The 72,089-nt window shown below is 34.7% G+C and overlaps 1 protein-coding gene and 1 long non-coding RNA gene across 3 annotated transcripts; one reads left to right on the forward strand and one right to left on the reverse strand.

The window, feature by feature from the left end:
• Positions 1–7,208: 7,208 nt before the first annotated feature.
• Positions 7,209–13,713, reverse strand: LOC147846030 (uncharacterized). Its single transcript, XR_015481250.1, has 3 exons — positions 10,307–13,713; positions 9,571–9,900; positions 7,209–8,349 (listed from the first exon to the last, which is right to left on the reverse strand). It is a non-coding gene; the product is annotated as an uncharacterized LOC147846030 (long non-coding RNA).
• Positions 13,714–15,166: 1,453 nt separating this feature from the next.
• Positions 15,167–41,803, forward strand: hs3st3b1a (heparan sulfate (glucosamine) 3-O-sulfotransferase 3B1a). Of its 2 annotated transcripts, none has more exon segments than NM_001080569.3 (2): positions 15,167–15,885; positions 40,946–41,803. In NM_001080569.3, coding segments are annotated over 2 exon segments (1,101 nt in total). In that variant the 5' UTR covers positions 15,167–15,403; the 3' UTR covers positions 41,565–41,803.
• The last annotated feature ends 30,286 nt before the right edge of the window (positions 41,804–72,089 follow it).

Genomic DNA, 72,089 nt, shown 5'->3' on the forward strand with positions numbered 1-72,089 from the left:
TATATCTCTGGCTTTGGATGGCCACAGTCCTCCACTGTACCTTGGTCCCACATTCATTTCAAAGGAGCGCTACCCTGTAGCAAGATGGCGACGCTATGGACGCATTCCGTCCAATAGACAACAATAGGCCAGGCGACATCTAATGTATATATCTATGCTGGAGATCTACCTTCCTGCAGATTTCAGTTGCTACCCATATCAAACACACCTGCCTATAATTATGAAGTGGTGTTCAGGTCCTCATTAATTGGTTCAGGTGTGTTTGATATGGGTAGCAACTGAAATCTGCAGGAAGGTAGATCTCCAGGAACAGGATTGAGCACCCCTGGTTTAGACACTAGTATCATTAAAAAAAAAAAAAAAAAAAAAAAAAGCAATACAAGAAAAATAAAGATTACTTTCTTTTTGTAGTCATAATGTGCAAATACCCAAGTATATCAGAGAGTTTTGAACGTATGTTTTACAAGATTGACAGGGGAATTGATGAGCTTTTATGAAAATCTGTATTGAAGAGAAGTGATTTTTTATGCTATGATATCTAAAATGCTTCTATGCATAAGCTGTTTTTGTAATACTCAAAAGCCAAAGTGATTTCTGAGTGAGTGAGTCATTTAATTTGCTCATGAATCATTCCCAAAGCTTCATTCTCCCCGCTCAACTGGGGAAAAAAGCAACCCGAGTTACAGAAAACTAAAGAAAAGTATCTAAAGTAAAAACTATATTTCACTTTCTTTCTGACTTTGCTTTCAAAACTTATAACCCTTCATTAAATATGTACAAACCACCAAATGTTTGCTTTGTTCTTTTTTAAAAAAAAAAATCCCATTGTATAAATGATGACAATATAAGAATGAGGTAAATTAGCAAATCACATTTTCAGAAAAAAAAAAAAACTTTGACAACAAAAAACAAATGATTGGAGAGACAATGTAAAAGTCATGGAAACCGTTAATCCCCTTAATTTACATTATTTTAATGTACATTATAATAAAATATACTAATATACTACATAATGGCTTTTATTGAGGTTTGCTGTAGTGCCAAAGCTTTAGAAGTGGCTTTTTAACCATTTCCATTACAGATGTGGCCACTGAGACTGTGGTCAGCGTGAATGAATAAACGTGACCAAACATAATGCTTCAGTGCTGCATGGTACAGCACAAAATGGTTTACACAATCACGATAACCAGCAGGGGGTATGTAATATACTGCAGTGTTTCTCAACTGGTGGGCTGCGACCCAGAAGTGGTAAATAGTGGACCACGACCAAAAGTGACCCAAAAGTGGAGTGTGACAACAAAAGTAAATTTTTTTACTTGTTTTGCTTATATCGGACTTTTATTTTGATATGCGCACGCGACAACCGTACCGTTTGACATGTGAAATTTCATTTAAATATGGCAACAAATATGTCGAAGTGCAAGTACGACCCCAAATATGTAAAGCCTTGAAACCTCAGTCATATGTGGTGAAGTGCTCTCACAAGAGAGCATGAAACCTTCCAAATTAAAATGATATTTAGAAAGCAAACATCCCAGTTGCAAGGACAAACCTGTGGACTATTTTTAAAGATGACCACAAGAGCTGAGGGCTTCACAAAAGTGCCTATCTTCATGTTCAAAACAAGTACAGGCACTCTGCGCATCTTACTGTGCTCACAGTGTAGCAAAGGCCAAGAAAGCCCACACAATAGCAGAAGAGCAACTAACTGGTGATTATCATACAAAAGCGTTATGATTATTGCTGGTTTGTTCTGTTCAACACGATCAGAGTTAATGTTTTATTGACAGTTCAGCTCATGTAACTGAATTTCTCTTCCTTTAACCACTGTTTACAGTATTTTATGTTTTTCCTCTGTAATATTGCTATAATTTGATACGTTTTGTGAAATGACAGAGATAAAGTATTGTTTATTTGTAAGTCTTGGTGATTTTCTTATGATTTATCTGTCACTACTTGTGTATGTTAACAAATAAATACAAATTAATTATAATTCTAAAAATTATATTATATTTCCTAAAAATTTGGGCTTGATGACCATGTAAAAATGTGGGTCTCATGGCAAAACCAGTTGAGAACCACTGATATAGTGAGCATACTGAACTGATATACTGTAGCAGCACACACAAGGAGAAGCGAAGGAAATTAAGCAAGGAAATTATTTAGCCTAATCATAAATGTCTTCTCAATAGTATCATGTTTTTTTTATGATGTTTTTTTTTTTTTTTTTTTTTTTGCTAAAAACTACATTTTCAGAATGTTGTAGATCAACTGCTAGGGGGTTGAATGTTATTTCATTGGTACCATGAAATAAATACCTCATTAAAAATGTAAAGAATTTCACCGCGAGTAAATGAACCCCTGCAACTTTATTTTTCTTAATTTTGTTTCAGTTCAGTTTTTGCTTTTTCAAAACGTCAGTGTTCTCCTTCAAATTACTGTTGTTTTTTTAAAAAACTGTTTCTTAATCTTAATGAACTTTAAAAGTCTTAATAATTTTCATTTTCATTTGTTTTTTAAAATTTCTTTTGATCTCAGAATTATGTATCACTTTTGAGGATCATTTGGTCTACAATTGGGCTACAGCCCCCCTAAAATAGGCCTAGCTACGCTCATGGCCTACACACAGTTCTGTCTTGCATCTTCTCCACTGGGGGCGAGGCAGTGGAGGCAGTAGGTAGTGCTGTCGCCTCACAGCAAGAAGGTCGCTGGTTTGAACCTCGGCTCAGTTGGCGTTTCTGTGTGGAGTCTGCATGTTCTCCCTGTCTTCGCTTGGGTTTCCCCCACAGCCCAAAGACATGCTTTATAGCTGAATTGGGTAGGCTAAATTGTCCGTAGTGTATGAGTGTGTGTGTGAATGTGTGTGTGGATGTTTCCCAGAGATGGGTTGCGGCTGGAAGGGCATCAGCTGCGTAAAAAAACTTGCTGGATAAGTTGGCGGTTCATTCCGCTGTGGTGACCCCGGATTAATAAAGGGACTAAGCCGACATGAAAATGAATAAATGAATGATCTTCTCCACTGTGTAAAGGGTAGGGTTAATTGTAGGGCCATAAAAACACAGTTTAAAACCATTACGTCCAAGGAGGGTCCCTACAATTCACAAAAACACACCTGATTGAGTGTGTATCTATGCATCATGAAGCATAACGGACTCAAATGGTCTGCCCATATGGCCTTCCGGATACTGAAGCAGTCTAAGGTCTCCAGGCCCTCAGGTGTCTTTTGTTCCCATCACAGTGGCCCTCCCTTCAAGTCACTGAGGACCTTTGAAGTGCCAATCAAACCAAAAGGAAGTGCTCACATAGAACTAACCGCATTACCCGACACAGTGTGTGCTACATTTTTCTCTTTTGTCTATCTCTTTCTCTGTGTCTTTTTCACACTTTGTCAAACTCTTTATGTGTTCATTAGCACACTGACAACTAAAAATGATGATGTGACACCACTATCATTGTAATGAGACATGGAAACAATGGTAAATGTGAAATAAAAATGAGATGTAATTGTGTAGCTTGGATACATGCAAGTTCAAATAACAGAGATGCCAACATAAATAGACTGTCTGACATTCCATCAAAAGTCAAATAACTTTAGAAATTCATTTGCAAAAATGATTAGCATGGTTATTTATTTTTCATTTCTTTATTAATGTGCTTTTAATAAAGTAACTTAGAGCATAATACAAATGCATCACGTTTAGAAAAGAAAATCCTTATTGGAAATACTCCTTCCTTATTGGCATTTGCTTTTTAATGAAGAACATCTATGGGATGTTTTTATTACTCTAAATCATAGTATTGAACTATTTTAAGTACTGTACCACTTTTTAGGGGGTGCTAAATGATTCTGCTTTGGTTGAGTTTAGGGGTGGGGTTTGGCCATGAAAAAGAATAGTTTAAAAAGTGTATGCAATGTGCTCTCTAACATAGGAAAACATTTTCTTTTAGGTTTTAGAATGAGGACCCATGCAGTTAGAATAATGTGTGGACATTTTGGCTGGTTCTCACTGTCTGATAATTCTTTACAGGGTTATTTGAAGTATACAATTTAGTTTTAAGGTCAATGTGACAATTGGGTTAAGGTTAGGTTTATGTAAGGAACTAGATAATGCATTGGGTCACTGAACATCCTCTCAACGGGAGATGCATTCTCAGTTATATTGGTTTAGACATTAAAATTAATCATACTTTTTTTCATTGTTCACTTAAATGGCTCCCATTTTTTTCCTTTTTTCTTCTATGTTTTTACAAGATTACAAATAAGTCTTTAAAAATATGTCTTTGTTATCTCCGGAATGTGTCTAAAAAGTTTCAGCTCAAAATACCAATCAGAGCATTTACAGTACCTTGTTAAAAATGTAAATTTTTCAACGAAGGCTCATCCTGAAAGCATAGTTCTATATACATTTCTGGAAAGAGCCAAGTATGTCCCAGGAGGTATTTTTTGTAGGTTTGTTTGTTTGTTGTGAATCTACTAAAGGCCACTGTGTACACATTTTGGGATCTAAAATTTCTCTCACAAGTGCCATTCGACCCTGCTCTTCTTGTGTAAATCCACCAGAGGCCGCTGTTGACTAACTGACAGACTGATCTACTGACCCACCCTCCTCCTTCCAGAAACCCAACCTATAGTGTTTTCAAAGCACCGTTTGACCAGTGCTCAACCACTTCCCTAAACCCAACCGACAGTGTTTTCAAAAACAATCCAGAAAAAGAAAAAAGCTTGCGTTTTCAGATTTTGCCACATTCTCACCTTGTTATATACTTGTTTTATTTATTTTTACTTTTTTTTAGTCTGATCTTCTTTTTGGAACAGTTCTTCACTGAACTCAAACCTCATCATCATGGTCAACTCCACTACACGTCAAAAATCTGCCAACTTACGAGGTGAGCCACTGGACAAACGTAACAGCGAAAAAGTTGCATCATATCAACTCCAAATGCAGCCATATGTACTTTTGGCTGTATAGTTCGCAATCTCCATAAATGTATATAGGGCTACGTTTTCAGAATGAGCCTATGTTGCAATTTTTGGGTCAGTGGTAATTTTAGTTGTTTTAGACCCGTGCCTTTAAAATACAAATGAGCTGGCTCTCCCCACCCAGTTAAAGTAGATTTTTTTATGTTAATGTACAAAATAAACATGATTTAACATCCACAAACTGGGACTCCTGTTGTGTGACTGAAGCATCCTCATCCATCACATGTTTCCAGCCATAACCCATCACTTGGAAATGTGGTCATGATAATTCTCTTTAATATTGACACATGAATGATTTATGATTTAACTTCAGACAATTAAATAAAAGGACTATATTTACATGCCTGTTGGGATGCAACGATTAAGTGATTTCACTATTAACCTGCTCTAATTTGCCAAGTCATAAAGGCTTCTTAACCGACGTTTCTGCATGGAACAAAACTGCTGCCACTAAAAATCATACCAAATGTGCACTAGCTTAAAGTTTCGAGCTTGTACACTGAGGTTAATATCCATGCACACAGAATTATCTATGGCTGGGGCCATTAACTAAGGGCTATTCACATATCGCATATCTTTTGTGCATTTGCTATTTTTAATGGAGGCACAAAAATGGCACTTTGCAGGTGCACCTAGTTAAAAAAGACAACTTTTCAAAATGTCGGGAGTGCACCCCGGGACAAAAACACAGGACAAGAACTGACTGATCAGCTTCATTTTTTTGTATGGAATATACACATTTCTACTAAAATAAATAAATAAATAAAATGCTAAATGAGCAAAAGTTCGTAATAAAATTCTATTCAGTTCAGTTCAGTGTGCTTTCATTTTCAAAGTTTAAACACTGAAGAGCAACTCTATCGATGCACAGTCAGTCAAAACAGTGAAGCCAGTGGCGACAGTAGCGAGGAAAATAACTGACTTCACCAACTCACCAAGTTATTCAAAAGTGTCTTTCTGATAGAGGTTCAGCAGCCTTTGACTACATTTGTTCTATTTTAAAGGGAAATATTAAGCTAATATGTAATTTAGATTTACATTAGACAAATACAACTTTTTATATATTTATTCATTCACTGTTTTATCATTCATTTTCAGTGTAAAATTATTACTTATGTTCAAATGTAAAAAAAAAAAAAAAAATTAACTTATTTTTAAGTTCAAAGAGAAATGGCCTATTGCAGTGGTTCTCGAACTGTGGTACGTGTACCACTGGTATGCGGGCTTCCTTCTAGTGGTATGTGGATGAATCAAATATGTCATATGTACATGCTACATATATTTCAAAATTTATCAAAAATGATTTGTATATGAATATGATGACATATAGCGTATATTTGTGAGGTCGAGGCAACATTTCCAGGTGTTGATGAATAAGCTACTATATGTTAATAATTGATATTTAAGCACAGCAGTTTTCTTTTAACTTTTGTAAGAACAGTAACCTACTATTTTTAACTTTTAAAAGCACATTTTAATTTAAATGTTGACATTTTTAGATTTTTTGATGGTTTGGTTTTTTATATATACATGTAAGCAGAGTACAGTCTTAACACTCAGACTATTTGTAATGTTTAAAGTGGCTGACAATGATAAATATTTCTTAAAATAGTTATTAATCTGCCACGTTTTTGAACTGTGCAGAGCTGTAATTGTTTAATTTGGTCTAACTACGCTACTATATTTCAATACTGCTCAGTGGTACATGGAGAGAAATTTTTTTCAGAGTTGGTACTGGAAAAAGGTTTGAGAACCACTGGCCTATTGTTTGTTTTTAATCATTATTTTGTGCTGCATTTTTTGGTGACTGAGCAGCAAAAAATAATACTGTAAAACATAAGGAGTTTTATGTGATTTTCTAAACTAGTTGTGTTTTAAAATGAAAGCATGCAAAATAACTGTTTCTGGGGATGTCCCAGGAGCTACGTTTTTTTGGCAGGTTTTGTTTCTGCGATTCCACTAGAGGTCACTGTGTCCGCTTTTAGAGATCTCAAATTTCCATCATGACTGCCATTAGCACCTGCTGTTCTCACATAAATCCACCAGAGGTCGCTGTCGACTGACTTTTTGACTGACTGATCGACTGAGCCACCATTATCTTTCCCCAAACCAAACCAATAGTATTTTCAAAAGCACCGATTGACCTGCCCACCTGATTTCCTAAACCCAACTAACAGTTATAAGAAGCAATTCAGTAAAAGACAAGCCCTAGCCTAATTTTTTTTTTACCAGTTTTCAGATTTTACCACATTCTGACCCTGTTATTTATTTGTTTATTTTGTTTTTTGGATTCTGTTTTTGTCTTACCCGCTTTCTGGACCCATTCTAAACCAGACTCGAACCCCCTTTGTTGTGGTCAACTCCTCTCTGTTCCTAAAGTCCGCCAACGTACAAGGCAAGCTAACTGGACAAATTGTAAAAGGTTGAAGAAACCCTTTTCTTGAGATTTTAACAGATGTGTGTGTGTGTGGGTTGAGCATCAGTTAAGACAATGTTAGCACCTGTCAGCTTTAATTGTAGGAAAACTGGATAATTTAGAGCTTTTGTCAGCTATCTTCATCTTCCCGGTATAAAACAATTTTTGGGGCGGGATCAAAATCGGTGATGTAGCACAAAACAGCAAGTGCAAAAATGACGCGCCAGTTTCTCATTATAATTCATAGCTGAGTTTTCTTATCCTATGAGAAGAGCCGGCTTATTAATTATTCATGACTGCGCGTGCTTTCCGAAGGCAAGACAGACCTGCCAGTGCCAAGCTGTGAGACCCAATGTTGATGACTGGGTGAGAATTGGAGAATGGCGGTCTTTGTCCTTTATCAGTGGAGTTCGTTCACATTTAGACACATCGCTATGCTGCTGTGTTCACCTAAATCCTTCAGATTACCAGCAGGGCTAATGGTTAAAATAGACAGGGCAAGAGACCTGCTGCACTGAGTCTGCATTCAGACCCGGGGATTGAGGGAGAAGTCCTCATTTATAGTGTCTATATGAACACAATTATCTTTATAATTATATAAATTGTGCTTGTGTATATGAAATTACGAATGACAAATGTAGCAGGGCTTAAATTACTGTTTATTTTTTTGCATTTTAACTTTGTAAACTTTAAAATCATGTGTCTCCTTACGGTTTGTGTCTTATTTTGTGAGCGACTGACAACAGTTGTTCACTCCCCCTCTTCTCCCCTCCTCTGCTGGCCATGCCCACTCCTGCCTCTGATCGCGGAGCTCAATGCCCATTATGATGCACTTTTGGAAAAAATTCAGAGGTAGACTTGAACCGAAAGTGGGGGGTGTCATGGCCCTTTAACAGCTGTCCACACAGAGGTAAGTGGTCAGTTGGTAACCATGAAAAGGAATGGCGTCAAACTGCCCTGTAGCATTCATTTTAAAAGCTAAATGCAGCCATACATACTTCTGGCTATATAATCCGCAATCTCCAGAAACGTACATAGGGCTACGTTTTCAGAATGAGCCTATGTTTTCAAAACTGTGATTATTTCTATGATTATAAATGAACAACAAAAAATCTATAATCGTTGCATCCCTACATGGCTGTATTTACCTATTCTTACACACATTTCTGTCCAAATAGCTTTCATAATAGATTTTGCATGATAAGAGTCTTCAACATGTACTATTGTACCTTTCTATTATATATTTTAGGTGTCAAAATCACAGTTTTTGCCCTGTTGCACACCCACGGTTTTAAACTTCAATAATGAAAATAACATTTTCAAATATTCTTTATCTGACATCTATTAATGTATCTTAATTAAGCACAAGTAAAATAATTTTATTATTTTGTAGTTATTAATTTGAGACTATTATAAATATTATTTTTTATACAAAGTATGGCTGTCGCACAGTATCAGTGTAATTTCCACCACAACACTGTAATGTCGCTTTAAAAAGTTTGTGTGAAAGATTATTTAGATGTTTTTTTATGAAAATGAGTAGTGCCATCTGAGAACATCTTCAAGAAGATTTACATTTTTATTAACCACACTTGAAGAAAAATCAAGGTAAATACTGCTTGATACGGAAATACATTTATTATGCGTCATTTCCAAACATGTTGCACCTTCAAAAATGTTTTTAAAAACAAACAAAATGAAGGTAAATAAGAGTGTTTTGTATACATGAATGGCTAGTATCAATTCAAAGCTAATTGATGAAGCTATATTTCATTTTAAACAACAATAAACAGTTGAAATGTCATTTCCACCAGTCATTTCCATCACTACGCACATTTAAAAAAAAACATATTTATGAAGTTTTCATCACACATTAAAAGTGTATTCACAATGTATAAGCTCATGCTCTATTTAATATACATATTCAGTTCATTTATTTTCCAATAAGCTCTTAACCAAATTAATATTACATTTTAGAGTGTGACAGGTGTACAATTCCGCATATAACTAATTTATTTCATTGACAAATGTATAATTATTACATATATTGTGAAACGATTGGTTAAACTAGATACAAAAAGGATCTTAAACAATGTCTGACTGCCATAATTGATTCAATTTTGAAATAAGCTGTATCCTTAGATGTGGTGGAAATGACATTTGTTCAGTTCACAGTGGAAACAATGTTTCTCTTCTTATCTGAGTTGGTCCTCTTACAGATCTTAAAACTAATGTTTAAACTTATGAGGCTATGTTACTCTAACTTTGAACAAGTTTTTTTTTACTCAACTTCACAAAGCTAAAAGTGCCCATAGTTAAAGAACGGCCCACATACACAAATATAAATCACAAAAACAGCCGGGTCAGTTGTTTGTAATTGTGGTATCAGATGCTTAATCTAAAAGCTAAATAAATAAGCTTTCTTTTCATTTATACAACTATTTGAATCTTTTTGAGAACAAATTTTTGATGGCTGAATTGAACTGCAATGGTCAACATTGTGCTGAGAATAACTCATTCATTCATTCATTCATTCATTTTCTTGTCGGCTTAGTCTCTTTATTAATCCGGGGGCGACACATATGTCGCCACAATGAACCGCCAACTTATCCAGCAAGTTTTTATGCAGCGGATGCCCTTCCAGCCGCAACCCATCTCTGGGAAACATCACACACACATTAACACACACACTCATACACTCATACACTATGGGCAATTTAGCCAACCCAATTCACCTGTCCCGCATGTCTTTGGACTGTGGGGGAAACCGGAGTACCCGGTGGAAACCCACGCAAAGGCAGGGAAAACATGCAAACTCCACACAGAAACGTCAACTGTGCCGAGGATCGAACCAGCGACCTTCCTGCTGTGAGGCGAACATGCTACCCACTGCGCCACTGCCTCGCCACTGAAAATAACTATAAACAGATATTCTGTCCTTTTTAGGGTTCCATCTTTTGAAATCGTGTCTTGTTTTGGGTTACTTTAGATATCCATGGTTCATGTTGTATTCATGATTCAGTTGAACAAAACCAAATTAAAAAGAGAGTCACCATTTCAGCCGTTTCTGTTTTGTGTACATAGGGTTCTGTTGACAGTGTCCACACTTTTTCAACAAAGCTGCACTAACATAGCAATCCCAATAGAGTTAATATAATCAAACCAGACCTGCCAAGTGTGGTCACCCTTTTAAACACTAAATCCACACGTCCATTCCCACTTTATGTAAGAGAATACCAAACAATCCAGCTTTTAAACTACAATCTCGGATGAAAGTGTTTGTCTCGTCACTTTATTTTTGAGGAGAGACTGAACTGACAGGAAGCGAATGTGTTTCAGACTCCAGTGAATCCAGGAAGTGTAGATACAGTCATCATCTCACACACACACACGCACACTCCCGGTGTGGCAGATGAGATAAGGGGATTAGTGGGCAGCAGTTATGCTTCTGCTCATTCTCTGATTGACAAGGCGGCTCTGGTGTAATCCTGATAATCCCATAGAAGCTACAGGTGCTGGAGGTCCAGAGACCCTGACCTGAAGCCAAACACACACACATGCACACAAGTTCAGATGCATGTCTTTTCAACAGTTCCTTAACCCACTTTAGAGTAACAGCATCTATAGCCTGAGTCTCTTTTGACGCTATGAGACATGTTTATAGCCGAGAGCTAGAGACGAGCAACGGGAGATGCGCAAACATCTGCTGGAATCCTGCCTAAACAATTCTGCACCCCCAGAATCCTGTCATTTCTCTCGCACAACGCTTAAACAAGCAAACAGGGCTGTTGTTCATTTTTTTTTGCACAACTCATTGCTTGAAGGATCGCTTTATGTTCTTTTGGAGTCATTCATCAAGAAGAGACTTGACTTTTTTAGAGCCACGTTTGCCAGTGTGATTGTCAAAGCAATTATTATAAAACTTGCACTGCAAAGCGTTCAAATCCTTGTAACATTTTGCTAAGGACAAAAAAACAGCTGTTTTGGATCATATTTGTTTTATTGTTGAGTTTTAAGTTCTTAAAACTTTGATTTGGTTTAGTTTTGCACATTTTTTTTTTGTCATACTTTATTCTAACTTTTTGACTTAGTCCCTTATTTATCAGGGGTCGCAAGTGAAGTTTATTCATAAACTAATTTCGAGAGGATCACGTGCTTATGATTTATCACGGCCGGTCTCGCATTTGCTAATCACTATCTTCCAATCATATGAGCCCTAAGCTACTATAAAGAGCCACAGTTTTCAGTTCACTTTATCTTCGCTTGGAAGAAACCCCCCTCCTCCCCTATTCTCCTCCTTTTCCTCTGATTGGGCGGCACGGCGGCCCAGTGGTTAGCACTGTGAGCCCCACAGCAAGAACACTGCCAGCCCTGGTTCCACAGGACCGGTGGGTGTTTCTGTGAGGAGTTTGTATGTTCTCCCCGTGTCCGCGTGGGTTTTCCCCGAGTTCTCCGGTTTCCTCCCACCATCCAAAGACATTCAACATACATAACAATCAAGCTTTGTCTAATCCCTTGTGTTCCCTTAGCTACCGCAGCAGGGGAGTTCTGAGATCCACCGAGCTCAGGCTCCCCTCTTGCTCTGCCAACGGGAGGAAGCCCCGGGCTCGAGGAGCCCTTGAGCTTGGGGCTCTCTCCCGGGACAGCATGCCAAACAAGCTTTTATATATCATCAGCAAAGTGTGAACTCTTGAATTATAGTTTAATAGCAGATGTTCTTCCAGCTGCAACCAGAACTAGGAAACACCCATACACTCTCATAATCACACACACACACACACACACACACACACACACATACACGGCTAATTTAGTTTTCTTAATTCACTAATAGTGCATATCTTTGGACTATGGGGGAAACCAGAGTACACAGAGGCAGAGAGGGGGGACTCACAAGTCTTGACTTGTCAGACTTAAGTCACAAAATTTAGAACTGGAGACTTGCTTGACAAATATCCAAAAAAGACTCGACTTAACTTGGACTTGACTGTCATGATTTGAGACTTGACTTGGACTTGAGTTAGATGACTCGAAATAACTTGTTTTTGTTAAAACATAACTTTTTGTTATATATTATGCATTACATACAAAACCAAAACTTATTTATGTAAATATAAATTGCAAAAGAAATTGCAAAAGTAAAAACAATCAACAAACATTTGATTCACTTGAAAATGACTTGCTAGAACAAGCTACGATTTGACAACTTGAGATAAGCAGTGACTTGACTTGAGTCTGACAAAAATTGACTTGACTTGCTTGAGACTTGTTTGTGACTTGCACATGTGTGACTTACTCCCACCTCTGTCCAAAGGAACCCAACAAACTCCACACAGACATGCCAACTGGCCCAGCTCTGACTCGAACCAGAGACCTCCTGGTAACCAAACTGTGTCCTTTTTAGTGTTCAATCTTTTGAAATAGTGGCTTGTTTTGGGTTACATTAGATATCCGTGTTTCATGGTGTATTCATGATTCAGCTGAATAAAACCAAATTAAAAAGAGAGCCAGCGTTTTTTTAGCCATTCTGTACATAGGGTCTGTTGACAGTGTCCAGACTTTTTTTATCTGTGCTGCACTAAAATAGCAATCCCAATAGAGTTAATCAGACCAAACCTGCCAAGTGTGGTCACCCTTTCAAACACTAAATCCACACGTACATTCTCACTTAAAGGTGCAGTAGGTGACTGTCTTCAGAAGCATTTTTTGTTGTGCTGGTTGAAAGTCTCTTCACAGTCCAATAGTAATGATTGAAGTAATTTATCTTAATGTATTTATATATTTTTTATATTGTGGGTAAGGCATAAAACTAAAAAATTTTCATCCAATTAAATAGAGTCAAACCGACATCTTTCATAATTCCGATAAGTAGCCCAGCCTGTCTGTCAGCAAATGCAGATTTGAACGTTCACAAGAGAGAGCGCACGCATGATCGGTAAAAGCATGCTGAATCAAAACTTTTTAAAAAACTGAATCAATATTGGAGTTACCTTTGCACGCTGGAGAACGGATGACACAATGTCTGAAGGATTTCTCTTAGACAGGTAATGTTGTGTTTTAAAACTGCTTTAGCTTCATGCAAAGCTGTAATGTTAGAAGTTGTTGTTACAAACGGGTTATATCTTCACATAAGTGTTGTTCAGCCACTAAAATCTTCAGATGAAAGATTGATAAGACTATTTTCAGTTTCATAAGGGACCTTTTACAGCACCGATAATGTAGATTTTAATTAGTTTAACAACAAAACACAAGTAAATACCGCTAGCGTCTCCCTATATTGTTTACCATGCAACTCTAATATTCACTCTGAAATAGCATGTCAGTTTGGCTTGCACACTGCCGGACAAGCACTAGTCACTTTTAACACATGAGAGAGGGTTCTTTTGCTGTGCTCGTGTTTAAAGAGGCATGGCTCTAGACGGCATGGGAGGGACTGTTATTCAGAGATTTATGCTAAGCTTTTAGCATTGAGGAAAATCACCTTCTGCACCTTGAATTTAAGAGAATACCTAACAATCCAGCTTTAAAATGCCAACTGGCACAGCTCGGACTTGAACCAGAAATCTCATGGTAACCACTGAGCTACCGTGCCACCTATATTAAATTTATTTATATATTATAAATATTAACCAACAAATTGAACTATTGGAAACATCCCAGTGTGCAACAATTCCAAATATTTTACTACTGGGAAATTTTTTGCATGTTATTGAGATTTTAACTGTTTTTAGTTGTAAAATATGATCTTATTTGATGTCCCTAATCCTAACCAGAACCTGTAAACAACAAGTACTTTTCGAACTATTAATAAGCAGCTATTTGGTAGTTTATTGACCAAATAGTCATAGTTTATAGTTTGTTATTAATGTGAATTCTAGCATAAAATAAATAAATAAATTGTCACCCACAACTTTACAGTGCAGTGTTTCCACCTGATCTGACTCTAAAAACATATACTTATTAATTTTGTCAGATATAGTAAATAATATTACAACTTGCATAAGCGAAATAAGTTTAATACTTATGTTTTAGCTTTAGCTGGCAACTTGATTATGTATGCACATTTCTGTGCATTGTGTGTTTTAGTGTTAAAATAAAATTGTTTAGATGTACTGTACATGTATTTGCATACCTCAGTCGATAGAAGGTTAGTTGCACAGTGTCTTGTTTTACGTTGGTTTTATGTTTCATCTTTGTTTTTTAGAAAATAAAAAATTCATCAATGATATATTAAATTGACCAGAAAAAACAAACAAACAAACAGCTACAATTGTTTTCTATTCTGTAAATTTATTCATTCTCATGTGTTGAGTAAATCAACACATGAGAATGATTTCTGAAGAAAAATTGATGACTGAAGATGAAATTTATTTTTGTATGCAGGATTAAATTTAAATATAAAATATATTCAGATATTAAAATCAAAGTACTATTTTAAATTGTTGATATTTTTACCAATTATGTTTTTTTTTACGAATTAAATGTAGCCATCTGGTCATCAAATAAATAAAAACAACAACAACAATAAAAAAATTATGCATGCAATTTCTTTCATTTTTAAAACTAAATCCATTTTTGAGAGTTTTGATAAAAATAATTAAATCATAAGTAAATAATGCATATAATAATAATAATATTATTAATAATAATAATAACAAAGAATAACTAAATAGTGCTTCAGAACTTGACTCTGTGCTCTCATTGGTCAACCCCGCTGCTAATCACACGCCCCTTTCCTTTAAATACCGCTCATGGCCCGTCGTTCACTCAGATGTCTAGAGAGCCAGAGAGAGAGACGATGGAGTGATGCGCAAAAAAGACGCGCTCGTGACTTCCTACGTCTCCGGCACTGTCCAAACGCCAAAATGAAATGAATACATTTCCCGGGGACCCATGCCCTCATCTTCCCCGTCCCGCGGAGATGCCTTCACGTTGCAGGGACTTCTGCGGAGGAACTCATAACTTTGGCAATATGTTTCATTGGACACTGCGCACAGGAGAGCCCTATGGAATATAGCGCGCACTTTCACTCTGCTCAGCCGGTGAAAAACAAACTTTTCGTCTTCTGCATCATGCTCTCGCTGTGGGTGTACATGCTGTACTGCTGCGTGGGCTACTGCTCCACCACGCCGACGTTTATGATGGACGAGAGGAGCAATAGGAGAGCGCTCCAAAGACAAGACCCGGAGATGCTCCTTAAAAGCCAGTCCAGGGACCTGCTAAACAACGATAGCGATGCCGACAGCAGAGGAGATGGCTGGGAGGAAAACAAGGGCGATGCCGCTTATGACGAGGATGACTCGGGGATAGCAGGTGCCGTGAACGGGTCCGAGAGCAAAAAGTTGCCCCAAGCGATAATAATCGGGGTGAAGAAGGGAGGGACGCGCGCGCTGCTCGAGTTTCTGCGCCTGCATCCTGATATCCGCGCTGTGGGAGCGGAGCCGCACTTTTTTGACCGCAACTACGAGAAGGGACTCGAGTGGTACAGGTACGTTTTTTTATCCACACAACACGCTGTTATTCACACGTGCTTTTGTATATGTCGTTGATGGATAAACGAGGATTATGGATTATGCTGCTCATAATCGTCGCGCTAGTGAAACATAAACATGTCAGTGTTGTTGTTTGTGTAAAAAAAGGCTTTCAGGGACTTAACTGATTAAGGCTATCGAGAAACACAAACATAAACTTTGGAAATGCCTAATAAATGTAGCTTTATTTATTTAAGGTTAAACTATAGAAATACAGAACTTTGGTGGTAACGTACGTTTTTAAAAGCTTTACTTTATTCTAAATGTCATTTAGTCGTCCTCCACCTGTTTTAAATCATTTTGAGTTTCTTTCTTATTTTGGACACAAATGAAGATATGTTGAAGAATAAAAAACAAAAAATCAAACAAAAGTGTTCCGGGGTAGCTTAAACAATGTGTCCATTTGGGGCAAGGGATTCATCAGAATAAACAAAAATCCGTCCAAGGCAAACAAAAAGTGGGAAAACATATTTAAAAGCCTTAAATTATTAATATAGGCTTTTTTTAATATATTTTTTCACACTTTTTCAAGTGCATTGGAATTATTTTTGCTGTATATTGAATAATGTTTTTTTTTTTTTTTCAAAAGGTACAAATTTGTACCTTCCACATTAAAACCGCAAGGGTACACATTGGTACCTAAAAAGTACAAAAGGGTTCCTCTTAAAATTTTTAGATACCAAATACTTCTGAGGTACCAATATGGACCCTTCAAGTACAAATGTATACCTTTTGAAAAGGTGACCTCAATGACCCCCGTGATAGCTCTACCTTTATTTCTGAGAGTGTACTATAGATGTCAAATATCTCCCACCCAAACGTTCTTCAGAACATAGTGTTTTGCGTTCAACATAAGAAAGACATCAATACATGTAAATCCACTGTGAGTAAATTGTGAGAACTGTCCCTTTAAAGGTTTATATTAGTACAGAAAATGTACTTATCATTGTGTAGGGGGATGATGCACATTATTATTTGAAAACATTGATGCATCTTCAATGACATGTTTTGTAGTCTATGTCCTATACTTAATTTATAATCACTATTATTATCTGGGAGTGTAAAAAAATCACAGAGATGTAACATTTTCTTTTAAGTAAAGCACTTTAAGGAAATTGAGAAAGCTCTCAATCTGAAATAAAATATTTTGCCACGATTGTATCCCTCCTAGATACTTACATGGGTAAAAAAAATAATACATTCCTATTGATTTACATTTTTGGCACACCAAAGTTGAACATGAAACTCACTTTTTTTAATTCAAAATGTATAAATATGTGTTAAAAATGGCCACATTGCCTAAACTATTAATCACAATTAAAGAAACAAATGGATATATGGATTAATAAATAAATTAATGTATTAATAAAAAAGTAGCAAATAGTATTACACAACATTTGAAGATCAAAACCCTTCCCATTTGTCCTAAAGTTATTAAAACAACAATCATTCTTGTCTTTCTGAATCATTTTAAAAGCTGACTACTATACAAACTTGAAAGCAAAAAAAATCATGCTTCAAAAACACAATATTAAAGTCATTGTCCAAAATATATGAAAAAGTAAGGAAACATTAAAAAAGACACCTTATGATCAAGATATTTCAACTCGTTGAACTTTCAACAAAAGCCATTTTAAACCAGTTAACATTTTAATTCAAGAATTTGAAGGTATTTTAATAGTTTTGTTTGGTTTATTTGTCCTGGTCCACCAGGCCTGAATAACAATTTTATCTTCAATAACTTTGTTTCTTTAAAAACATTCTTTCAACAGTTTGCAAAGCCAGAACTACATTGTTAATTTATTTATATAAAATATTTGCATATGTACCATTAGTTATTAAATGATTTAAGCAGAACTAACACTTACAGAACATGTATAGTCTATATCGCAACTTCAGGCAACTTGCTTAGTGTGGACATGTGGATTTAGTCACCCACGCTGTTGTGTTGAACTTGTGGGAATAAATCCTTTCCAGCACGATGTGGTTTGGTAATGGTGAACTAGACCTAGATAAAACATTGGAATGACTAAAGGCAAACATAGACTGAATAAACATCTAAGAGACTTGTGTAACCACACTCATAGGCAGGTGCACTTGCACAACAGCGTCAGTTCACTGAGGAAACTCTCACCCTTAATTTCTGGCATGTTTTATTCTTACCAGACAGCTGTATCATTTAAATGAAATGAACACTTTGATTTGTTGACTCAAATATATGCTATACACATGGCAAGTGAAATTGCTGAGTCAAATCAACTTAATTTTGCAAATATCCATGGTTAAACCTTTTTGAATTTGAAGTTTATTACTGATAATCATGAAAATCACATTTTTAAATAACATGGATGTGTATTTACCAAGTAATTTGTAAGTTTTTGTTTTGAAGTGGAAGGTCAAATGACTAATTCAACCTGAGAATTAAGCAAAGTTAGGCAGAGATTGGTCAAATATGTTGACTTTAGCTATTTTTGTGGCTGTTTGCCAATAGTGACTGTAATAATGTGACTTAAATTATCATGATTATCATGGTTTTGTTCAAGTGTGTTATATATTTTTTAATGTTTTCTTATACGAACCCTTGGCGAACACTTAATGACTTTTTTTAGGCTTATCTGCAGTGGTGGAAAGAGTACTGAAAAATCATACTCAAGTAAAAGTACCATTAATTACCTAAAAATGTAGTGCAATAGAGTAAATGCATCTGTTGTAAATATTACTCAAAGTATGAGTAAAAAGTAGCCCTTTCAAAAGTACTTGGGAGTAGTGAGTAATACACTATAAAAAGCTGACACATTTACATGTAATTTGTGGATGTGTGTGTAAACGTAACATTCTGTAGTGCATATAGTCATTACTCAGCAGGCACACAATGTCATAAGACGTTGATATTAGGTTAGATTTAGGTTGTGATATCAGGTGACTAAAATTCAACGTCTAGCCAATGTCTAAGGACAATGTTATTTCGACGTCCAACAATGACATCAAATGACATAGATATTTAGTTGATATTAGGTTTAAGAAAGTGACCAAATTCCAACATCATATTGACGTCAAATACTGACATTTATTCATCAAGTATGGCAACTAAAATCCAATGTCTGATAGACATCATGGTGGTAAAGTCCACACAACGTCAAACAGTAACAATTATTAGACGTTGATATTTTATTGGTTTTAGGTAGGACATTGGACATTGACGTTGGCCTGACATTGAGTCCTGACGTCAACCCAATTTTCACTTCCAAAAAAAATTCAAAGTCTATGATTTTAGGGTACAAAGTCAATCTGACGACATGTAGACGTCTTGTGCCTGCTGGACCATTTTGGTCATCATACAGTAAAAATCTGTCATCTTCTCATCTGTGACCTGCATCTAAACAGTCTTCAGGTTAATGTGTGCAAAGATTTTGGCCATCTTCTTTAATGCTTCCAAATTGTTTGCTGCAATTTGAAATCGCCCATGTCGTGAGGTAGTTGATTATGATGTGATTTATCTTCTATGTGTAATTTAATTGGACAGGAATCACAGGACTGCTTTTTCTAATTCCCATAAACAGGAAAAAATAAAGTAGTGACTGCAGGTTGAAGGAAAGTAGTGGAGTAAAAGTACTGATGCAGCACTAAAAATCCACTCAAGGGAAAGTAAAAATACACATTTTTTTAAACTACTTAGTAAATTACAGTTTCTGATAAAAACTACGCACAGTAATTTGAGCATTTATAAATTGTTACTTTACTGCTTATCTGATACTGACACCATTTACTTTTAGCTTATTACCTGACTATTTTTAAGATATTAACTGTATATTAGCACTCTTTAAGTATGATCTTATTTTAGCAAATAAAAGTTATGATCTCTAATCCTACCCAACTACTACCATACTGTTATTATGCAGCTAATGAGTAGTTTATTGAGCTAAAAGTTTTAGTTAATCATTTGATAATATCGTTATACCATTTGAAAGTTTATAAAATCTTTTGATAACTAACATAAACATGGACCACTGAGAATGACCAATACCTTAAATCAGAAAATCAAATCTGTCTGCAGTCTTAAATTCTGGTTCTAGTGTCAATGTATGAAAGTGCTGCCAATTTAAAAATGATTCATTTTATTGAAGTTATATCAGCATGAATAAGCTCTAAATGACCATCTTTGATTAAGTTTACTTGATACAAACCAAACTATAACCACAACTTAGATTTAGTTCTTTCATTAGCCGGAAGAATCTCCCAAGTGTTGCCTTGTTCAGCTATGTCTCTTTCCTCATTTAGACAATGTTGCATTTGCAATAAATGCTTTTCCATGGGGACTGAGAAAGCTCAAATGTGCTGCAAGTAAAAAAAAAAACCTCCATCAATTTAACAACACACATACACACAAATTCTCACAATAAATGCAAATAGAGAAATATGCTGCAAATACTGCAAAGACTGCAATGGAAATGTATTGGGGACCCCGAAACGTAACGCACACTTCTTATTGTTTGGAATCTGGAGTGCTCACTGACATATGAGAGATGGGTTTTGTTGTTGTTGTTTATTTTAGCATCCTGATTTAACTATTCCTTGTCGTTTTTATATTTTCAGTCTTGAGAGTAAGGGGCCGTTCACAAATCACGTCTTATTCCAAAGGCAAGGTCATTATTTTCAATGGAGGTGTGTGTGCGCAAATGGAGACATAGCATGCTCGTGTTTTTAATGTACACTTAGTTGAAAACATCTCTACTATTCAGAATGTGAGCACACCTCTGATCATGTGACTAGAACTAATCAATCATCTACATACTTTTTATGTATATACTGTATATATAACAAAATTGAGTACCGATTCCATGTAAATGGTGATCGGCTGATACTGAGTACCGATTCTAATGCTTTTAGCTTTATAATGCATTAAGCACATTTACCCCCTAAATATGAACCTTAAGAGTAGATCTTGCCTTACCTAAGAGAATAAATCAAGGACGCTACTTATTATTCTTTAAACACATCTCTTATAACCGTTTAGGTGTAAATGTGTCACGGCCAGAAGCAGCTTGGAAACATCGCAAATGATGAAGCAAGAGTTTAACATGTGTCAATCAAGAACAAGTTTGGAGCATATGTTTGATGCTTAAGAATTAAAATGCACACCTATAAATCTATTACTTCTTTACTAAAAGGATACAGGCCTATACACTGTTTATTGCAATAAGTATATTACAAGTAGTGTCATGATTAAATATTCATGTTAAAAATAAATTGTTTATCTAATAATTCCAGCGCGAGTCAGTGGCGCAGTAGGTAGTGCTGTCGCCTCAGAGCAAGAAGGTCGATTGGTCGCTGGTTCGAACCTCGGCTCAGTTGGCGTTTCTGTGTGGAGTTTGCATGTTCTCCTTGCCTTTGTGTGGGTTTCCTCCGGGTGCTCCGGTTTCCCCCACAGTCCAAAGACATGCGCTACAGGTGAATTGGGTAGGCTAAATTGTCCGTTGTGTATGAGTATGTGTGTGTGGATGTTTCCCAGAAATGGGTTGCGGCTGGAAGGGTATCCGCTGCGTAAAAAACTTGCTGGATAAGTTGGCGGTTCATTCTGCTGTGGCGACCCCGGATTAATAAAGGGACTAAGCCGACAAGAAAATGAATGAATGAATGACTTCAAGGGGGGACAGGGAAAGCTGTTGGGAGGGCGCCCTCTTAAATTAATGGTAGGGGAAACACTACGAAGGGTGGACTTACTGCGTCAGACAAGCACTGAGAGCCTAAGCATTGCAGTGCTTTTTAATTTTCTCCATAACTAAATCTTGTATCAGAGCTGCTTTGTCTATTTGTCATCCTCTGAGAAAACAGTTGATGGTAGCCTAACAATGACAATTGCCATGGGAGCGTGAGTGCAAAGCAAGTTGACAATGGTGAAGGGAGCAGAATGCCTAACACTTTTCACATGCTTTCAGATGCTATATGTGAACGGTCCCTAACTCTTGCTAACATGACATTAAAATAATGTTTCTTTTTACATTAATTGGGAAATTAGACAGTTGATTAGGGCTTAAAATATATGTACAACAAAGCAACCGTATGACCATGGAGTTAAAATAAACAAATAAATCAAATCTCCAACAACACTTCTCTCTATAAACAGGTAGCAGGCAGCTGGGTTTGCCACTTTATTGGGTTCCCTAACACATTTCCGTTACGATCTACACTATTTACTGCAGGACATTTCTGTTTTTGTTGTAAGAATTTATATGCATGAGTCTTCAAATCGATGATGTTTTTAAATTTTTTGTTTTCTTATCATATTTGTTAACTTGTACAGTTGAAGTCAGAATTATTAGCCCCCTAGAATTATAAGCCCCCTGTTTATTTTTTTCCTCAATCTCTGTTTAACAGTGAGAAGATTAATGTTTGACTTGATAATTTTCAAGATACTTCTAAAAGTGACATTTAAAGGCTCAACTAGGTTAATTGGGTAACAAGGCAGGTTACGGTAATTAGGCAAGTTATTGTTTAATGATGGCTTGTTCTTTATGTTATCGAAAAAAAATCTAGCTTAAAGAGGCTAATAATTTTGTCTTTAAAATGGTGTTTAAAAAATTAAAACTGTTTTTATTCTAGCCGAAATAAAAAAATAAGACTTTTTTCCAGAGGAAAAAACAATATCAGACATGCTGTGAAAATATCCTTGCTCTGTTAAAGATCATTTGGGAAATTAAAAAAAAATAAAAAATCAAAGTGGGGCAAATAATTCTGACTTCAACTGTTTTTGTCAAATATATAGTTCAATTCATACTATGTCAATCGGAAACACTATCAAAACAGAAATGGACCTCAAGCTATTTTATTGTTCAAGCCAGTTCAGACTTTCAGTGGAGGAATCTAGAGACCCAGTTCTATCAGCATTGACGCACAGTGGGAAAACAAGGAGGAGGCAAAGAGCAGGATGAGCGCCTTTATCCAGGCAGCCAAGCAGGCTAATTGTGAGGCAGAATCATGGTGAGAGAAGCATGTAGCCAGGTGGCCAAGTGTCCTGCAGAGGTATTGAGCTCTGCTGCAGTGTTAGTTCAACACAGAGGAGATGTCCATGTGCTCCCTGTAGGAGGCGTTCAGATGGGTGACTGAGCACAGCAGGCTTGAATAACTGTACATGTAGCGTGACTTCAAATACAATGCTTTTGAAGAAGCAGAAGGGCCGGTGAATTCAAATATACGGTCCCATCATAGTACAGTTGTACTGTTTTTTGTTTGTTTTAAACTAAAAATGAAAAACTTTTTTTTTATTCATGCAGCTTTTGTTTACAGCAGTGTTTACGGGCCTGAAAACACATGGGGGCTATAGATATATTTGGTGTACAGTTGAAGTCAGAATTATTAGCCCCCTTAAATTACTACCACCCCTGTTTATTTTCCCCCCACTTTCTGTTTAACGGAGGGAACATTTTCTCAACATGTTTCTAAACATATTAGTTTTAATTAATCATTTCTAATAGCTGATTTATTTATCTTTGCCATGATGACAGAACATAATATTTGACCAGATATTTTTCAAGACACTTCTATGCAGCTTAAAGTGACATTTAAAGTCTTAATAAATAAATCAGATTACCTTTGCAGGATTGAATAATTAGGAAAGTCATTGTACAACGATGGTTTGTTCTGTAGATTATCAAAAAAAAATAAAAAAAGCTCAAAGGGGCTAATAATTTTGTCCCTAACATGGTTTAAAAATAAAAATAAAAACTAATTTTATTCTAGCTGAAATAAAACAAATAAGACTTTATCCAGTAGAAAAAAAGATTATTAGACATAATGTGAAAATTTCTTTTCTCTGTTCAACATAACTTGGGAAATATTTTTTTTAAAAAGAAAACAAATTCAAAAGGAGGTTAATAATTCTGACTTCAACTGTATATGGCTATACTGCTATATGAACACTTTGTATTTCCTTACAAAGTAGCAGTCATCTACTGGCCTGGCATACAGGTATACTGTGTGGTGCTTTTAGCTCTTTAGATGTTAAAATACTTTAATGTTACTCAGATTCTCTATCAAACAAAACAAATGAATAAATAAAATCATAATTAAATAATACTATATAATAATGTCTTGCAAACAGTATTAAATGTATGTTTATCTCCTGGTGAAATTTACATATTTACTTTATGATCTATTATATGAAAACAAATTTGCAATATATTGCTAATAGTGTAAATCAGGGGTTCTCAAACTGTGGTACGTGTACCACTAGTGGGACGCAGGCTTCCTTCTAGTGGTATGCGGAGAAATTACTGAATTATTAAAGTAAAAAAAAATGAATAAAATAACACACTTTTAACCCTTTGACGAACATGATAACACTGATGTGATCAGTTAACTAATTTTAATAGACTAAACCTTTTATTTTATTTTTAATTTTCAGTCTCACTTTATATTAAGTGTCCTTAACTACTTTGTACTTACATCAAAAAATAAATACAATGTACTTACTGTGTTTATAATGTATTTGAGAACACGTGGTGCTTTTGAGTTGGGATAGGGGTTGGGTTATGGACAGGTTTGGTGGCATGGGTAGGTTTAAGGGTGGGTTAAGGTGTAAGGGATAGTCAAAAGTGTATTTACAAATGTAATTACAGAAGTTTATTACAGATGTAATTACATACATGTATTTAATCAAGCATAAGTACACAGTAAATGCATGTATTTACACACAATAAGTACATTGTAACAAACTTCATTCCTGTGTAAGTACATATTAGTTAAGGCCACTTAATATAAAGTGGGACCCAATTTTCTATTGTTTTTTATGCATTCTATCATTTAAAGCCAATTTCTTACCCATAATTGTAATGGTTGTTGGGGGTACATCTTGTATTTTTATATCCCAATGTTTGCAGGTTTAGAGTAATCACTTGCTTTTCTGACACACGTAGCCTACTCTAACTGTATATTACAAGCTGCCATGGGTAATTTTCCTATTTATTTCTTAATTTTTAAAAAATAAATTAAAAGACATTACTAATCGTATTAACTAATACCGTTTAACTTTTACAATGATAACTTATTGCAATAAAAACATAAGAGTGAACAGTGGAGTTTAATGCTGAATACACTAGTCAAGAACAATCTGCCTTTGCCTTGATTTGCTCACCAAAGTCTCTGCGTTGTCCACTACCCATCAGATATGTGCATTTAAACTAAATGTGATTCATTTACAATATTTAATTGAAACGTTTCATTTCAATTAGCTTTTAACAAGAAAACAAACAAACAAAAGGTTGCATTAGATTTTAAATGATTATTTCTAAACCCTCCCCATAATTCTACCTCTTATCTCAGATGGAATGGCAGGCCAAATCAAAGGTTACCGTGGGCCAACATTGGCCCGTGGGCCTTAGTTTGGGCATCTCTGCTTTTAAGAATATTATAATTAAATTAGCATTGCAATTTAGATTTAAATAACATTCTGTTTAATATGTCATAACAATTTGGATGCAAACCATTATTCTTTTTCATATCTTTATTAAAATTTTAGTCTGTTGGTTTCACTTGTGAATGTACAATCATTTGGTTAAATCACACTTGGTACATACTTTGGAACATTTTCATGTGAAAAAAAAAATCAGTCAAAGCTGCATGTTTCATGTGCTATTTTTACAAATTGAAGCTCATGTGATGCTTTTGTTTTTATTTTTCTGTAAGGGCAGAATTACATCATAATGTGTCACTAAACACAACCATACCATTGAAAGATCTGACAGAGACGTTTTCATGCTAAAGCTGACTGGCGCCATCATATTACTTATTGACTCCAAGGCAAACCACCCGACAGTCTGATAGAGTTACAAGGAGAAGCTTGTTTGTGGATGGCAGATGCTGGCAGTAAATCGAAAGTGAGTCTATTGAGTGAAATGCTGAATGTTTCAAAAGAGGATCCGCCGAACCCCCCTAGGTTCTGCATTAACCCCGGTGAGAAAGAGCAGGCAATTAGAGTGAATTGTGTTGTTTCTTTCTTCACTTTGTATGCAAATGTGCTCAGGGGGTGAAAGTGCTTTTTGAGAAACACAGCAGGGTCTCCCTAAAAAAAAAAGCCCTGAGAGGAGCAGAATGAGGGGATTCTTAAAAACACGCACATAACTTTTCCTCAGTCTTGAAAGATGTTGCCGTCGTGTTTACTGATCAAATTTGCTGCTAGTCTTTGTGTGGGATGCTAAGGCATGACTAGGGAAGACAGTGATGGATTTCTTCTGTGTAAAAAAAAAACACACACACACACACCGCCAGTTGCTTATGATCATTTATAAACTGTCGGCTCTTCTTTTTACTGGCACACTGAGGGGGATGTTCTTGAACCTAGTCTTTTGGCTAAATAATGAACTGAATTGGAGCCTCTCGAGGGAATCTGATGTTGCTAAGCTATGATGTTAAAAAACAATATGGTCACACTTTATTTTAACGTACAAACCATGCTGTTATCAAGCCATTACTGAAACTTTTAACTTAAAAAAACTACTAATTAGCTGCTTATTAATAGTAAGATTTTAGTTTAGGTATTGGGTAGGATTAGGTATGTAAAAAAAAGATCTTTATAAGTGCTAATAGCGGTTAATAGTCAGGTGATAAGCCAGTAGCAAATGTTTAAAATAGTTACTTAAACTAAAGTTATACAAAAAAATATATGCAGCACAGACAAATATTCAGGTAACACTTACACTACAATACAGGAGATGTAGTTAATTATTATTGTTTATTTTTTTTCTTAAATATCTTTTTTTTTTTTTTTTTACAAACTTGAGGACTCACAAATACAGCTCTGGAGCTGTAGTTAGAAACATAGTTCTGGCTGTGCTATATTCTTACTTATCCCCCCTTTGCCCTAACCATTTAGAACAATCTAACATTCAAAGTTGGAATTGTTAAAAATAAAAAAGCATTAAGCTGATCTCCCTTAGGTGTAATTAACTTTCTAACTCTTTTACAGTTTTACCGATTTAGCAATTGTGCTCCCTTCAATATCTGTACTGTACATGACATGGACCTGCTGGTAAAAAATAAATAAATAAGCAATATCCTACTGATTAATAATAATAATAATAATAATAATCATCATCATCATCATCATTAATATTATTAATAAAGTATGATTTTTTTTTCATTTCTAATAAATATTACATTTCATTTGATAATAAATAGCCTCAGTATTTATTTATATGATTTATGATAATAGATTACATGTTAGCTTTTGTAAGTGATATGTTTTAGAATAGAATATGTAATGTTTAACTTCTCAATAATATTAGTAAAGGCTCTATGTGCCATTTAGTAAAAGGCTCAGTAGTAGGCTCTATGTGCCATTTACATATATTTCAGTTAATACGGAAGGCAAGTGCATGTTTTTACTAAATCTAATATTGGATTTTATTTTAAATGCGTGTGCGTGTAATACAATATATTTTGTACAAAGAAGTTTCTATAAAGAAGTTATTCCACCCAGTTTAGAGCATCATTATGGGCGTTTTACATTATAACAATGTGGTTCAAGCGATGGATCTGCTACAAAGAAACTATGCAGTTTTGGAACCACTCATCACTACATCGTTCTTTTCCCAAATGATGCATCATACTATGATAGTTGTTGTTTGGGAAACACACCCCTGCCTAGTTAATCTAAAAAAAAAAAAAAAAAAAAAAAACTAGTTAGGCCTTCAAATGTCACTTTAAGCTGTATTGAAGTGTCTTGAAAAATATCTAGTAAAATATTATTTACTGTCATCATGCCATAGATAAAATAAATCAGTTATTAGAAATGGATTATTAAAACTGTTATGTTTAGAAATGTGTTGAAAAAAAATCTTCTCTCTGTTCAACAGAAATTAGGGAAAAAATAAACAAGGGGGCGAATAATTCAGGGGGGTTAATAATTCTGACTTTAACTGTGTGTGTGTGTGTGTGTATATATATGTGTGTGTATATATATATATATATATATATATATATATATATATATATATATATATATATATATATATATATATATATATATATATTGCATGCAAATGTAAAAGTCTAAATGTTTACATTGAATTGAAAGGTTATATGAAACCCAGATGTCTCACAAACTTTTATATGCAAAAGTCAGTAAAATAATAGTTAAATCATTAGTTTAATACACCCAGTGTTTTCTTTTAGCTGTCATTAACTGTGAAAGATTACTATTAGTTTCTAAAATAATTTAGTTAACACCAGTTTTGTGTGTAAAAGTACAGAGATTTCTATTTTGCATAAGTTTGTCTTTTATCGGCAAACAGAAGTGAATCGTGAGTGTATGATAAGACGGTGAAGTCCCATCATGAAAGGACCCACAGCTCTGTGTTTTGATGTGGGTCTGGAGCTCATCCCATTGAAGCTCTGTTAGATTATTTGGAGTAGCTGCATACCAGCACTTCTCATACCCTCCTGGCTTTTTTGACAAAGTGACATTCTCAGAAGAATTCACTCCCAGGATAGGTGAAATGATCATTACTAAAGTGTGCATTTTGCTTTCGAACAGGTGGCTGGGATATATTTAAGAGGGAATTAAAGTGCTATATTGCATTTTAAAAATCCCAACTAAAAGCTCTCGCAAAAATGCACTGTAAAACACGAAAAGTTAAGGTAACTCAAACCATTTGAGGTAACTGATTGCAGCAAACCATTTAAGTTGAAAAACTAATCCTAATGAGTACAGTGAGCTTAATCCATTTGAGTACACGAAGCAATTTGAGCACAGTAAAACTCAATAAATGAAGACAACTCAAACTAACTGAGTTCTCTAAAACCCAATAAGTTAAGGCAACTCAAACTGTTTGAGGAAACCGATTGCTACAAACCGAAAAAACTAATATACTGTAAATGAGAACTGTGAACTTACTCCATTTAAGTTAAAGTAATGAGGTATTTAATTAACTCATAAACTTCAACGCTGAGTTCAAAACTCTTTTCACATGAGTAGAATTAACTATCAGCAAATTTAGAGTTAACTACACTTATTTAAGTTGATGTTGACTGTTGACGGTTTTACGGTGTGTTACTGACTTAAACAAATTAGAATATTGGCTGATAATGCAAATGGAATTCTGTCATTTACTCATCCTCCACTTGTTCAAAGTGTGTTTGAGTTTATTTCTTATAAAGGATGATAAACTGAAAAATGTTGTTTTTATGTTCCTACAATAGATGTCAATGGCTGTTTTTTTCCAACATTTTCCCAACATTCTTCAGAGTATCTTGTTTTTGTGTTCAAAAGAAGAAGAAAAATATTATAGAAGCACTTGAGAGAGTAAAATCATTTTGAAATGAACTGTCCTTTTAATATGATAAAGGAGTAAACCCAAATGATGCTAATTTTTATTACATTTTATTATTCTGAACACAAATGAATTAAGTTTTTTAATATAGTTTTAATACATCCAGTTTTTTTGCCTTAAATGTCATTTAATTTAGTTTTTCAAATGTAATTTCTAAGCATCATTACTTCAGTCTTCAGTGTCAGAATTAGAAATTATCCTAATAGGGTGATATGATGATCGGGGGTATTCAAGAAAGCTATGTGAATTTACTATCTGCTAAACTCTTGGTAGATTAACCCAAAACCTGCTTACCGTGAGTATGTTGGTTCCAAAACACCTGAGAAGAGTTGATCAACCTCCTAAAGATAACCATGAGTTAATGTGGTAGCACGATTGCCTCACAGCAAGAAGGTGGCTGGTTCGAGCCTCAGCTGGGCCGGTTAGCATTTCTGTGTGGAGTTTGCATGTTCTCCCCTTGTTCGGGTGCTCCAGTTTCCCTCACAAGTCCAAAGCCATGTGGTATAGATGAATTGGGTAGGTTAAATTGTCTGTAGTGTATCCGTGTGAATGAGTGTGTATGGTTGTTTAATGGGCAGCCGCTGCGTAAAATATATGCTGGATAAGTTAGTTCATTCCGCTGTGGTGACCCCTGATTAATAAAGGGACCAAGCCGAAAACAAATTGAATGAATGAATGAAAAACCTATGTGCACTTATAACCCTCTTCATCAAAAGATTGCGCAATGCTCAATAAACCCTCTGAAACAGACAAATAACAGTACTTGCTCCAAAGCAGGTTAACTTCTCTTGCTAAGGTTAATTACATACCCAAAAAGTTATTTCCATTTTTGGAACCAAAAGCTGAGGTTGTCCATTAACTTACTCTTAGGGTGCTTTCACACCTGAATCGATTCATTTGTTCCGAAACAGAGATCAAAATGGTTACATTGTTGCTCTTTGTTCTTGGTACTGGTACGGAGGGGTGAGAAGGTTGTAATTTAGCACCAGGAGGGAGACGCACAATTTCCGGGCAGTGTTGCCAGATGTAGCTGACTGATTCCAGCCCAAAGAACCCGATAACACCCTCTGAAAACCAAAAAGCACCGGCCAACAATCTGTAAACTATAATAACCTGTTGAGATGGTGAGGAGCGGGGGAGGTGGGGTAGGAGATGGTATATCTCGTTGGGAGATCACTGCTGTAAGCATTTGTATGTAAAGAACAGGGGCTATGGCATTTCTTGGTGAGATCATAACAAGTTTATAAAAGAAGGCCCGGGCTGTCGGGCATGCCGTGGCAAAACCACCCAAATTTTCACTACCTGTCAATGTCATTTTTTACCCGCAAAACAATTGGGCAGGAAACCGCTTAATCTGGCAACACTGTATCTGGGAGATTATCACTTGTTTGTGGGCATCCAGAAGTCTGCATTTGTGGGAGACTCAGGAACTTCCTGGAGACTTGGGATGTCTGGAAAGACCTCCCGCCCTGCTCATAATTCTCTCTTAGCTATATGCCTCTTACATATCCATAAAACACTCATATCGCTTTCTTACTACAATCAATCCACTCCAGAGTTTGTTTCAATCGACCACCTCATTAATCTTGGACCAATTGTTTTGCCGTGGATCTGAGCATGATTGCTGGATTCACTTATGCCAAACAAACCACGCTAACTGGGCAAACGAGACAGGTTCCGAAACAAAAGTCTAGTCACATAACCTGCTTTTTAATACCCCAAGAAGCATTAAAATTGTTGTTTTCAATGTTTTTCTGGTCATAGTGTTTTTGAGTAATCCAGGATACTCTTTTAAAAAAACTAAAGAATAAGAAAAAGAAGTTAAAATGTAATTTTAAAAGTATTTATTTGAAAGAAAGAAACAAAAAATATTGTGTGTAATTGAACTAATTAATTAAATGTAAGTTAAAGATTTTATTTTGAGTCTCAATTCTGACCTAAAAATACTGATCACAACTGATACACAAATTGATACACAAACTGATATCGTTAGTTTATATGCTGGGTTCCACAAAATGTATTGAATCAAAGTAAACATATTATTTTTTATTATTATTAATTTAGTTGAATTGAACATAAAACAATTAGGTTGTCCCCCTAGAAATCTCAACACTAAAAGCATGAGTACATTCCATCGAGCTGTTGCATAAGCAGACAGAAAGACAGTAAATCCCTGCTGTAAAGTGCTCTTCTATGACGACCGTCTTCTCAGCATCTCCAGCTATCCTGAGGGAACTTCAAACAGCACAAAGACTTTAAAGGTACAAACAACAGCCTTTGAACGTGCCATACCTGATAGCAGATAATGTAAACACAGGTTTACTGAGAGCGCTTCAAAAACAAGCTCAAGAGCCAAGACGAGCCTCACTTCCCTCTAGACAAAACAAGGTAATGACAGGCATTTCACACAGCAGGGATCTCTCATTTAACCCTGTGCTGCTGCTGAGTTTTATGAGGCTCACAGAGTGCAGTTTACTCTTAAACTCGGCCTTGTAAAGACTGTGCGTTAGCATGGTTTTGTTCTGTTGTTGTTGCTTTGCTAAAATGTACTCATGTACCCATGCATTAATGGACCACAAAACATATACAGCAAGTTTCAGTTTTTGGGAATTAAGATCTATATATCATCTAAAATCTGAAAAAAAAAAAGGATTTCCATTGACATACACTTGAAGCAGTTGAAGTCAGAATTTTTAGCCCTTCTAAATTAGCCTAATATACAGTTGAAGTCAGAATTATTAGGCCCCCTGAATTATTAGACCCCCTGTTTATTTTTTTTCCCTAATTTCTGTGTAACGGAGTTAAGATTTTTATTCAGCACATTTCTAAACATAATAGTTTTAATAACTCATCTGTAATAACTGTAAAATAAATAAATAAGATAAATTTTATCTTTGCCATGATGACAGTAAATAATATTTTACAGCTTAAAGTGACATTTAAAGGCTTAACTAGGTTAATTAGGGTAACTATGCAGGTTAGGGTAATTAGGCAAGTTATTGTATAATAATGGTTTGTTCTGTAGACTATTGAAAAAAATTTAGCTTAAAGGGGCTAATAATTTTGTCCTTAAAATGTTAATAAATAAAAAATAATAACTGCTTTTATTCTAGCCGAACCAAACAAATAAGACTTTGCCCCAAAAGAAAAAAATATAATCAGACATACTGTGAAAATTTCCTTGCTCTGTTAAACATAATTTAGGAAATATAAAAATAAAAAAAATTCAATGAGGGGCTAATAATTCTGACTTTAACTGTATTTATATTTACCTTAAAATGGGTTTAAAAAAACTAATAAAACTGCTGCATTCTATTCTAAATAAAACAAATAAGACTTTCTTCAGAAGAAAAAATATCATTGGAAATACTGTAAAAACAAATTGCATTATTTCATCATTTGGGAAATAGTTGAAAAATAAAAAAAATACAGTGGCAGGAAGGCTAATAATTTGACTTCAACTGTATGTTCGTTAGCAAAACGACGTTTGCTGTTTTTTCAAACTACTTACTTGAATTGAGCTAAAACAACCCAAGTCTTGATGTTGTTGTTTTTGCTTTAATTGTTTTATGTTCAATCCACTTAAATTGCAAAAAAAAAATAAAATAAAAATAAAATAAACAAATAGGTTTACTTAATTTTTACATGTTGTCCCAGCACAAATCAGTCGTTTTAATCCAGCATTTTCTACAGTGAGTTTGAAAATATAGAATCAGAGGGTTAAAAAATCTAAATATTACAGTTTTTCTCCATTGGTTTGGCTCATTTCTTGCAACACAAATTACATTCTCAAAACAACATGGACTAAACCTCCGAAGCACTTGGCAATTGTTCACAACAAAATGGAATTTATCATTTATTTCATCAAATTGCAAATATCTAAGTACATCTTTGCAAATGATTAAGTACAGATAGCCTACATTTAGTACAATTTCCAAGTGATTAGGGCTTGTTGATCTAAACTGACTGTTATTTCTCAGTCTAATGGTTGTTCTCTCCAAAATGTGTCAGCGTCATTTCATTGTATATGTCATTACATGCACAATATTCTGTTTAATTGTCAAAATTAGTCAAGTCTATAATACCATGAATACCATACAGTAGGTGAATGTTTGGATCATTTGATTACAATTTATTACAGCTATTTATTCTTTTTGCTCTGATATATGGAAGTTACTTTGTGTGTGGTTGATCATTACAACAAAAAAGAGTTACCATTTCCTTGGCAGTATGAATTGTATTATGCTAGCTAGACAAAAACAGTACAGTAACTATTGTCAATGAAGGACGGGGCTAATATTGTAAGGTGGACGAGAGATCTATTGACTATATTTGGCTAGTGCCAAAAATATCTACATGACATATAGTGCTTTGTTTTGCTTTGAAAATATGCACAAATGTACACGTTAATTCATTCATTTTACACTAATACAATATGGACAATTTAGTTTATTAAACTAAATGCAAACTCCAAAAAAAAAAAACCCACTTAAACAGTGCTAACCACTGAGCCACCATGCCACCCATATGTTAATTCTTCTTAATTTATTATTATTATTTTTTACCTCAATAATCAATGATTTCTGTTATTTATGTAAAGGAAACTGAGAGAAAACTAGAGAAACTAGACTTTACCCCTATCATACTTGAAAGTTAGACCAACTGTTTATAAATAATGCATCCAGTAGTAGGAGTGTAATAAGTGAGATGAAGCACAGTAAAACCATTCAGTCTTGCATCAGATACATTAAACCTGCTGCCAAACCTGTTGGGCATTATTCTGCGTATTTTTTATCTACATATTATTCAGTCACAATGTGGTGATTAGGTCATATGGATGGATGGATGGATGGATGGGTGGAGGGATAGATAGATAGATAGATAGATAGATAGATAGATAGATAGATAGATAGATAGATAGATAGATAGATAGATAGATAGATAGATAGATAGATAGATAGATAGATAGATAGATAGATAGATAGATAGATAGATAGATAGATAGATAGATAGATAGATACTTTATAGAACTAAAACTCTATTTTATGTAGTTTATATTTATTTTCTCATTCATATTTATTTAAATAAAATTATATTTGACCAACAATCGTTTGGTATTTACAACTCACAAAACCTAGTTGCTTACAATTTAATTTAATTTAATTTAATTCAATTTCATGTTTTATTTAATTTTTGTTTTGTTTCTTTTCGTTGTATTTCATTTAGTTTTTTAGTGTTGTTTAGATTTTTTTAAATTATTTTACATTTATTACATTTTAATTATTTATTTATTTATAACATTTATTTATTTACTTTTTATATTTAAATACATTTATATATATATATATATATATATATATATATATATATATATATATATATATATATATATATAATTATTATTATTATTATTATTATTATTATATATATAAATATATTTTTAACTTAAATATGTATTTCCTTTTTTTCTTACCACTCATACATATTTAAGCCACTTAAATGGAAGCAAACTTTAATATCATGCCTTTCCTAATGAGTTTAGTGTGTAAGAGAGCATGCTGGATAAGAATGTTTGGACAGTCATTGCTTGTGGGCTGCACAGTCCGTTAAGTACAGCAAATTGTGTAAACCCACCACTATCAGCACTTATATAGGGTCTGATTTTAACACAGGAATCCACGTTTGTGTCTGTCTGTTCGTATGAATAATGCATGCACTTCTGATGCAGGCCTTTTTTGCTCTGGGACCAGGTGGAAAGTTTTGATGGGTTGTGTTTTGTAAGTCCCTGTGGGCTGCAGAAAAAAGGTTCAGCTTATGTGTCTATGTACCGCGATTGTAATTGCAGAGATACAGAGACCTTCTCAAATGTGTTTTGGTGTCATCATGTTTGTTTTTGTTTGTGTTTTCTTTATTAATACATACCAGTCAGTAGGGTTGGACCGATAGACAATGCCATCGTCCATCGCCGATGGCCAATAGACAACAAGATGCTGAGCTGGCATCGCCGATCCTTCGCCCCGCCCCCGTTGCAAACCCGCTTTTGAAAAATACACACTCAGGCCCCGTTTATACTAATACGTCTTAGTGTTAAAATTACATTTTGGAATGAAAATTCTCTACATCCACACCGTTTTACCTAGCATTTCTGAACAGCCCTCCATCCTGCTGAAAACGCGTGACACGTGACTACACGCAAACACAGCCACACACTATCATGCGCTCCTCTGAGCTCCAGAAAGCAGTGCACGTCGGACAGTTTATCAAGGATGTACCACTGGACCGCGTCTCACTATAGTTGTTAAACGTGATATTTAGACATCCCAAGTCTCCCGGAAGTTCTGGGAGTCTCTAGGACTAATGCTCGCAAACGAGTGATAATCTCCCGGAAATTGCGCGTATCCCTCCCAGTCCTCAAATAAGCCGTTCACGCTTCACAACCCATCCCCTGCTCCCTATATATATATATATATCTTCCAATTCAGTTTTTAATGACGTCTTTTTCAAGGAAACAGTTGCTTTAGAACTTCAAACGTTTTTAAAAAAATATGAGAACATTAAAGGGTAGCTAAATCTCGAACACTATTCTTTTAAACATCACAATGTCCTTTCCTGCAATATCTGAATATATATTCTGTGCAAAATTCTTTATAGATATTCAGTCCTTTGTAACGGTGGTCACACAAAAAAAATAAATAAATAAAATATGTACACCTAAGTATTATATAATTATTACACCTATAAACAGTATTATATGTCTTAACACTAACAATGAAAAAAATGTAAATAAAATTAACTACTCAGGTGAGGTTCAAACTTACATCGGCAGCATCGTAACACAATGTGCTGACCACTGAACCACAAGGGTGTTATTATAATAGTGCTTAAATGATTTTGCCGATGAGCAAGGTGCCGCTTTTTGGGGTCGAATGAAAATTACGTCTTCAACCTTCAGACTGCATTTTGCTTACGGGGCTGCGAGAAAAGAGCGGAGCTGTGTTAAAATAATGAATAAAAAGAGTGAAACTATGGTCAAATAAAATAAATAACTAAAAAGTGTGACTGCTGAGAGTGCAAGTAGCTAGGGACACTGGCCCTCGCAGCCAAAAAATGGCCAAAAGATTAGCCAAACTGGGCCTGGATATTAGGTATATTCTTTTAGAGCAGACTAATTATTAAGTAATATTCATTTACATGCATATTAGTGATTCTTTGGTTAATTATTGCATCTTACGATTAGTTTCTTTCACAAACAAATCAAAATATGATTGAAAATCAGTACTTTTTTCTGACCAGTTACTGGATGTTGAGTGACTTTCAGTTTGGCAATGCTTACAGTTATTACAACCAATCAATCAATTAACCAATTAATACATGAATAAGCTATATTCATTCTTAAGTCTCAAAATAAGCTGTTATAATTTAAATGTGAAAATAATGCATTTGATGTGTAAAACATTATGAAAGGTTAAACTGACTGCTTGGTCTTATACAGATGAAGTCAGAATTATTAGCCCTCCTTTGACTTTTTTTTCCAATATTACCCAAATTATGTTGAAAAGAGCATAGACATTTTAACAGTATGTCTAATAATATTTTTTCTTCTGAAGACAGTCTTGCTTGTTTTATTTCGACTAGAATGAAAGCAGTTTTTAATTTTTTTAAACACCATTTTAAGGACAATATTATTAGCCCTTTGAGCTATTTTTCGATAGTCTACAGAACAAACCATCATTAAACAATAACTTGCCTAATTACCCTAACCTGCCTATTTAACCTAATTAACCCAGTTAAACCTTTAAATGTCACTTTAACCTGTGTAGAAGTGCCTTAAATATATATATATATATATATATATATATATATATATATAGCAAAATAGTGTTTACTGTCATCATGGCAAAGATAAAATAAATCAGTTATTATAAATGAATTATTAAAATTATTCAGGGGCTAATAATTCTGACTTCAACTGTATAAATTTATAGAATTATGATAATTCTAGGGTTAATCATTAGAGGATTAGTAAGAGAGGTTTCTTAGATTGCTCAAGATGCAGCATATACTTTTTTTTAGTATTGTGATTGGTGTTTAATGAGCTCAACCTGCTGAAATGAATCCCCTGACTCATCAAAACATGCTCATTTTCTACAGTACAAACCCTCACTGCCTCTATACTTATTGCCAGTAATTGCTTCAATATTATCTATTAAAAGTAGTCTTGAAGGGGAGGTTAAGACAACAGGCTTTGTCTAGTAATGCTTGTGTGTATAAATATAACTACCTCATTAATGGCGTAATCATTGTGGCAACATTTCTTTCAGCCCCAGAGCTAATTTTACTTTCAAACATTTGTCATTGTCAAAACCCTTGTCACTGTGAAGCTATAAAAGGCTTCAGAAAAATCTGTTATTGTTTTAAGGGGAATATTTGACAGGCTTTCCCAAATAGTGCAGAAACATAAATCTTGTTGACAGGGCCCATATTACATGATTGCAAATGTTTTCTAAGACAACAGTTTATGAGCATTTTCTGCCCCTTTTTCCATAGAATTACATCTATTTCAGTGACTTTAAAAACACTCTATTTGCATTTGTATTTAAAGGTAGTTACGTGGGTGATATTTTTAAATTCCTAATATATATACTGTTAGAAATGGCAGCACAGTTGCCAGCAAGTTACTGTAAAATTATTGTTAGATTATTGTTGATTAAAATTACAGTTGTTTACTGTATCTTAAAGAAAAACAATAAAGAACTGGCAGCATGGTTGCCAGCAAGTTACTGTAAAAATAATGGTATATTATCGTTGATAGAAATAACAGTTGTCTACTGTTTCTTAAAAAAAGTAAAGAACTGGCAGCAAGGTTGTCAGCAAGTTACTGTAAAAATAATGGTATATTATTATTAATTCAAATTACAGTAGTCTACTGTTTACTAAAAAAATGTAAAGAACTGGCAGCAAGGTTGGCAGCTAGTAAATGTTAAATTAACTGTGTATTACTGTTGGTGAAACTTACAGTTTTCCACTGTGGCTCTGTGGTTAGTATTGTCATCTCACAGCAAAAAGGTTGCTGGTTCAAGTTGGCATTTTTTTGTGTGGAGTTTGCATGTTCTCCCTCTATTTCTTCCAGGTGCTCCTGTTTTCCCCAGAGTCCAAAAACATGTGGTATATGTGAATTGACTAAACTAAGTTGGCCATAGTGTATGTGTGTCAGTGTTTATGGATGTTTCGCAGTGATGGGTTGCAGCTGGGAAACACTGCGTAAAATATATGCTGGATAAGTTGGTGATTCATTCCACTGTGGTGACCCCTTATAAATAAAGGTCTAAGCTGAAGCAAAATGAATGAATGAATGAATGATTGAATGATATAAGAAGATACTTTATTCATCATGACACCGTTACCATTTTTTTGTAAGAATTGTAGGTGTGACTGTATCGTAAGTAACAGCATCCATGTCTTGTCCTCATTGCACCTTTTTCTGACCCTTTATTGACCCTTAGTTTGCTGTTCTTATCATCATGTGCATTATGATATTTGCCTAGTCTTATAAAACCTCTCTTGACCCAATTCAGCACTTGAAGTTTAAAAACTCTTTTGCCAATTGCAGCAGCTGCTCTGATTCTGCTGATTCAGGCATCATGGGAGCCAAACGAAATCTACACACACAAGCACAAAGCTAGAAATAAAACATGGGGGGACAGGAGGACATAATACATGTTTGTACATAATACAAAAATGTATTATGTACATTTTGAAGCCTTTGTGTGATTTATTTGGTAATCTGCATCCAGCCACAGCATGTGTCGTCACACAGGAAGATTATTTTAAGACTGTAAGAAGGATTAAAGGAAGTATAAGGAGGAGGAGGAAGTCTTTTCTTTTGGGGTTTAATTTAATTTATTGATGAATAGTAACTTTATAATAGAGTGACACGGTGGCTCACCGTCGCCTCACAGCAAGAAAGTTCCTGATTCGAATACCGGCTGGGTCATTTGGCATTTCTGTGTGGAGTTTGCATGTTCTTTTGTGTGGGTTTTATCCAGGTGCTTCCCAGTGCTGAGTTGAAGCTGGAAGGGCATCCGCTTTGTAAAACATATGCTGGATAAGTTGGTAGTTCATTCTGCTGTAACGACCCCTGATAAATAAAGGGATAAGCCGAAGGAAAATGAATAAATGAACTTTATAATATACAGTATACAAGTGCAGTCTTCAGTCACTAGTGCTCAAGCAGATTACCTTCGCTGGCTGGGTATAATGTGACTTATGAAATATGTCCAATTAAAAATTTAGCTTGAAATCACCCTACATTGATACATACATACATTGAAACATACCATGTCTGAAAAAATGTAATAATTGGCAGATTTTGTTGCTGAACTCAAAGCAAAAAATAAACAAATAAATAAATAAATAAAATTTTATGCAATTGAAGGTATTTATATAATATAAAAATATTACAAAGAAAATTATAAAATTTTGCATTTTAAACAAACATAACATTTTTCTTGTTAGAATGCTGTTATTATAGAATAATTTTAAGAAGAATTATATTATATTATATTATATTATATTATATTATATTATATTATATTATATTATATTATATTATATTATATTATATTATATTATTCATTCATTCATAGGTAGGCATCCAGGAGGCATTCAAAACAGATGCCCAAGCCACCTCAGCTGACTTCTCTCGATGTAGAGGAGCAGCGGCTTTTCTCCAAGCTCCTTCCAGCTTAGATTTGTCCACCTGTCAGGTTTTAGATCATACGGGGTGTAGCATGTGTATTTGAAAATAACTCAGTTTTTTGACCACACTTCGTTATTATTGTTCATTTAATTGTTTTCTGGAAATTAAAAATGAATTTAAAAATAGTTTTGAAACAAATCTTTGCGCTTAATAAACTAAATTAATTATGTATAGGCTAAAGGATGTTTGCATACATGTTTCCCTATCCACGAGAGCGAAAGTGAAAGTAAAGAATGAGGAGGCTCATCTCTCATTCTCGAATGTAAATGCTCTGTTTAACTGTTTTCTCTCTAGTGAAGCGTTCAGTTTTCCACTTACAAAGTCCATCGTGTAAATAGCAAATGCGTGAATAGCAAAAAGGCATGACTCAACTGACTCTTAAAGGGAATGGAAGATTAGACTGTGATTGGTTTATTCTCAAAACACACCTAATACTCATTAAGAGAATAAGCTAAACACTGTTAGACCATGCGCTGCAGCGCAAAACTAATTTTTCTGCCCTTAAAATAGCAAAAGTGGATTTAGACATGCCCTTAATGCTTTTGCGCCCTGCGCTCTGGACTCAACACTCAGTGCTTGATGCTTCTTTGAAATAATGTCTGCAATGTAATAGCAATATTTGATTAAAATCGAGGTCAAATTCATATACAAATATTTAAACTTAAGTACTCAAACATTTTTAAAAAATTAAATAAAAGGATGGTGTTCTTTAGAAACAATCTGCAAAGTCAACAAACATCTTGCCCACTTAATGTGAAATAGACCCTACACTATCCAAAGGTGTTCATTTTGATGCAGAGACTCCCCTCTTTAAGCTTCTTTCAGACAAAAATATGTGTGAATCATGAGCCTCTTGCTGCTTTTCATATTTGCGTTTCACATCTACCATGTCAAATCCTCTTTTAATGCTCACCAGTGTCTCTCTTCTCCTAGGGAACTAATGCCCAAAACGCTGGACGGTCAGCTGACTATGGAGAAAACCCCCAGCTACTTTGTAACCAAGGAGGTTCCAGGCCGGATCCACGCCATGTCCAGAGACACCAAACTGATAGTCGTGGTGCGAGACCCAGTAACCCGAGCCATCTCAGACTACACGCAGACCCGCTCCAAAAAACCGGACATCCCATCCTTCGAGAGCTTGACTTTTAAAAACCTCAGCACTAATGTAATCGACACATCGTGGAGTGCGGTGCAGATCGGCATGTACGCTAGACACCTGGAGCGGTGGCTGCAGTTTTTCCCCATGAGCCAGCTGCTGTTTGTGAGTGGCGAGCGGCTGATTAGTGATCCATCCGGAGAGATGGCTCGAGTACAGCACTTTTTGGGCCTAAGGAGGGAGGTGACGCACAAACACTTTCACTTTAACCCTGCTAAGGGCTTCCCGTGCCTCAAAAGACCCGAAAGCAACAGCAAACCGCACTGTCTGGGCAAAACTAAAGGGCGCACTCATCCCAACATTAACCCTGAGGTGATTCAAAGACTGAGGGACTTTTACAAGCCATTTAACAAGAAGTTCTACCACATGACCGGCCATGATTTCGGCTGGGACTGATTTTTGTTGTTGTTGTTTGGAAAATAATGAATTGTAAAAAGCATAGAACTTTATTTTATAATAATTTATTTGAAGATAATATACTCACTCGGCTGCCTATCTTGTTTGTTGTGTATACTGTACATGTCTACCTTTTTACATTCCAGTCGAATCTGTAAGCTTGATATTTTGTATTTTATATAAAAGAACGAAAAGGGAATTGGCATTGGAATTCAGACAACGCAAGCTCATTCTGAAAACGTAGTACTTTTTTTTTTGGTTTTGTTTTCGCAAATGCATGTAAGGCTGCTTTGTACAATTTTTGAGAATAATGTGCAAATAATGTCAGGTTTAAGACTTTTTAAAGCCTTTTTAAGACCATTAAGTATTAAATTTAAGACCTATATCACGTTATCCAAAACACGCAAGATAAAATGCAAAATCACAATCTTTGTGGTAAAATATAATTATTTAAATTGAACAGTGCTAAAGACAGGTTAGATGCACCATTAAACTACAGGAATAAAACAAACAATTAAACATTTTAAGGCTGATTTATACTTTCACCTGGCGCTGCATCGTGCACAGTCACCTCACAAAATAGTCGAGGCTTTTATACTAGACGTGTTCGTCGTTGTGATATTCTTTACAATGACAGGGGGCGGTCAAAAGAAACCCACCGTAAAGTCAAACGGATTAACAGAGAATTAGGAATTTTCCGGAATTACGTCATGTCATTAATATTAAGATTTTAAAACTAATTATTTTTATTATTTTTATAATTTATTATGATTACAAAGTTGGGCGACGGGGTGGCCCAGTTGGTAGCCCTCTCGCCCTACAGCAAGAAGGTCACTGGTTAGAGCCTTGGCTGGGTCAGTTGGCGTCTCTGTGTAGAATTTGCATGTTCTCCCCGCATTTGAGTGGGTTTCCTCCAGGTGCTCCGATTTCCCCCACAAGTTCAAAAACATGCACATTAAATGAATTGGATAAGCTAAATTGTATGAAGTGAATGTGTGTGAATGAGAATGTATGGGTGTTTTCCAGTGATGGGTTTCTGCTGGAAGGGCATCCGCAGTGTAAAACATGTGCATGATAAGTTGGCGGTTCATTCCGCTGTGGTGACCCCTGATTAATAAAGGGACTAAGCCGAAAAGAAAATGAATAAAATGAATAATAATAAGGTTTTATAACCATTCAAGATTTTTTTTTTTTTTCGGACAGTTATACCTAATAAAATTAAATATCAGTGGCAAGAGAAAATTTGTTGCTCTACAATTATAATTTTTTATTATGGCAAGAAACTTTTTTATTTATTTTGCCCACTCCACAATTCACACATTACTGTCTGGCTAGTTTCTGTCCTCTACTTCTAAAATAAAAAAGACTGTAATTGTCCAACATTTCATTATCACCAATAAAGCCTAGAATTTGGGCATCATCAGTAAACCGATAGGTTTAAATATTCTTCTAAAGTCATCCATAATTTGTTACTTAATTTTAGTTTGTAGCTAATACAATGTTTTAACTTCAAAATTATACATTATTGTACAACCTATAAATGGTGGAGAAACATTTTCCGGGTCTCCTCATTTGCCATGGCATCTTTTTAAGTTTTAACAAACTTATGCCTCAGGTTTTTCCAAACTTTTTAACAAAATGCTTTCCTTGACTGTTTCAATTTCTAGCCAAGAATTATTGGTCATCTGGTTATCTCTTTAAGACCTAGAACTGCAAATTTAAAACTTTTTCAGGCCTAAAATTCAGGCTTAAAATTTTGAGACTTTTCAGGACCCCGCAGAAACCAACAGTTTTAAACGACAATCCAGAAAAAGAAAAGCCTGCGCCTGATTTTATTATGTTTTCAGATTTACCACATTCTCACCCTGTTATTTATCTGTTTATTTAATTTTTAAGCATCTGTTTTTGTCTTACCTGCTTTCTGGAACCGTTCTTTGCCAGACTCAAACCCTGTCATTGTGGTCAGCTCCTCTCTGTGTCTTATGTCCACCAAAGTACATAGCGAGCTACTGGACAAACTGGTATCAATAGGAAAGCCATCCACATAAAGTTAAGCATCAGCTGTTAAGCACTAAAAGAAACAGCTTCATAACGCCCCATAGCAATCGTTTCAAAGATGAAATAAAGCCATATGTTCTTTTGGTTTAATCATTTGCAATCTTCAGAAATGTTAAAAGGCCTATATTTTCAGAATGAGCCTATGTCGAATTTAGAAGAGGGAATGACAATGGAAAAAGCACAATGGACAATCCCACTTTACTTGTCTTTAACTGTTATGTAATTAATTATTTGGTACAATGCCAATATTGTGTTTATGATGTGTCGTAAGGCTGTTGCTGCTATAGAGGTGGGATATGGTTAAGGTTAAGGACAGATATAGGATTATGGGTAGGTTTAAGTCCTGTTTAAGATTAAAAAAAAAAAATGTTTACTATTTACTCACCCTCAAGTGTTTTCAAAACCTTTAAGTTTCTTTGTTCTGTTAAATCAACACAATCTCATGGCAATTTGTAACTTTTTGATTTATAATTCATATGAATTCGTATGATCTCATTTGTACAATTTAGTACAATTTGCTTATCCTTGACTGTTAGCTTTAGGGGCTAGGTTGGGTGTCATGCTTCGTTTATAAAATCGTACATTTTCATACAACTGAGCTTGTACAAATTAGACAATAAACTGACAAAACGTTTAAAAAAATGTAAATTGAAAACATTTACTCATGAGATCAGGCTGGTTAAACACACTGTTAACAGTTTCATGAAAAATCAACAGTAACTTGCTGGCAGCAGTTCTCCAGTAACTTACTGTAAACTTACAGCAAAAGTACGGTATATACTGTATTATGTTTATGGTACCATTTATCTTGCTGTATATGTATTGCGTTGTATGTCGTTACTGCATAATATACAGTAAGTTGTCACAATGCTGTTTTAAAATACAACAACATACTGCTTAAAAGTTCTACAGTAAAATGCAGTTCTAAATATATTTAATACTTTGCAATTTACAAAAATCGTAAGCAGTGCACAATTTTGAGGAATATTAGAAAAACAGTAAACATCGACATCCAGTGTGATTAAAAAATACTTAATCGAATTCAATTTTTTTGGCCATTTTTCCGAATATCTTCTTTTGTGAAAGCCAGGTATGGAAAAAGTAAATGGTGAGTAAACAGAATTTTCATTTCTGGATGAACTGTCCCTTAAAGATTAGGGACAGGTTATGAGGTGTGGTTAAGCTAAGGTATTCCCAAAGGGTAAATGGTGTAAACAAACAAGGTTAGGGAGAGCTTTAGCAGAATGAGTATTCTCAGGTGACTCCCAAAGGGTAAAAAGAGAGATTTGGTCAGGGTTAACGAGATATTATGCTAAGGGAAGTTCTAAAGATTAGTTAAAGGTTGGTTAGAGTTATATGAAAGGTATAGGAATGTTAATATGTGCATAGGGTTAAGTGTGGGATAATGTCAAGATTTAGGGTTTGTTTTTGAATAAATGTGGATTACAGTTAAATTTAAACACAGATGTATTCTTAGCGGTCACCCAAAAATGAAAATGTACTCAATATTTACACACCCTCTAATGGCGTCAGACTTTTATGGGTTTTGTTTTTTCCTGTTGAAAACAAAGTTTGTGAAGGGCAGGTAAACAATGACTGAATGTTTAGTTTGGGGTGTTAGTAATAGTAAACTATTACTTTAAAGGTGGGATACTTTTAAGATTAGAGTCGGCTTTAATAGGGACATAATTAAGTTATAGGGTAATGGACACATTCAGGGGTATGGATATGTTTTCATGTAATTACAGATGTAATTAATTACAAAATGAGGATTGCAGCTGTAATTAGAAACATGTATTTTAAAATATGAATCATCTATTTACACAATAAGTGCATTGTATCAAGTTATTAATTTGTTTATTAGTACACATAATTTTTAAGACAAATATAAAGTGGGTTTAAATAAACAAATTATACGGGTATATGACGAGTCATGGAAAACAATGTCTGTTATGTTTTGTAGTAGCCCCCAATTTTTATTTTGATCAAATTGTCCGCCCTGATCATACTCGATCATACCATCCTTCATTTTGAGGGGCTATTATTTAGTCTTAGCTGTTCCACATCAATACACATAAAGCATACACATAAAGCTAAATGACATGTCAATTATTGCAGAAAAAGGACACCAGCTTTTTAATGTAATTGAAGAAAATGTATTTTTCAACATCAGAAGTGGCAAAGCAATTTCACAGCAATTCATAACTTTTTGATTTAGAGGCTAATTCATATAAAGTCGTACAATCTAATTCGCACAATTTCGTATGATTTGCTCATCAACCAAGTGACGGTTGGGTTTAAAGGTGGGGTTGGGTGCCCTTTCTGCTTTTTAAAAACGTATATTTTCATACGACTGAACTCAGTATAGTAGAATGAATTCAGTAAACTTACAAAACGTAAAATATCTACATTTTCTTGTGAGATCAGGCAGGAATTGCACACATGGGCTTTTATAAGATGGTCATTTCAACTCTACTACAGTTTTGTTTGTTATTCTGTTACAAAGGTCTGAGGTTTTATTTGTGATTTCCAAGACGAGTGAAATGATCTCTGTCTTTTGAATGACTTCATGGTACTGTACAACTTTTCCTGTGATGCTTTTCAGTATGAATATGAAATTAAGTTCACCCATTTATTTTATACCTAACAACGATTACAAAAATAAAATGTGAAGCAAGTATATTTTATATCTGATTGGTTGAGTTTTATTCAACCATTATTATGTGCATTGTTTTTATAATGAATCTGAAGATAATGAGTTCAAAAGAATTATTTCTTTCCAATTTAAACTGTCCTGACAGGGGTACGAGACACTGAGTATTTCTGAGCTGTGATCAAATAAATCTATTTTTACCAGAGTGTAAAAGGAAGTGTCTGTGTTTATTCGTGCAAATATAAAATGCACTGGAGATATGTGTTCAAAAGAATCTAAAAAGCCTAATAGGATGAATTTATGCCGCATTATCTAAAATAATACATGCTGTATCTTGCTGTTCACGTGTTTGGTGGCTCTGAACTGTCAAAACACTTCTAAAAAAGGACATGACATATTTTTTTTACAAATGTACATTACTGTAACACGTTTTATTCAAGAACATTTTAGCTGATTTTAGTCCTTAGCTCTTTCATTTTCATCTTATTTAAAATATATTTAATTTGCTTGTTCATTAAATCCCATTTTGGTATTTAATATATTATTTTTATGCAACAGTCAGTTGAATGTTAATTTGCTATGAAGAAAAAAAAAAAATATATATATATATATATATATATATATATATATATATATATATATATATACATATATATACATATATATATATATACATATATATATACATATATATATATATATAAATATATATATACATATATATATATATATATATATATATATATATATATATATATATATATACATATATATATATATATATATATATATATTTTTTTTTTTTTTTTTTTTTTTTTGCATGCTGATTTATGTGAAATAGTGAATATAGGTCTATATAATCACCTTGCAATTTTGAAATTATAGCTTTTTTTGCTTTATGGACTATTCAGTTCATAAGAGCAGTTCAATCTTTTATGAAGTTTGCTGTATAAAAATAAAACATTTTGAAATATTTATAATTATCGGCCTATACATATCGGCTATCGGCCTCCAAGTCTGAAGATTTATCGGTTATTGGTATCGACCCAAAAAATCCATTAGTGCATCCCTAATTTAAAGGCTTAACTATCGTTAGGTAAGCAAGTTAGGGCAATTAGGTGAGTTATTGTATATTGATTGTTTGTTCTGCAGAGTATGGATATAGCTTAAATATAGCTTAAAGGGGCTAATTATTTTGACCTTAAGGTTTATTTCTAGCCGAAATAAAACAAATAACACTTTCGTTAGAAGAAAAATTACTATCAGACATACTGTAAAAATTTCCTTGCTCTGTTAAACATCACTTGGAAAATATTTAAAAAAGAAAAGAAAATTCAAAGTGGGGCTAATAATTCTAGCACTATAGTAACTATTCTGAAAAAATAGAGTAAAGTAAAAAACTTTTAAATAATTTAAATAAAAGTAAAAAACTTTTAAATATATATTTAAGATAATATTTGACCGGGTTATGAGGGATCGTTTGAGACTGAAGACTGCTGAATTGTTGCAGAAGTTCAGCTTTGCATCAACTGAATAAGCTGATTTCATATTATCAGTGTATTTTTCATAAATTATATAAGGTTTTGGTGAGTGGAATATACTTTTTCAAAGATGTATAATTTTTATATATCATAATAGTTTAACTGTTGACTTAGTTTTGTAACCTAATGTAATTTATTTGCAAATATATATATATATATATATATATATATATATATATATATATATATATATATATATATTAGGGATGTAACGGTATTGTAAATACCGTCATACCGCAATATTAAATTTTTTCGATATTACCGAAGTCGCATGACTCGGTAAAACTATAGGTCTTCTGAGAAAATTTGCTCAGGCGAATGAAGCGAACGGGAGGTAGCTGAAACTTCATTTCCCATCAGCCCCGGCGTGGCCATAATCCTTTGCGGTCTGTTGTCGCTACAGATCCAGTAATGCGGAAATGGAGTGTGCTGCTAGTAGCGGAGATGAAAAAAAGATGGAAATGATCGAACCTAAAGCGGGTGTTGTCGCCGCGCGCGTGCTGAATAGCGGTGCTGTCGCGCGCGTTCTGATCAGCTGTGTTGTGGCGCGCGTATTGTAAAGCGCCGAGGGGGGGTTGAGCGCGCATACTCAAGAGAGGTGTTATCGCGCGCCTACTGAAGGGCTGGACTGGACGGAGGTTGTGTCGCGTCGCGGGGGCACTTTTGATCGTTTTGGAAGGGCATTTTCTATCCAAGACTAAAAAGGGCATGTACACTGCACAGGTTGAGCCCTATGTGTGCACGTGCCTGCAAGTTGGGGAATACGACTAATAACAGTCATGGGGACTGCAGAAACACAGCACACTGTTCAGATTGATGCAGACATTGACTTGTACCGCAACGAGATCTCTATCTCACTCATGGTTTGTCCTCTCAAGTGGGGGAAAGACAATGCACAACGTTACCCCACTGCTGTCAACCTGGGCCAAGTCATATCTCTCTTGTCCCAGAATCCTCAGTCCCAAATGAGAGGGTTTTTTTCTGTTGCAGGGGACATTGTAAATACCCAGAGATACCAGCTTTTACCAGATTATAGTTATATGATAATTTTCCTTTAAACCCATCTCTATCTAAGTGAGTGATTAAATGTTAAATGTGATGAGTTTTTAACAATACTAAATTGAAACTTTATTTTTTTACATGGTTTAATAATTTTTTGTTATTAAAATTGAAGTTCCTGTTTCAAAGCTAACAGATAGATGGCTAATTTGTATGTCATTGACACTTTTGGCACTTTTTTGGAGTATTTTCAAAAGTTTTTTTTTTTTTCCTGTAAATGATTCAATAAATACCGTACCGTGACATTCATACCGAGGTATTACCGTACCGTGAAATTCTGATACCGTTACATCCCTAATATATATATATATATATATATATATATTTACTACACAGATATATATCTACTATATATATTTATTATACTACACATATCTTTATCATGTATGTATGGATTTCTTCAATTTCTATTATTCAAACACTCAAATAGTGACACCAGCACACATTATCACCTCCTGCTTTTCCAGTATTTTTCGCTTTGCTGAGCTGTTTTGTGGGGCTTTGGGATGCAGCATAGCCTTTAGCACTTGTTTTAGGTCACTGGAGACCATTTTAAAGGTGGAGGTTTTTCCCTTGGGCTCCTAAAACACCTGCTGTCGCCTGAATCTTCATCAGCATCATCTTCATAATCAAAGTTACCAAGGAGATTTCCAACAGAAATTAGAGCTTAACAGAAGCTCCAACAGAACGCTAAAATAATCCTCTACTCCCATACATTTTACATTCATTGCCCTTGTATAAAATGAAATAGTGTATTTGATATACTTTTTAACTGAAGTACTGTGAATGGCTTGTTTTGACAAGTTTAAATAAATCATCGCTTTACAAATGCAAAAAGGATGGTGTTTTACACCTAATGGGATCTAAAAAGTTTGTCAAAAGATTTAGATCACAAGTAAACAGTGATTTCCTCTATCAATATTTAACTGGCAAACAAATTATCCTCATTTTGTGACACCTGTAAACGTAAGGATTCTTTTCAATTGGACGGTAATTAGCTTTTAGAGGATGCTAATTGCTAAGCTAAAAATCCTTGATGTAGAGCAGTAATTGATTGCTGTTTACACATTAAATTAAAGTCTAAACTGTTCCAACGAGCAGTGATTTCCTGCGTTTATTATCCAGCAATATTTAATGGTGTTCAGAAGGCCATAAAAGCAGAAGAAACAAACTGTAAATGTGTTTTCCCAGCTGGGGGATAGTTGTTTGCACTGATACCCGCAGGCTGAGATGTGCAGAGCTGTTGTTGTTTGACGGCTGAGAAAAAACACACACCTTAAAATACACAACATGAGTAAACCGACAATCCCTGATGCAGAAGAGGGAATAATGTTTAAAACTGTCCCATCGTACTCTTTTTTGTAAAAGGGGGTGGGTTGTTTTCATTTTGGGATATTTTTTTTTCTTTTTTTTTTTTTTTAATCTTTCTGAAGTGTCAAACAGATCTCATTCATAAATATCTGTAACATTCATTCATTCATTCTCCTTCAGTGTAGTCCCTTTATTCATCAGGTCTCCTGAGCAGAATGAACTGCCAACTGATCCAGCAGATGTTTTACGCAGCGGATGCCTTTCCAGCTGCTATCCAGTACTGGGAAACACCCATATTCAATTCACCTATAGCGCATGTCTTTGGACTGTGGAGGAAACCGGAGCACCCGGAGGAAACCCGACACCAACATGGGGAGAGCAAGCAAACTCCACACAGAAATGCCAACTGATCCAGCCGAGGCTTGAACCAGCAGCCTTCTTGCTGTGAGGTGACAGTGCTAACTACTGAGCCACCATGTCAACCCCATAGTAATATTTATATTCTTAATAATTATGGGTTGTTTAAGAGTGAAAATGTTGGTTAGTAATAATAATAAACAAATAAATCACCCAAATGTTTGGTTGTGTAAGGCATGTAGTGTAATGTTCGGTTGTGGGTTCACTTCAGGAACGCACAGGATTACAGGAGTATCAAATGCATAAATTTATTGACAACACTTACATGGAAGACCATGGGAGACTCAAGAATGAAATGTGGTGAAAAAAAAGCATTAACAAAGAATACCGGACAATGACTGACACACAGGACTGTAAATACATGGGACATGATCACAATGATGACACACAGGGGATGAATACAGGTGAAACTGATGAACATAATGACATGGCGGGAAAACAGAACAAAGGAGCACATGAGGAAGGTCACATGATGAAAACAAACACACAATAGACTTCATGCAGTGCTGCGCAGATCGATCGAAATCTGTCTTAAAGTGGTGCATGCTGATTAGAAATTTTATCTGGATTGTCACTGTGCTGATGCCACATGGCTGTCACATGTGGCATCAAAGAACCACGACATAGCTCCGAGATCAGACAACATGACATTAACCACGTGTTTCGGGTTTATTATTGGACAACTTCCGATTCACAAATTTTAAAACAAACTATTTACTTTTCATACCCTCTCTATTTTGTACACCTTTTGCTTTTTAAAAGACTACAAATATTTACTACAGTAATAATTTTTTGTTAAATATTTGATTGTAAAGTCTAGATTGTTTGCACAGGTTTATTTTTAGCTTTTTTATTCAGACTATTTACTGCATTCAGCTCCAAGAATGATTTAAATTATGTATTTTAGTGAATAAGGCAAGGTCGCTGGGTTGCTGGTTCAAACCTCGGCTCAGTTGGCATTTCTGTGTGGAGTTTGCATGTTCTCCCTGCCTTCACGTGGGTTTCCTCCGGGTGCTCTGGTTGCCCCCACAGTCCAAAGACATGCGCTACAGGTGAATTGGGTAGGCTAAATTGTCCGTAGTGTATGAGTGTGTGAATGAATGTGTGTGTGGATGTTTCCCAGAGATGGGTTGTGGCTGGAAGGGCATCCGCTGTGTAAAAACTTGCTGGATAAGTTGGCGGTTCATTCCGCTGTGGCGACCCCTTAATAAAGGGACTAAGCCGTCAAGAAAATGAATGAATTTTAGTAAATAACCTAAATATTAACTCAAATAAGTCCTACTGACTAGAAAAAAAATAATAATCATTATTGATTCTGACACCCTAAAGTTTTCTTAACAAATTAGGTTAACTTTTTTTTTTTAAATAATTATTAAATGATTTATATGATTTTTTTATCCTGTCATGCAGGTCGTTTATGCACAAGTTTTATAAGTGACATTGATGTACCTGCTCTTTCTGGGAAACTTCTACTTAAACTGTAGCTCACTTATTTTAGGATTGTCCTTTGTTCAATCTTTTTGGATTAAAGTGTTTTTTTAGAAAATGCTTTCATTATCCAAAATAATCTTAATCATTGTTTAAGACTTAATCAAAACACCTTGTTTACATTGATATAAATTGGAAAGTTTAAATCAAAAAATGTAAATAAATGTAAAGTCCTTTAGCATATTCAAACAAGTACTAGCCTAAAGAGGGATGTTTAAACCTCTAAAGTTTGTGTTTATTACCTTATATTTAATAAGCCTATTCAATTTTATGTTCATATTACCGTCTAGTTTCCTCTTATTCATATTTAATAATTATTCATAGTTCCCTTATTGTTTAAAAATTTAATAAAGTTTGTAGAGAATGCATTTTGTTTTAATTATACTGTACATCATGCATACCGTGCTTCATGTCGAACGTACCTAGAGGAAGAGCTAACAGGTTGATATTTAACCCAACTTTTGATAAAAGTATTTTAAATAAATAGTAAATAAATCGTTTTTTTTCTTCTTCTTTTTTTTTTTTTTTTTTTTGACTTGTGGAGTTAAAGTGTAAATATGTTTGAAAATGCATTATTGTTTAAGGGGGTCATTGAATAAAAATGTGGAAATATTTACATTGTAAAAGACATTGCTTGTCTTAAAGTTAGAACACAATTACATAAATTTAATGAGTTACAATTAAATGAAAACGCGTTGTTATGATTAGTTGAACTTATGATGTTTTACAGTCTAGGGATAGCTGATTAATAAAAGTTCAGTCCATGGTTTTCTTGTTCTCATTTAAATCCAGTGAATGTAAAATACTGGTGAAAAATGGGCCAGTCTCAACAAAGCATCGATTATGAAGATCCACACAAGATCATTAGTTTACGCACCCTTGGATGCATTTGATTAGTTACAAGATATTCCAGTGAGATTACAACAATGGTACTTTTTCTTTATTTTTAAATTTATCAAAACTTTTATTATGTGGACCTAAAAAAAGGTATACATATAGTACAGCAGATAACCATGTATGATCTCTGTTCATAGCATATAAGAAAAACGCAGGATATATGAACTATAAATTAATTCAATGCTACCCTTAAGAGCCACAACTTATGTGTAGATTGTGAAATTTATTTAAATATATTTCTAAATATCAGTTACTCTTGTCATGCCAAGCTTGTCACAGGACAACTAGTAATACTTTAAAATATATTCTGAATGTAACTGAGAGGCAGTGTAAAGACCTGAGGACAGGTGTGATGTGCTCTAATTTTCTGCTTCTGGTCAGAATCCTGGCTGCAGCGTTCTGGATGAGCTGCCACTGTCTGACTGTCTTTTTGCGAAGTAAAAAATCCACTCTCTTTGTCTCTGTCTCTTTGTTTAACTGAAGAAAGTTTTGGCACATCCAACTGTTCATTTCATCAATGCATTGGCAGGGGGTGTCAATGGGGCTGTAGTCATTAGGCAGTAAGGCTAGGTTGATCTGAGTGTCATCAGCATAGCTGTGGTAGGAGTTTTGGTTCTTTCTCAATATTTGTCTCAAAGGAATAATATAAAGGTTGAACAGGAGAGGTGCCAGAAGCCTTGTGTGACTCCACATGTCATGCGGGTCCACCTCAACCTATGGTCACCTATACTAACATTGTAAACTTTCGCTTCAAGGTAAGATCTGAATCATTTGAGGACAGTCCCAGACAGCCTAATCAAGTTTTCCAGCCTATCCAGAAGCATGCTTTGATTGACAGTGTCAAATGCAGCATTGATATCAAGCAATACCAGCACTGTTTGTTTGCCTGAATATGTATTTAGGCATATATCATTGATTATCTTTATAACCAGATTGAAAATTGTCTAAACACCCTTTGGAGTTTAAAACTTGTCAACCTGGTTAAAGCACCTTTTTAAATGTTTTTTGCCAATGAAAGGGAGATTTGAGATTATCCTGTAATTGCTCAATAGGGTGTTATCCAGGTTGCTATTTTTCAAGAAGGTTTACCAACTGCAGTTTGGTAAAATCCCTGAGTAGTGAAGCATTTACCACTTTTAGAAAATCCATTTCTAAACATCAAACACAGTTTTGAAGAATGATGTGGGGAGCGTGTCCAGACAGCAGGTTGATGTTTTCTAACATCTCTTCTAAGATTTTACCATTAATTGCCATGAAATCAGACATAATGTTTAGGTTGCTATTTCTAAGGCTGAAAAGAAAGTCTGCCTAGCAGTGTTTAGTTCCACATTAAAAGCATGAAGACTGTCTTTATAGATATTATAATGGACTACTAGTTTCATCTTCCTTCACATACACTCAGCTTTTCTGCACTGCCTTTTCATCATCTTTACCTGTGTTGACCTTGTCCAAGGTCCCTTCTGTCTGCCAGTTCTCTTCCTGACTTTAGCAGGAGCAATGTCATCTATGACATGCTTAATTTTACAGTTAAACAAATCAAGGAGAGATTTAACAGTGTCTGCAGATATACTTAGTGCTAACGATATGGCCTTCATAAACAGCTCACTAGTGTTCTCATTTATACATGTCTTTCTGACAGAGACAGATCTGTCTTTAATGGCTGGAGTGATCAATATATCAAAGAAAATACAGAAATGTTCAGATGCAACAACCTTAACAACAGTCGATGAATTGTGTAAACCCTTAGTCATAAGTAGATCAAGAGTGTGTCCACGATTGTGTGTGGGTCCTTGAACAAGCTGAGTTAGATCAAAAGTGTTAAAAACAGTCATCAGTTCTTTTACAGCATTGATTTCTGAATTGTCAATGTGAATATTAAAATACCCAGAAATAGTCAAATTCAGAGGTTATTGTTAATAACAGTTAATCAAATTGCAACAATTTTTTTATCAGTTTGACTAATGTAAGTTGATATGACTATAAAAGTATCTTTAATCTAACAATAAAATATTTTTTAAAGTATATACAAAAGGTGAATAAATATGTATAAAAGTACAACAGTTACTTTATCTTAAGAAAATAAAAAAAACCTGTCAGCTCGTTCCAGCATCTCCAATCACTGTTCTCTCCAACCAACCACCTGTCACCACACCCAAGCATAATCACTTTAATACTAAATACCTGCACCTGCACACACAATCATTGCACAACATAAACTCAACTCCTTCATTCACTAACCGGCTGGAATCAAAGTTGGATGTTTCACCTCATCTTCTCTCCATCTCAGTATCTTCCATGGATGTCTCTTTTCACCTATGGATGCCAATACAAATGAATAAAGGAAGTGACTAAAGGTTATCTGCTGTTTGACTGAAGATCAGAGGCCTCATGTATCAACGCTGCGTACGCACAAAAACTTTGCGTACGCCAGGTTTCACGCTCAGAATCGCTCATGTTTGGATTTACTAACGATGAACTGAACGTGGGAATGTGCGCATTTTTTGTGCGTGTCTGTTTTATTTCCATTGGCAACTCCTAGAGGCAGTTGTGTTAAATTGCTCTCTACAAAGTTTCTTTAACCAAGCATTGACAGCTGTATGAGACAGGTTCATCTAGCAGGTATATAAGGTTTCCATACCATACAGTTGACCAGCCAAACATTAAAGCGCAATTTGCAGCGGTCGCCTGTTTTCCCATTGTAATGGGAGCGATCTACTGCACGCACATTGCTATAAAGGCACCATCTGAAGATGAATTTGTATATGAGAATCAGAAACATTTCCATTCAATAAATGTGCAAATAAAATATGATGCACAGACTTATTAATGATTGCTACTTGTCTTCTTCGTGATTAATAGTAGGCAAAATCTCATGTAGGGGGGGGAAGGAAAATGAGTTCACCAGACGCTTGATTCGAACCGAGTTCATGCTCAAAAGTGTCAAAATATGTTGATATGGGGTTTACAGATATAAATTACACTATTTCCTGTTTACTTCACTCAGTGCGATGTTCAGCCCCAACTGTGTTAACTGCATCAGCTAAACTCTCCCACTCAATTTTTTCTTTTGTTATTAATTCCGGTGGACAAACTTGCAAAATAACACCGTTTTTCTCCGGTCTACCTCCAAAAGGAGCACCTCTAATTCACATTCTGTTCAAAGTTTCTCTTTTTGCTTGCTTTTGCCATTGCTTTTTCATTTGGTTTTGCCAAAGTAGAGTCATTAGCATATATTGCGCTCGTGCATGTTGCGCTGTTTCACGTTCATTCGGATGTACAAAAGAATATGCGTGGGATTCAGCGTACGCAATGTTACATACATCTGAATTTTTTTTTCTGCGTACGCACATTTGCAGCTTTTGCATGTGCGTACGCAATGTTTTAGTATGATTTCCACTGAAGTCTTCGTACATGAGGCCCCTGATGTTTACCTGATGAACTGTGTGTGAGATTGCTCACCCTCTGATCTTAACATTGTGAACTGTTTGAGGTCGCTTACTCTCTGCTACACCACTCACTTGCTTCATCTCTCTGAATCAGCTGCATTGTTTCTGTACCCCTGTTTCTGTAGCTTTATTTCTGAGAGTGTACAAAATGTATATAATGATGGCATGTGCACTGAGAATTTACTCAGAGATTACTGGACCCCGGAGACGGCCACCTGTTCCTATAGACAGACAAAAACTTTGGTTAAGCCCTCTTTGGTCGACTAAGGAGTCTATAAACTGGCTTTGTCCATGGTTAACTTAAAGACACCCAGAGCACACCATGAAAAAAAAATATTCTCACAAACATCAATAACAGTTTATCACAATATGCAGTAAGATATATGAAGTCTAAATTATTTTCCCAAATGATGTTTAACAGAGGGAGGATGCTATCTTGCCTAGTTAACCGAATTAACACAGTTAAGCCTTTACATTCCAGTTTAAGCTGAATAATAATTTCTTGAAAAATATCTAGTAAAATATGTACTGTTATCATGGCAAAGATAGAAGAAGTCAGTCATTAGAAATTAGCTGTCAAAACTATTATGTTTAGAAATGTGTTGAAGTTTTTTTTTTCGTTTTTTTCTCTCCGTTCAACAGAAATGTGAGAAAAAATCTATAAAAAAATCAAAATTTAACAAAAGGGCTAATAATTCTGACTTTAAATATATATAGTGGTTTAAAGAGTACTAAAAGTTTTGACTGAAGTATGTAAATTTTGCTTAAGAAATGATTCACGAGTTCTAAAACAAGAGTTGAAAAATTAAATTCACATTTTATTTGTCACATACACATTCATACACAATACAGCATGCAGTGACATTGGACATTGGAAAAATAAGACCTAATTTAAAATATTTAAACCTTTACAACTCCTTAGTCAACCAAAGTAATAACTACTTTTTAATACGCACTTGTACACAGACCTGTATGACCTGTATATTTTTAACAAATCTGTACATACATCTCAACATCCAGAATTTATTTATTTTTATTTATTTTTTTATTTTTTTGACTAACTGCATCTCTGTTTAATGTTTATCGTATTTATTTTTTTCCATATTTATTTTGTGTTGTCACTTGTCACTACCTACACGGAATCTTCTGTATCAAAAACAAATTACTTGTGTGTGTGTGTGAAGCACACTGAACAATAAAACTGATTCTGATTCTGACTTTATATAAAAAGAATATAGCTATAGAAATGAAAATAGAAAAAATATATATATATTTAAAACAATTAGCTATACAAACAAAGGTAGAAAACATAGAAGTGTTTCTAATAAAGTGCCTGGTACATAAAGAGGAATGATTGTATCCTACAGGTGTTTTGTCAAGTCCATTCACCAACATGGACGACACTCAACGTTATGTATATAAACAATTTAAATGGACAAAGTAAAAACAAACCGATATAATAACGAGGACAATAATGTAAAACATATATATTTGACATTTTCAGTGTTTCGTGATCGATTTATTGTTCGTTAAAATATGCCGGGAAGGTCAGATCAATATTATTTTTGTTAATATTAGTTTAAAAAATCTACATCTTCTTTATAGCAGAATCTTTCATGAGATTCACAAATAGTAAGACAAACTCTGACTGCATGACACTGTTTCTAAATTTAAGAGCAACAACTAACTCTCATAAACTGCGAATATGTTCAATTAAAATTGTGAAATGAGCTTTAGTGCCGACATATTAAAGACAAAGTTCTTACACTGTAGAACCCCATTATAAACTTTGGAAACAAATTAAAACTTTGCACTATAAGGCTTGGTAATGAGCATACGACATGGTATTCTTCTCAGAGTTTAAATCCCTTTTGTTTTAGAGCCCTTTAAACTCCTCAAGCCCTTGTATGCTGGGTAAAGCACTTGACTTTCTTAATACTAGCCATGCCAGAGTTGAGGCTTTAGCAAATAAGATTAGTGAATTTTACATATGGTTCCCAGCACTGGCTGTAATCTGAATGTGAGGGTAGGATTGATTTTCACCATTTTATATATATATATATATATATATATATATATATATATATATATATATATATATATATATATATATATATATATATATATATATATATAAAGAAAATGTCTTCATTGCTGACCGAACAAGCAATATATAAATGCAGTATTGTATTGCTTTATAGTAAACTAAAAAAAAAAGAAAAAAAGAGACGGATCTGCTCCACATTAAATGAAACTTACAAAAGGGATAACAGACTAAATAAAATGTCAAAATTGCTCTCATCAATAATTGCAGGTGTTTTCTAATTTTGAACAGTGTTCTTCTTCATCTTCAAGTTCATTTGCAAAGTCAGAATTTTTAGCCCCCCTGCATGGATTATTACCCGAGGATCGAGCTAGCAACTCAGCAACCTTCTTGCTGTGAGGCGAACGTGCTACCCACTGCGCCACTGCGTCGCCTTTTTCAACACATTTCTAAGCAGTAAATATTATTTGACAAGATATTTTTTTCAAGACACTTCTTTACAACTTAAAGTGACAATTAAAGGCTTAACTAGAAATATTAGGTTAACAAGGCAGGTTATGGGAATAGAGCAAAATATTGTACAATGATGGATTATTCTGTAGACAGTCATTTTTAACTGTCTACAGAATAATCCATCATTATGCAATAATTTGTGGCTTAAAGGGGCTAATAATTTTGACCTTAAATTAGTTTTAAAAATTAATAAAACTGCTTTTAAATAAAACACCCAGACCAAAATAAAACAAATCTTTTTCCAAAAGAAAAAAATATATATTATCAGACATACTGTGAAAATCTCCTTGCTCTGTTAAACATCATTTAGGAAATATTTAAAAAGAAAAAAAAATCAAAGGCTAATAATTCTGACTTCAACTGTATGTTGCATTTTCTTTCATGTGAAATCCAAATATGAACTTGTCACATATATAACTTGCATATATTGCCATATATCATATATCATAGCATTTATTTATTTATTTATTTATTTATTTATTTATTTATTTATTTATTTATTTATTTATTTATTTATTTATTTATTTTTTGTTTGTTTGTTTGTTTGTTTGTTTGTTTTTAATAATTAACTGATTGAAAACTGCTCTTTTTCCAATGTTGGATTATTTCTAATTGAACAGTTAATTTTAGTTTATTTAATCATTTTCTCAAATTTTAAACTCTATCATATAAAACAATACTATTCTTTTTCATACTAAAATCTATTACATTTTAAATTATTAAAAACTCCTTGCTAAAACTATCACCTTAGGTTTCGAAGAATAGGGGCAAATAATACATATTTGTAAATAATAGCAAATAATAGTGGCAAATAATAAAAGTTGCAATAAATGAGTATTTTGAGCTCGCAAACAGTCCTTCAATTTGTTATCAAATGATTGTTGTAAATATGCCATAAATATACTTTTTGGCAAATGAACTGTTACACTGAATGACATTTTAGTGGGTGTAATCTGTAAATAATGTTAAAACAAAACAACAAAACATAAACTAATATCATTACAAATAAACCAGCAATATTACAATACAAAAAAAAAAAAATCTATTCCCCTAATGTAAAGTGTAAACAAACAACACATTTAAAAAAAAAATCAATACAAAAAGCTTATCTTTCACAGAAACATTCGTTTGACAAGCATCAACCCCGTTGACGAGTGGTTTAATTGTCGTTTAATTGCTTCCTTTCCTCAGCAAAAGATGTGCCAATGCATATTTACATCTGAAAACTTCAAATTAGGTTCCCTGTGGTGATTGTGCCATCTTTACATGGAGGAAGATGAAGCATTCCTGAGCTCCTGCAGAAAGAAAATCACAACAAGCCTCATTTACTAAAGATGGGAAATCACTATTCTCACATTAGCAGCAGATGGTAATATTTATCCCCTGCTGGCTTCAGGCCTAAAATAACCCTGATCTCTGTTCAAGAGGACAAAAAGAGATAAAGATCCTCTATTTCCCCTGGAGTCCTGTAACCTTGACCCATGTCGTCCCCATAATCACAGTAATGGGTCATGAGGACCCCTTTGGGATTAGAGAGACCCTCTGTTGTCTGTCCTTGTCATCCTCTACCAGCTTCTACCCAAAAACAGTGTAAGCTATGTTTCAAACCTCCAGGAAGCTGTAAATGTAAAAGGCCCTGTCGTATGTCTGAGGTGCTGTGGGTCAAGCTTGGCTCCTAGTGATAAGGATGGTTATATTGGCCAATTCTCTATTTCCTTTTCTCATGCTTATTCTGTCTCTTTAAAGTCACCATAAATAAAGAGTCAGCCACAACTGCCCCTTATCTACAGACTTGTTGGAAATAGGTGCTTCAATCTACTTTTTGTAAAACTGCAAAAACATAATTTATTATATGTTTGTCTGCAGTTAATATGCACACAATGCACAATGCACACATTTAATATATATTGTTTTTATACAGTTATTTGCACTACACCACACTGTAAAAAAAAAACTGACAAAAATATTAGGTTAAACTTTGTATAACTTTATAACATTTTGTTGAAACCTGATTAACTTATTAAAGCAGTTAAAACTACATAAAACATATTTGTTGTCTTGACTTTTTGTCATAATTTTTTTACAGTTCAAATTAATTCAATAAAACAACCTAAATGTGTTTATGATTTGTAACTGGATGTGTTTGACTCACCAGTTTATCTACAACTGATGATTTTCTGGCATGGTCAGTTTTTTAATAGCTCACCTTATACTGTTTGAGACGTATAACAAAACAGATTAAAGCAATGTAAAATCATCATGAAAATAGTTTAGTAAAACTAGTAGGAAATCAAAAAAATACCAAAATGTACTTATGTGCATGGGCTGTTTTTGTTGATTTTTTTTTTTCATCAATCCAATACACAGCACCAAATCCAACTTAAGGCAATCAAATCCAACCTAGCAGTGTCATTGATATGTAATAATATGTTTGCCTCTCCTATCTGTCTCCAGAACAACAACTTGTCTGGTGTAAGTAATTTCTTCTTAGATCATTTTTTTATGATGTTGTAAAGTTTATTTATAAACACATTTCGAGAGGATCATGTGCTTATGATTGATCACAGCTGGTCCAGCTTTAGCTAACACATGATTCACCAGTAGGATGATTCCTAGCTTACAATAAATAACCAAAGTTTCTCACTTCAGTTATCTTTGTCTTGAAGAAGAATTCCACCATTCCACCCCTACTCTTTTCTTTTTCTTGATAGGGTGGCCCAGTGGTTTGTCTTACAGCAAGAATGTCACTGGTTTAATTCCTTACCAGGCTAGTCGACATTTCTGTGCGGATTTGACATGTTCTCCCCATGCTCGCGTGGGTTTTCCCCGGTTCCTTGGTTTGCCTTCCACAATCCAAAAACATGCAACATAGGTGAATTGACCTAACCAAATTGGCACCATAGATGACCAATAGTATATCTCTGCTTGGCAATCCCTAATTTGCCATTAGCCATAAATAAGCAGGGAGTTCTCAGACCTACCTGAGCTCAAACTCCCCTCTCTCCCTGCAAACGGGGGCAATCTTATAAGCTCAGGGCTCTCTCCCAGGACAGCATGCCAAACATGCTTTATAATCAGTCATCAGCTAAGTGTGAACTCTTTTTTTTTTTTGTAAACAATTGTTTTTATTATTTCAGTTTTTGTTTAATATAGACAACATACAGCATATGACCATATCATAAAACAACCCCGAATCATCAACCCCCCACCCAGGTAGACTTGTTCTATAATAACAGAAATTTAAAGGTTGCTGTGTTTAAAATAAATAAATAAATAAATTAAAAATACAGAGTAAAAGTTAGGTCAGTAAAAATAAATAACTATTATATCACATGATACATAAAGACCATATAAACAGAAAAGCTGTACATTAGAAGAAAGAAACAAAGCTAAGTGTGAACTCTTGAAGTACCTGTGATGCTCAGGTTTACGTCTAATGAAGCACACTTACACAAAAGATTTAAAATCGAAATCAAGGTAATGTGGTTGCACACTTTAAAAATGGGGTTATTTCTTTTACCCAAATCTTGGGTTAAGGCATTTGGGTAAATTTTGGGGGTTAATTAAAGAGTGTTGGGTAGTTTAAACCCAGCTCTTTGAGTCAAATCAACTCACAGCAGGGGCTGACTGGGATACCACATATTATATAGTAATTTGTTTAAATGCAATGAAAATAGTGTAGCATAAACGCAGATTCCTTGCATTTTCAGATAATTAAAATGAGATTTATGCTCATAGCAGCCTTTAGTCAGATCTTTCTGAATTAAAAAAATTCTTACTAGCACCTTTTGAACACCAGTAATCAAAGCTGCTTCAGTGATGCCGAGTCAACACAATCACTGGGTCATCTTTTACGGGCATTTTTGGATCAAATTAACCTATTGTTTACGTTAAAAATAACCAATTATTGGGTAGGAAAAACAACCCATTTATGAGGTTAAAAATAACAACCCAATTACTTGGGTTAATTTAACCCCTGATGTGTTCTGTCCTGTATTTACCCAGCAGTAGGGTTAAAAACAACCCAATTTGGGTAGTTTTTAACCCTGTGTTTTTTCAGTGTGCAGTCCACTGTTTTCAGTTGATTCCTAATTATTGGATTTCTGGACAAGTTTAGGTCAACAATTCACTAAGGGATCTGTATGATAAGCCTTACTTTCTAGTGGATGTGTTCAAGGAGGATGTGTATCTGAAATGTATAGCACACATTTTATGTTAACAAGCAAAAAAAATGCTTTCCCTCACAAATTCAAATTGAACAGTGTCTTGACCTGCAGGCTAAATTGATCTTATTTTGACAAATGATGCAGAGAGGCTTTTACTGCATTCTCATAGTAACTATTATAAGTATGGTGATAAAGCCAGTCATCTCTTAGCACACCAATTAAGATGTCAGCTAGTCAATCGATTCCACAAATTCAAGTTTCAGTTGCTAATTTTGTATCTGAACCTGAAGAAATTAATGCCATTTTCAAATCTTTTTATTCAACTCTTACATCTGAAGCTCCACCTGACCTATAGGCTATGATTTTTTTTTTTTACAAAGTTGAAATGTCATCAGCAGATGCCACAATTCTTGATGCCCCCTAGACATTAATGAAATAATTTTGGCAATTAAAACTATGTGCTGCAATACAGCCCTGGGGCCGTACGGCTTTCTGGTTGTATGTTTTAAGAAATTTCAGAATAGTCCCCTACTTCTATCAGTGTATAGAATCCCTAGAGCATGGTTACTTACCAGAGATACTCACATAAGCATCTATAATTCTCCTTTAAAAAAAATATATATAAAAATTAGAAATTATGTAACTCATATTGTCCTCTCGCTTTGCAAAATATAGATGCCAAAATACTGACCAAAATATTAGACTCTCGTCTTAAAAATGTACTTCCTAAAATTGCTGTATACAGGTGTGTGAATGTGTTTTGCACCATATTCACTGCAACAATAGTAGCAAAGAATGAGATGAAAGATGAGTTTCTTTATTTATTATTCAACCCATTAGATTTGTGCGCCTGCACTGAAAGATTTGAAAAGGTGCAAATGTTGCATTGTGTTTGTTGGAGACAAAAAAATACCTACACATTTGCAAGTTTGCTCTGCCAGTATAAATTTACCGATACACATATTTGCCTATTCTATACAACTACAAATTACACTTTTACAGATGCTTGGGAGTTTTGCGCCAAAATACCTTCATACAGACTTGAGACGCAGAAAGCAGATAAAAACAAAACAAAAGGCAAAAAATAATGTATATAAGAAAATAACAGGGTTTTCTTTTTCTGGATTGCTTTAGAATACTCTGTCGGCTGGGTTTAGGGAAGGGGTGATCGAGTCAACCGGTACATTCTGAAAACACTATCAGTAGGGTTTAGGGAAGGGGGTAGGTGGTGGCTTTGGTCAGTCAGCCAGTCGACAGCTATCTCTGATGAATTTGCACGAGAACATTAGGCGCAAATGGCACTCGCTAGAGAAATTTGAGATCTCAAAAAGTGTACACAGCAGCTTCCGATAACTTTCCGAAAACAAAAACTGCAAAAAAAAAAAAAAAAAGGAGTTCTTAGGACGTATTTCGGGATCTCCAGAAATGTAAATAGGGGTACATATCAATAATGAGCCTGGATTGCCCTCATCCTACACTCTCAGAATAAAGGTACAAGAGCTGTCACTGGGGCAGTACCTTTTCTAAAGATACATATTTGTCCCTGAAGGGTCCATGATGGTACCTCCAAGATACTTTTTAGGTACATTTGGGCACTTAAATGCATCTTTCAAGTACCACTGTGGACTTTTTGGGTACAAGTATGTATCTTTCAAGAGTTCAAACTTATCTGATGATCAATAAAACATAATTGACATTCTGTACCAGGAGAGAGCCTTGAGCTCGTAATATGCTTGAGCCCGGAGCTCCATCCCGTTAGAAGGGCAAGAGGGCAGTTCGAGCTCAGGTAGGTCTTGAGAACTCCCTTGCTTGTCGGCGTGTGAGAAGTGTAAACTAAGGTTGTCCTAGGTGATAATTTTGTTTAGTCGATTGGCTATGGTGTATGTTTTTGGACGATGGGAGGAAACAGAGGAACCTAGGGGAAACCCACGCTGACACGTGAGAACATGCAAACTCTGCACAGAAATGCCAATCAACCCAGTAGGAGGTTGGACCAGCTGTGTTCTTGCTGTGAGGTAACAGTTCTAGCCACTGGGCCGCCGTGTCGTCCTATCGGAAAAAGGGTGGGAAGTAGGGATGGTAGTAGGGTAAACTTCAAGATGAAGATAACTGAAGTGAAAAGCTCTGGTTATTTATAATGAAATAGAGGTGATTACGAAGCTAATGAGGTGCCAGCCATGTTGATAATAAGCATGTGATCCTCTTGAAATGAGTTTATAAATAAACCGCACTTTAAAAAAATACTCACCTGCGACAGCTCCTGTACCTTTATTTCTAAGAGTGTAGAGTATGCTAAATATGTTCTAAATATATATTTGACAAAAGTGTTAAAAAAAAAGATAACTTGTTTTGACCACACTTTTTTCTAATTTCATCAACATCTGTTTAAAATTATTTTCAAAGATTTTCTGAAAAAAATCTCAGTTAAGTGGGTAGAGACAAGTAAGGCTTTTCACATATAGTATTCAGACTGCACAGGCAATACATGACTTAAAAGCTCAAAGACGTACTTTAGAGTACGTTTGACTGCAGTTTTTAGATAAATTAAACACTACCAGGCAGTGTGACGCCAACAACTTTTTCACCTTTTCACACTACTGATACTTACAAGGATATACTATTAAGGAATGAGGGATCATTTTTGCAATTCTTTGCAAAACACCAAATAAATACCACAAAACAACTTGAATGTGTCAATCATTTGTAGATATATTTACATATTCATCTGCTTATCTCTATATAGAAGACTTTGCCATGGTCAGTTTTTGTGGTAGCTTTCATTGTTTTCAGTTTGAGTCCATGTCCGGTGAATGACAATTCTAGAAAACGTTAAAGCAATGTAAAATTGTGTTAAAACTATTCAGCAATTCTACACTTTGCAAAAAAAAAAAAAAAGTTTTTATGTTTTTATTAGTCCAATCCACAACATGGATGTAAAATGATTTCCAATATTTATTTTGTCCACTTTTGACTACTTCCAGACCAACTTTCCAAAAACACATTTAATCAGATTGCTTTGGCCAAAAAAAATAAAGCTACCCATGAAAAAAAAGTACAGAACTGTTTGTTTGAGAAAGCAAAGGTCCATCTTCAGATGTTTTCATAAATCACTAGAAAGACCAACAATGAATTGAATAAAAACTGTATACTATTCGCCCTCCCAGCATTCTCGATCCAGTAGTGTATATGTTGTGTTTCTGTGGAGACTCTTCCATTCTGCTTGGAATACTGGAGTCCTGATTCGTTACAGAGCTACTTTACAGAATTCCACGTTTCCCTGGTTTCTTGCCTGGGCATGTCATTCCCTGTCTGCTCTGCAACGCTCTCTTTATTCGTCACACTTTTGAGCAGAGATCTAAAAGAGTTTTCCTTTCTTAGCACGATTGTCTCTGACAGAGGTGGGCAGAATGTAGTCTCAGAAAGGTGGAGGTGTCTCTCAATTTCAATGAGGTGCAGTATGTGAACTATTCTTACCTTTAAGAGCCAGAATAATTTATATACATTCTCAGACATGTTTTTGCCATAATTTACAGATAGTATCAACTAAAATGTAATCCAATTGTTTATATACCAAAATATGTATTATACATTTATTTAGCCCACTCTCTCATCTCTTTATACTTACTTTTTCTTTAATCCATGAGAAAGAACCACATCTGACACCATGTTTTGTTTGTACTGTTTACTAACAGACCGAACACATTCAATCCTTTTCAGTACAGCCATCTTTATTGTTTTGCTTCCTTGAACACAGCCCCTTAAAGCCCTATAAATAACAGCACAGCCGCTGTGTACATTTTTTTTAGATCTCAAATTTCTCTCGCGAGTGCCATTCGCGTCTGCTGTTCTCTTGTAAATCCAATGTCAACTGACTGGCTGACCAATCAACTGACTTAGTCTCCTCCTTCCCTAAATCCAACCAAGAGTGTTTCAAAGGCACAAAGATTTTGACATTATTTCCATCATTATTTCAAACTGTTTTCTGTAGTTATTCCAAGTATAGGATGTGTCTACACACAAATGCAAACACCTCTATGTGAACAACAAATAACATAAGAAGTCAGCAGTAGGGATATGATGCGTTAACATGCATTTGCTGTCAATTTGTCTCTGCATCATATCTGCACCAGCATAACATCTAACACAGCTTTATTGTTGCTGACATGGGGAATAATGAAAAGGCAGACAGCGTCTTTCTTATCCTTTCACACAGCACAGAAAACAACAAGAAGAAGATAGTACCATCAAGCAAACAACTGCTGCCTGATTCTGACATAAAACCTACAAAAGTTCAAAGGCAGATTCGACAGATGAAGAATGCATCCTGCTTCACATATATGTTGCTCTGTTACAGTCAATCAAAACATCTAGACATACTATCTACAAACTGCAGGAATCCTCCATGAGCATCCCTAATTGATTGATAGATAGATAGATAGATAGATAGATAGATAGATAGATAGATAGATAGATAGATAGATAGATAGATAGATAGATAGATAGATAGATAGATAGATAGATAGATAGATAGATAGATAGATAGATAGGTAGATAGGTAGGTAGGTAGGTAGGTAGGTAGGTAGGTAGGTAGGTAGGTAGGTAGTAGGTAGGTAGGTTGGTTGGTTGGTTGGTTGGTTGGTTGGTTGGTTGGTTGGTTGGTTGGTTGGTTGGTTGGTTGGGTGGGTGGGTGGGTGTGTGGGTGGTTGGTTGGTTGGTTGGTTGGTTGATTGATTGTGTGTTCATACTAACACTGCTTAAAACTTTACATAGAAAAAGCTGGATACCATCCAATTATTAATGTAGTACTTTTTTATTTCTCTAAAGCAACAAGTAGAATATTTAAACAAGAGTTTTATATCAGATCAAGTGGAAGTTAACCTTTAACTGGAATTTTACCTACTTATTTGAAAGTTTGCTTGGAGTTGTGTGAATGTTAAAGGCACCGTTCATCCACAAGTGGAAATCAGGTCATTATTTACTCAACCAGATGCTGTTTTAATAGACTTATTTTATGTATAAATAGTAAATATTTACCTTAACTTTCATTAATTATTTAATTAATTTATTTATATATAATTTTTCATGCACAAAAAAGGATTAAAATTATAATGTATTGTGCGTCATTTTTTAATCAATTTTGGCTATTTTACCGGGCAAGTCGAAGTGAATTCTCTCAGAAAACCAAATGCGGTTATTACTTAAATATTTCATCACATTTTAGGTTTGCTTTCCACCTATTTTGGAAATAGGTGGAAAGCACTGCTACTGTGCTACTGCGTGTCGCGCCCCTCACCAGAGACGTGGTAAGATCTTTTTTGTTGAGTCGTTTTCGATAGATTTCTTCATAGTGGAGGTTTTCCACATAGCAATAAAGTTCGTAACGGAAATGCTATTTTCCTTCATCCCTGAATAATGAGATTTATGAATGTTAATTTAATAGTTTATTAATCATTTACTTACTTATTCTGAAGGATCTTAAAATCCTCCAACTACTTTTAACGCTCTACTGCACGCCTTATGATAGATCTATAAATAAATTTTGTTGTTTGAAATGATTTATTTGGTGTTGCAGTATTTTAAACTTTAACACAGAACTTATAAGTAACACCTCATACATTCAATTCAATTCAATTCAGCTTTATTTGTATAGCGCTTTTACAATGTAGATTGTGTCAAAGCAGCTTCACATAAATGGTCATAGTAACTGGAACAGTGTAGTTCATACATCCTTTCCAACAACTCATATTCCGACAGCTTTCATTTATTTTAAACTCTTTTTTGCTGAATATTATTAAAAACAAATATAATATTGTATTTTCATGTATACAACATACAGTAATTATAAATATTTTCTCCAGTAAATATTATAACAAATAAGTAACAAGTCTAGTATATTAAGATGCATCAGAATAATCTAGAAACTAGCTAACAAAGTTTATATATTATTCTATATACTATACTACGTCTTTCTTATCTGCCTCGGAGCGAACTTACTTTAACTGTCTCCATCACTGCTCTTATTAAATGTTCAATTTTATTCTCTGTTTTTATTGACGTTTACATTTGCATTCAACTACTCACATTAAACGCAGTCTGTCAGAAATTGCGCTACAGAAAAACACTGCATGTCATGTGACTTAACCAAAGCATATCATTGGTTAGACTAAGGTCTTCTCTTTCCAACAACAAAAATCAATGTTGGTCTTAAAGAAACAGTGGCAAGGAAATGAACATAAATATCATGTTACCATGTGGCAACACTGTTCGGTAGAGGGTTTAATACAAACGGTTTGTTAATAATGTATCACTTCATTTAGTAATGAGAAATAAATCATCAACAAATTATGAAAGTACAATTATTAAGCACATTATAAATGTGGTTATAAGTCAAGTACCCAGCATTTGTAGCTGCAGTTTTAAACTGCTTACTAACTTTTATAAATGTAGAGTTAATGCTTAATCTATAATGAATTCACTAGATGCTAATGCTTTATAAATGGTTCAGAGTGTGTAGTTATTATAAAGTGTTACCCAGTTTTTTGTGTAATGACATGAATATGACATGAGGGTTGAGTGATAAAATATAAATATGAGTTTGGGTTGAGTTCAGGGGTCGGGCAATACAATGAGCAGTTTTTACAGTACTAATTACGCCTATGGAGAGTCTCTCTAAACCACAAATACCAACATATCTCTGTGTGTGTGTGTGCGTATGCATTCATATGTGGATGCATTTATGTGTGTGTGTGCGGGGCATTCAGATCTTAAGCAATTGTGATAGTTGATGAATTACTTTATGGGAATATTAAACCTTCTGGTAAAAACTTGGACATTCGTTCTTTCTCAAAGTTGCACCCATCTGCCAAAGTAAACCCTCCATGAGCCCAGGCCTTCAGCTCTGTTGTCTAAGGCCCTGCTGTTTTCTGAACATTCTGCGTAAAAAAAAATAAATAAATCCAGTGTGGTTTTATTGCATATAATAGAGTATTTCTAATTTGTCACAAGTCCTGGGAAATGGTACAGCATGTAATTATAATATTTCAACTGTTTATGTTGGATTTATTATTTGCAGCTATTTCCTGTATAGCTTTTGGATTATCATCATCAATTTATCAAGACCCTCATATATGAATACATATTAGGAACATTCATTAAAGAGGTAGTTTAACCAAAAACTAAAAGTCTATCATCTTTTACTCACCCTTGACTTGTTCAGAGCCATATTCAGTATTTTTCTCTGTGTTGAACACAAAAGAAGATCATTATTTCATTATTTAAAATGTCATTTCTATGGAAGTCAATGGTTAAAATCATTTACAATTGATTTAACTAAATTATCTAGCAAAATAATGGCAAAGTTAGAACATGTTATATATATTTGACAATTCACAAGTACATGTGACTACACAGGCTGCTGTAATTTGCAATTCTATTATTCAAATATCGGTAACACTTTACAATAACAGTACATAGATAATGATGTAATAATATGTAAACTATGCATTACTTTATTATCAGTGTTATGCAAGTTACTTCCAAACTGTAATACATTAAAGACTACTTGTTACTGTTATTTAAAAGTAATCCCTTACCTTACAATATTACTGTCTCAGAATTGTAAAACGTTACATTACTCCTATATTACTTTTTAGTTACTTTCACTAAAATAACTGCAGAATTAAAACTTAACATTCTAAAATGACCAAAAGTACTGCAGAGCATTTTAGAAAGCGACATGATGTAGCATAATGACTGTGACCTGTCCAGGCTACTAACAGTATAGAATATAATTGGCAACGCGAAGGCTCAAGACTATGCAAGAAAGCATAAGAGCCAGAATCACAAATGATCTAAGTCTGTTAAAAGTATGGTAGAGGTAAAGTGATTATCTGGCAATATCTGTGAATAGTTTGGGTATATTAGACACAACAGGCCTATGTGTAAACTCTAATGTCATGACAAGATGCAGATTTCTTTTCTTATTGATGCCATTATTTTGTTTACTTTAAATTCAAATGGTTCACAACACAAAACTGTCATGCACAAAGTGAGCACGATGAACATAGCTTTCTCAGTATAAAGTGCAGTTAGAGAACCAACCCCTCAACCTGAGTCAATTTAGGCCATAGAAATGAACATATAGGCTAAACATCGCCTAACTGCTTAGAAAAAAAAACAACAACAACAGATGAAACAGAGATTCATATGCCTCAAAAAAGACTATATTAATCCATTGATTGAGAGAAACTTAATTTCTGCTGCTCATCTTTATATTTAAATAAATAAATAAATCATATCAACATTGTGTACTGTCTTTCTGCCATTTTCATCTATTAGCTGCTTTTCCGCTTAACGTTACTGCTAACTGGGGTGAGCCAATGGCCTCTGACCTCAAGCTCAGAGGCTGAAATCATTCCACCTTCAAAGTAAAATGTTCTAATAGCCAGAGGGAGATTAAAGACAACACATACATGTATTCATGAACCATGAAAAGGAAACAGAACCTATTTGCAGTATTTTTTTTTTTTAATGTCTTGCGGGCAACAACTTTGTTGTAACGAAAGCGTTACTGAACATGTACTGAGTTAAATATTGTTGAAAAATGTATTAGAAAAAAAGTAATAATTTACCAATTCTTAGCTTCTTATGGACTCCTTTTGTGCATCTATCTAGCGCATTTACACTGATTACCAATAGAAAAGAGTTCTGTCAACATCAACATAAACAGTTTAAACACAGAAGTTCATGAGTAGTTATGTCACACTGTTCAAAGAAGACGTGGGGACCCAAATGCAAGCGACAGTTTATTAGACAAGTTAAGGATGAGCTAATGGTGATGTGCCCCTTCAAGTGAAGTCATGACATAATTACACATTCACAGCTCATGAGTTCATGTTGCTTATATTTAGCTTTAGCCGCTATTCACATGAAC

Source organism: Danio rerio, chromosome 3 (assembly GCF_052040795.2).
Source record: "Danio rerio strain M-AB ecotype USA chromosome 3, GRCz13ab, whole genome shotgun sequence".
Lineage (NCBI taxonomy): Eukaryota > Metazoa > Chordata > Actinopteri > Cypriniformes > Danionidae > Danio > Danio rerio.

Coding starts and splice junctions, on each gene's coding strand:
- hs3st3b1a (XM_087243347.1), top strand. CDS start 15,404: ATGGAATATAGCGCGCACTTTCACTCTGCTCAGCCGGTGAAAAACAAA. Junction 15,886..25,609: donor AAGGGACTCGAGTGGTACAG/GTACGTTTTTTT, acceptor TTTTTCTGTAAG/GGCAGAATTACATCATAATG.